Source organism: Triticum urartu, chromosome 6A (genome assembly GCF_056163025.1).
Source record: "Triticum urartu cultivar PI428250 chromosome 6A, HENAU_Tu73, whole genome shotgun sequence".
NCBI classification, from domain to species: domain Eukaryota; kingdom Viridiplantae; phylum Streptophyta; class Magnoliopsida; order Poales; family Poaceae; genus Triticum; species Triticum urartu.
Genome location: NC_141878.1, coordinates 420,080,509 through 420,152,597, shown reverse-complemented (window position 1 = coordinate 420,152,597; position 72,089 = coordinate 420,080,509). Strand labels below are relative to the sequence as shown.

Below are 72,089 nucleotides of genomic sequence, written 5' to 3'. Positions count from 1 at the left end.
GGGCTGTCGTTACACATTATGTCACAATACTTATGCCTATTCTCTCTTATTTTACAAGGTTTACATAAAGAGGGAGAATGCCGGCAGCTGGGATTCTAGGCTGGAAAAGGAGCAAATATTAGAGACCTATTCTGCACAGCTCCAAAAGTCCTGAAACTTCACAAAAGATGTTTTTCCAAATATATAAAAAATACTGAGAGCAAGAACTTCACCAGGGGGGCCACACCCTGCCCATGAGGGTGGGGGGCGCGCCCTACCCCCTGGGCACGCCCCCTACCTCGTGGCCCCCCTAGCGGCCCTCCGGTGGCCATCTTCTGCTATATGGAGTCTTTCGATGGAAAAAAAATCATAAGCCATCTTCTCGGACGAAACTCCGCCGCCATGAGGCGGAACTTTGGCGGAACCAATCTAGGGCTCTGGCGGAGCTATTCTGCCGGGGAAACTTCCCTCCCGGAGGGGGAAATCATCGCCATCGTCATCACCAATGCCCCTCTCATCGGGAGAGGGCAATCTCCATCAACATCTTCATCAGCACCATCTCATCTCAAAACCCTAGTTCATCTCTTGTATCCAATTCTTGTCTCCAAGTCCGGGATTGGTGCTAGTAGGTTGCTAGTAGTGTTAATTACTCCTTGTAGTTGATGCTAGTTGGTTTAATTGGTAGAAGATCATATGTTTAGATCCTACACTACAAAAAAAGACACATCCATGACATTTTGGGCCGAACGAATTTTTTTCTGTCATTCATATGACACTTCTATGACAATAATTGTGACAAAACCCGGTATCATCATAGATGCAGTGGGATCCTACTTCTATGACAAAAAATCATGACATAAAATGGGCTTTTCGTCCTGGGCAAGCCGGAGACATAGCTGCATGACATTCTTTGGGCCGTCCATGACGGAAAAAACCGTGGTAGAAGCGAGGGGAGGAAAATTTAGGGGAGTTCCCGGTTACGGTGGGAGGTCGGGGGCCGAGTGATGCGCGTTTCTCTCGTACACGTACGCGCGTGTGTGCGAGGCGTTGGCTCTAACTGAACCTGAGCGAGGTGTTGGGCTCTAACTGAACCCGAGCGATTACACTGCAGGCTACACGTTACTGAACCCGAGCGATCGATCGATGGCTGTTAACTGAACCCGATCGAGCGATTCCTTCGCTACTGCTGCTAACTGAAGCCGATCGATGCTGCCTCTGGATGAACAGTGAGCGTTGCGGGGGGGGGGGGGGGTTGGATGAACAGTTCCCGGTGGGGGTGGATGAACAGGACCCCGTGGTGATGCCTCTGGATGAACAGGACCCCGTGGAGGGCTGGATGAACAGGACCACCCCGTGGAGGGAAGGATGAACAGTAGATGGTGGAGGGCAGGAAGAACAATAGCCCATGGAGGGGTGGTTGAGCAGGAGCCCGTGGAGAGGGCTGGTTGAACAACAGCCGGTGGAGTAGCGCGCGGTGGAGGCTGGATGAACAGGAGCCCGTGGATGAACAGTCGCAGGTGGAGGCTGGAGGAGGTCGACGGTGGATGAACATTAGCTCGTGGAGGCTGGAGGGGGTCGATGGTGGAGATGAACAATATCCCGTGGAGTCCCATTTTGTGGTACGCCACACCCCTCCCGATGGACAGGACCCCCGTTTCGACCGTAGGAGGTCCATTTCGTCCGTTTTGTGGTACGCCACACCCCTCCCGATCAACAGGACCCCCGTTTCGACCATAGGAGGTCCGTTTCCTCCGTTTTGCGGTACGCCAGACCCCTCCCGATCAACAGGACCCCGTTTCGAACGTAGGAGGTCTGTTTCCTCTGTTGTGCGATACGCCATGCCTCGTTTCCATCGCCTGTTCTGCCCAAGCCCTCCCGATGAACACGACCACGCATTCCGTTCCGACCCAGCCGGTTGGCTCCCACGCATTCCGTTGCCTCCCCATGAACATGACGCATTCCGTTGCCTCCCCATGAACACGACGATGACGCTGTTTCTCCGTTCCGACCTAGCAATGTACACAAGCCCTGGCCGTACGTATGCGCGAGTAGGCGTTCGAGACCCCGCCCGTATGCACACATATGTGGCCGTATTTTCTTTCTTGCACCCTGGCCGCTGTACGTACGTGTACATGCTATGTGCGCGCCTCTACTACGACATGTTCACGCCTCTACTACGACACGTGCGCGCCTCTACATCGACCAGTATGTACGTACACGTTCGCGACCAGAATGACAACGCTATGTACGCTTCGACCAGGTGGGTCCCGACTGTCAGGCACTTCCTTGCCTGCAAAGATGTAGCTGGTGGGTCCCAGCAGTCAGGGGGCGAATCATTTTTTTGCCCGGACGCACTTCCTTGCGTGCAAAGATGTAGCTGGTGGGTCCCAGCGGTCAGGGGGAAACGTTTTTTCGCGAAATACAGTGGCCCGTCCGGTGGGTCCCAACTGTCAGGTGGAGGAATCATTATTTTCTGCGTAATAAGGAGGCACTTCCTTGCTGCAGCCATCGACCCAGCTGTCAGCAACTCCACGTACAGTCCACATCCGATGGAAGTCGTTCCTTGACCATGTTGACCACGTCGCCCCGAGAGCACCAGGGCGGTGGACGATGACGAGGCCTAGGAAGGGGACGACACAGAGGCAGGGAAGACTCGGCAGTTGTTTCCCACGCGGAGGGGAGTACGACTGTACGAGGGTTTACTGGTTCGTCTGCCGTCTCCGGAGAATAATAGCAGGTGTGGGTGAGTAGAGGGATGGCTAGGCCAGCGATGGGAGTACGGTCGGGCGGTGAGGCCTGCACGGCAACACAGCCAACCATGAGGAGGAGGGAGCAGGCAGTCCTGCGGGCGCTTGTTTGAGCGGCTGGAGCAGGAAGAGCAGAGATTGAAGAAGCACGACGGCCGTTGGATGGACATCCAACAGTTAGTGCTTGTGCACCAACCTTTTTTTTAGGAAAGCCTCAAATCTATGGAAAACAACATACAACCCATCTGCCATTATTTCTAATAATTTACAGCCCATTTGCTAATTCTTAAGGTTTTTTTTGGAGCCCATATTCTTTTTGTTAGCATTACAGCCCATATTGTGGCAACGGTTAAAAAATTATATGAAATTTTGCATATTTCTGTGTGGTCCGAACTGTTTTTAATCCCGAAATTTCGACTCACATTCAAACTGATTTTAAAAATAAATGTATATCAATATAAAATCCAACAAATTCTCCATGCATAAAAATTGATGTAATTTAAAATCTTGAAATGAAAAAAAAAATTTGAAACTAATTGCCGGTTTGATGTGTTTAAAAAATGTACAACCCATTTCTCATTACTGATGGGCCATTTTCTCGGCCAGCCGAATGAAAGCTCTCCTCATCTTGAAAGATCTGCAGCCCAACAGGCCTGACAAAGCGACTTACTTGGCAAATCACAAAAAAATTGTGCTGTGGCCGTGGACCCAGCTGTCAGCCTCTCCACGTACAGTACTCTTCCGATGGAAGTCGTTCCTTGACCACGTTGACCACGCCGCGCGGAGAACACCACAGCGGTGGACGACGGCGAGGCCTAGGAAGGGGACGACACGGCAGTGGAAGCCCGCGCGGAGAGGACTACGAGGGTTCACTGGTTTGGCTGCGGTGTGAGGCTGTCGTCGCCACAGGGCGCGGCCAGCAGTGGGAATAGTAGGGGGCGGTGAGGCCTCTGCGGCAGCATAGCCGGCCACGGGAGGCAGGAGCATGCGACACGACCGGCGCTGCTTTGGGCGGCTGGAGCAAGAAGACTAGAGGTTGAAGAAGCACTACGGCCGTTGGATGGACATCATACGGTCACTGGAGCTAGAATCATTCATATTGACTAAGCTGACAAAGCCCTTCGTCCCCGTCAACTTAGTAGGCCCACAAGTCAGCCTCCCAGCAAGGTGGGTCCCAGCTAGCCGGGGGAGTATTCATTTTTTTGTGCGTAATAAGGAGGCACTTCCGGTGGGTCCGAGCTGACAGCAGTGGAACGTTTTTTTCGCGAAATACGGTGGCCCGTCCGGTGGGTCCCAATAGTCAGGGGGAAACGATTTTTTCGCAAAATACTGGTGGCCCGTCCGGTGGGTCCCTGCTATTAGGTGGAGGAATCATTATTTTCCGCATAATAAGGAGGCACTTCCTTGCTGCCGCCGTGGACCCAGCTGTCAGCCTCTCCACGTACAGTCAGTTGTTCCTTCCATGTTGACCACGCCGCGCCAAGAGCACCAGGGCAGTGGACGACGGCGAGGCCTAGGAAGCGGATGACGCGGAGCCGGTGAAGACGCAACAGTGGATGCCCATGCGGAGAGGAGTATGAGGGTTCACTCGTTCGGCTGCGGTGTGAGGCTGCCGTCGCCGCAGGGCCTGGCCAGCGGTGGGAATATTAGGGGGCGGTGAGGTCTCCACGGCAGCATAGCCGACCACGGGAGGCAGGAGCAGGCGGCACGACTGGCGCTGCTTTGGGCGGCTGGAGCAAGAAGACCAGAGGTTGAAGAAGCACTACGGCCGTTGGATGGACATCGTACGGTCACTGCAGCTAGAGTCGTTTATATTGACTAAGTTGACAAAGCCCTTGGTACGTCAACTTAGTAGGCCCACAGGTCAGCTTCCAAAACGATGCGCCCCAGATGTCAGGGGGGAATCATTTTTTGGGTGGGTGAAGCTAGAATATCCGAGATTGAAGAAGAAGCACGACATCCATTGGATGGACATCCAACGGCCACTGCTGCTAGAACCGTGTGTTGACTATAAGTTGACAAAGCCTTGCATATGCGTCAACTCTGTTTTTTAAGGGACGCGTCAACTTAGTAAGGCCAGAAGTGTGTGATAGAGAACTTATAGCCCATTTGAGATTTGTAAGAGTGTGTAGCCCATTTTTGAATTCTAATGGAATTTACTACAGCCCATTTATAGTTTGTGAAAAGTACAGCCCATTTCAACCAACCGTTCAAAACAGAATTCAATAAAATTTCCCACATTTTGACGGGATCTGGAATATTTTTATCCCGAAATTTCTAGTCAGATTAAATACAATTTAAATATAAATTTATATTACGTAAAAATCCAACGAAACATTGCGCTCACAACAATTAATGAAATTAAAATTTTCAATATCCAAAAATAATATTTTATAAAGTAATCACATGTTTGGTGCATTTTTTATTGTTACTACCCAGTTTTTATAATTACATCCCATTTATTATTTCTTAAAGCCCATTTTCTTGTTAAGCCTAATGCATCCCTCCTAGGAAAGATTTGCAGCCCAGCAGGGCGGAGAATAACAACTTGACCTTCCGTGGGTATTCCTAAAAAAAGTATAGCTGGGCTAGCCATTTTCAGCTTGAAAAAAAATTAATATCTAGGCTGGATATCTGGCCTGGGCTAGACAGGCCACAGCCCGCCCAGTTAATACCTACAGCGATATTTTCGTTGTTGTTCAGAGAAGAAAAATTAATATCTGGGCTAAACATCGAAAAACTCTGCAGTGCTCACACCTCAAAAACACAAATACTGCTCGAGCTGCTTGGTCCCAGCTGTCGGCCGCTTCTTGTGCAATTCTCTCGTTTATTGACTAGTATTACATAGGTTGACAATGGTGTGGGACCGTGATGTCAGGAAACCAGGGGGAAGCAAAATAAATAACTCCAGCGAGCGCTTCCACCTCTGCCTCGTTGTCTCCTGTGGAAACCCCTTTCCTCCCTTTTTTTGCTCCGGCAAGGACCAATGCATGCAGCACGTCCATGCGGTTATTAGGCAAGAAATAAAAGCGCTTTGCATGCTATGAATTACGATGGCCTGCATGGGTAGCTAATAAGGCATCCTCTTAACTGATGTGATTAAATGTTGTGTTTAGAAGAGAGAAATATTCTTCTTTTCCACCAATCTGCTTACACCTAGGTCGTGGTGCACCTTCTAATACGACTTATTCACCTAGATGGAGGGAGTATAGTTTTATATATATATATATATAATAAGGGGGCACTTGCGTACGTGAGGCTATGGACCTGGTTGGTCCCCATTGTCATCCTCTCCAAGTAAAGTCATCTCCTCGCCCGCGCGCGCTTTCCGCCCGAAACAGTCAGCGCTGCCCGCCCCGCTTCCTGGTGCAGGCGACTGCTCCGCCTTCAAACGACACAAGTGCCGTCCGTCCGTCCATCTTCCGCCCACATTAATGATACGCGGTTGCCGAGGTGGATACTCCGGTGCCACACGTCCGTCCCTTCGCCCGCCCCCCATTGCTATATAAACTGTTGCGCCGTCCATAGCCGCAGTCATCCGCATCCGTTCCCTTTATCCTGTCCACACCACTACTGCCCACCATGGCTTCCTCGTGCTCCAGTGCTCTTCGGGACGGGCGGACGATGGACCACAAGGAGGTGGAAGCCATTGCTGCCGACCGGCTGGCCAGCAGGCAGCCGGAGGACGACGACGATCCAATGGAGAACATGGTAGTCGACGATCCTCGCCGGTGCATTGCACCATGACCATCGGCGAGGTCCGTGCCCAATATATGGACAGTGTGAGGCAGATGCGTCAGGAGAAGTTCCGGGAGGCGCAGGCCGACGCCGCCTACAACCACCATCTCCTCCAGGAGCACCTGCAGGCGGAGGAGCAGATCACCGTGGAGCGGGCAAAGAAGGAGGCGCTGCTCGACTCGTACCGCTCCACCCGCAAGGGCCGCCTCGAGTGCTGGCGGGACCGCATGCGGGTGGCAGGGGCTGCGGCCGCCTACAAAGAGGCTAGCAAAGAGGGCGATGAAGCGGGTGAGGCGCTGTTTGGCGAGACCGAGGGCGAGGCAGAGGACAATGCCGGCTCCGATGAGTCCCCGCTCCGCTGGCGTCGACGAGGCCCTACTCCGCCGAGGCCCCGCGACGCCAACAACGAGGTAGAGGACACCGCCGGCTTCGCCAAGGCCCCGCCCCGCAAACAATGAGGCAGAGGACATCGCCGGCTCAGCCGAGGCTCCACCCTTCCGGCAACGCGGGGGAGGATTTCCACCGCTCCGCTGGCGCGCCGCCCGCCGGCAATGAGACAGAGGACATCGCCGGCTCCGTCGAGGCCCCGCCCCGCTGACAATGAGGCCGTGCCACATAGAAAATGAGGAAGAGCAGAACACGGTAGGTCGCCGCCGCTCGGGTCCAAGTAAGGCCACCGCTGCTACCCTCCTGTTGAAGCCAAGCTAGGCGGGTTGAACATTGACAGCCGGTTAGCTTCTTGGCGGCGACGTGGAGTCGGGGAGTTCTGCTAGAGAATAACGCTGCTTCTACTTAACTGCTGGTGCAGTTGGCTGACTGACACGTGGGCCCAATAGGCCACATGTCAGTTACGCAACTGCACCTGCAGTTAAGTCACTGAAGCTTCTGTTCGGCTCAGCGGGACACAGGTGGGTAGCTTCGATTAATTAATTATACCTCCAGTGCACCCCTTTTAGTTGAAGAATGTATGAAATGTAATGAAATCTGGCATGTTTATATGAAATCCGACTGTGTATGAATGAATTAATTTCGATTAGTTCGAATTTCTGTATCACTGCATTGGATGAACATGCAAAACAATATGTACTAGCATTATTCCCAGGGTGATCACCTCGTTCGCAGCAGTTTCACATGTACTCCCTCCGGTCCTTTCTAGTCTGCATACAAGTTTGTCTACAGTCAAAGTATCTCTACTTTGACCAATCTTATACAAAAAAGTATGCACTTTCACATTGTGCGAAGTAAAATGGAACAGAAGGAGTACAAAGAGTTTGAGCAGGTTTTTAGCATTTCTGTACATTGCAATCAAACACACAGGCCTGGCAATTCATAGAGAACATTCAAAACAATCGATGATTATGCATCTCAGCGACTCACATGTCAGAGGCAATATTTACTTCACAACTAAAGAGTAAAGAAAAATTGATCGACGCTGCTAACAGCAAGGGCGTCCCATTTGAAAATATCAAACGCATGTCTTGCTAAAATCAATGAGCAAAATTTGACAAGGTTGTCCCATTCCAAAATATCAAATGCCTATGATTGTGGAATGGGCAGGGTTTGCCATCAGTTCGGACATTGACATGGCACCTCGTGCTAAATAAACCAGCTGTTCTTTTTGTGCAGTTCCACCAAGATCAACCAAATTCGCGCGTAGCTTGTATGATTTCGCCCTTATATGTTGCAACGCCTTGAACTTATCGGCACCTCCTTTCTTGTGGTGGAAATGAATGATTCGATGTATTCATGAACATTTTGTGCAGTTCCCATTGAAATCAAGCTGAGCACCCCTGTATGCACAAATACAAAAAAGTGATTAGTATAGAGCAAACTATACTATGAATTGACAGTTTCAACAGGCACATACATGGTCCATGTAGAGCACACTTTTAGAAAAATGGAACTCACCAGAAAGAATCCTAGAACAACATTGTACTCGCGCATCACAGCAAAAAAATGGAGATTTTGTCAGTCCTTCTGAGCTGAAGTTAGTTTGGTCTTGTGGGGAGTAATGTAACCATCCTTCAACTGCTCCTTCTGATGATAAGATAGACAGGGCTTCTTCATCCTGGCATAATCGGAACTAGTCACTTCACGTACTCCATATTCTTCTTCAGAGGAAGATGATCCTATTGTGCAAAGACAAGAGGACTACTAAATGCTAGCATCACTGTTTGCTCGAAAAAAGGAAAGGAAATATTTAAAACAACACAGATGAAGCACTTCTCAAGGACAATACCACTTTTTCATGACAGTATCTAAATAGTAGCAGAACACCAATAGAGATGACAAAGCTCAATCATATGGATGAAATCAGTGGGCGAGTACCAACCTTTGTCAGGAGGCTTATTGTGTAGAGCATACAGATGAAGCAATTCTCCGGAACCATCTGTTGCTATCTACGGTGGTGGCCATGCTTACTATATACTCCTCGATTAGTTTAATGTTTCCAACATCTTCTTGTGCAGTTCCACTAAAATATATGGTATCTTCAAAGAAGATCCCTGTTTGCACAAGTAGAGATAATTACATATTACATTAAGAGTGGCATCAAATCAGTGGCAAAACAATTGCTCGTTCCAGCCATATCAATAAATTAAGATGCAAAACTATATCATTACTTGTGTCATCACAGTTCCAGTGCTTCATTACAGCACCAGGAGTTGATTTTTGTTTTTCTTCCCCTTGTTCTTCCCCTTCATCACTTGGTTCAATAACAAACAAGCTTCGCCTTCAATGTAAGGTTTGGCATGTCAATTAGGGAGCACAAGTATAGTACTAAACTTAATTTTCTGATCAAAGTGGCAAAATACAGGTCAGCAGTTGTGAAATATCCTTATCTTACCTCAATGGGATATTACGGTGCACATACAAATTGGAAGTCTTGTCTCCATTTGTGCAGTTCACTAAAATCAAGCAACATTATCGTACAAGTAGCACAACATATGAATGCACACTGCAGAATCATGTGAAAGAAGGCTAGTACTGACCTCTCACGATGCGGAATTCAAACAACTCACAAGAAGAAGATCTGAACCAAATTCGCCTTAATGGATAGGAAGTAAGATCTCCTCTTGTGCAATTCCACTAAGATCAGGCAATCAAGCAACGTTGTCGGTGTGACATTTTGGTTGAATTGCACAAAACACTCTTAAAACAAAAGTGTTTTGTGCAGTGCAACAAAAGGTCACAATGGCAACGAGGTGAAGTAGATAACCCTGTTTACACAGAGGTGCAAAGGAAACAATTAGTGGTCAATAATGTTGGATGACACAGAAGCCAACAAAAAGAAGCATCTACCTTATCTAAATGGGAAAGAAAGAAAGACAGTAGCATTTCTCAAATGGTGGCATTGATTAATATTAACATAGAGATTATATTAATAATAAAATTCGTTAAACATGTAATTTGCTTTTAACTATGGCAATGCATCAATTTTCCAGCGGCATTATTAGAGGGTGTTTGTTTACAGGGACATTTTGGTGTAGGGACTAAAAAAATTCCGTGTTAGTCCCATCTAAACCAAAGAGGAGGGACTTTTAGGGACTAAAAGTGGGCATTTGGGACTAAAGAAAGAAGACCCCGAGGGAGTCTTTTTGGGACTTTTTCCAACAGTTGCCCCTGCCATGCATCACACCTTGTCTCTATTAGTTCATTACTAGGGGTAACATGGTCTTTTAGCATGTCATTTAGTAACCTCTAGTCCATGTTTAGTCCCTGGAACCCAGCAGGTAGGGACTAGGGAGTTTTTAACCAAACAGGGCCTTAGATTAACTACAGCTAATGAGTTGCACGGGACAGTGGACGCACCAGCACCATGTGCATCTATCGATGTACTGTGGTCATGCACAGTCTGTTGCAACAAAGAACAAGCAATCTAGGAGGATATTTGTGTTGGTCCCAGTTTTGTTATCTTTAGACGCCTTTCCCAATGTGAGCGCAACAAATCTAGTCCTGCTCAAACTCTACAGTCTTGTCCCTTCCTTTCCTTTTTGAACTAGTACTTTCGCCCCTTCCTTTCCTCTTTGAACCACGTCCTAGATTTATGCGATACAACTTTCCCCCATTTCTTTCCTCTTTGAACCACGTCCTAGATTAATGCTATGCAACTTTCCCCCTTCATTTCCTCTTTGAACCACGTCCTAGATTCATGCTATATACAACTTTTCCCACTACTTTCCCCCACTCCTTTCCTCTTTGAACCACGTCCTAGATTCATGGTATACGTGCAGCTAGAGCAATGCATGTGGAGTAAGTAAATTATACCTTAAGGTTCTTGGGGCGTGGTTCGGTGGGCAACGTGACAACGGCGAAGAAGAAGGGGTAGGAGGCCCTCCCGCGCCGCCGCTGGGTGGAAAGTGAACAGCTGCGCCGGTAGTCCCTCACCGATGGCGACAGCGTTAAGCCTCCTTCCCTTCCCGGCGGACGGATCCTGCCGGCTCTTTGAGCAGCAGTGAGGGGAGAGAGGAGGCCAACGAAGTCTTGTTTATATTTGGAGAGGGCGAGAGAGTGTGAACAGGGCAACTACAAGCGCCGAGGCTCTAGTGGGAGAGGGCGAGAGAGTGAGCGAACAGGCTAACCAGCTACACAACCCTCCCGTTATGTTCATCAAGAGGGAAATAATCTTTTATACATTCCTGCATTCATGCGACAAGCATGCCATGTTTTTTTGTGTGTGTGGGAGTCATTGGGATTTCAATCATAATCGTGTCATGTGGCTTTGGTGGTAAGACTATCCATAGTGGTGCAAAAATAATGCAGCCTTAGTCACCTTACCTCTCTCCACGTAGTACGTTGGGTCCCACCAGTCAGAGGGTGAAAAAAACAAATTAATAAGAAAAATTAAAAGCGCCAGCGGTGTATCTTACCTCACACATCTCGCTACTGCTCGGGAACACTGTCCAATTGATCCCTCTATTCGCTCATGTACTATTTTAAGTGAATCCTTATTATAACATGCACACAAATTTTGGCCACTTGTATTCGACTTAAGTCAGTATGCCACTGTATCTCGTATACTTACTACTCCCTCCGTCTAGGTGTAATAAGTCACGTTAGAAGGTGCAACGAGACCAAGGTGCGTGTGTGTGTGTGTGTGTGTGTTTAACACCATGTCTGTGTTAGAGAGAGCGACAGATCGACCTACTCCTACAGAGAGATGTTGTGTAGTGTACGATTTTAGCCGCGAGAGTCGGTGAATCCTCTCGTTTCCGGGCGTGTCCGGTAGGGACATGCGGACAGCTGCCACTCCCGCTCCTGACCAGCCTGGCCCACCCAAAGCCCCTCCATCGCCCGCGCGCGCTTCCCGCCCGAAACGGTCAGCGCCGCTGCAAAGAATCGGTGCCGCATTCATGCCCGGGCAGAGCGGACGCGACCTCTCACTGGCGCAAGAGTGATGGTTGCTTCGTCCGTCCAACTTACTGCCGGGTCTATGTGATTTGACGGCTCATTGGTCTTTATTACTGAGGTGGTAGGACTGCTGGATGTCCCACGCTTTCGGCGAAAGGAGGTATACTACTACTACTAGATTACAATTTTCTCCATTCTTACAGCGGAGGCGTGCAAGAGCAGTGAAAACACGTAGGCTCAGTGATTACATGGCCCACCTCACACTATCACCGTGCGACACCTAACTCTTTACATAGTACTCCCTCCACTCCTAAATATTACTAGATGAGTCCCCGCGCATTGGCGTGGAACAACGGTATATCTCTCTGCGCAAAATTGTCGATTTCATAGAATAAAAAAACACTCTATAACCGCATCTACACTAAGCATCCAACCCTTCCCCAAGCGGACGTGATCCGCCGGGATGTTAGAGATGTTGCCACAGTCGTTTTGTGCGAGAGAGTGTGAAGAGAGCAACCCCAGCAAGCAACCGTGTAGGCTGGCCCGTCCTGACTATGTATATAGTGGATCGGTTTCCTTTTCTCTCCATATGAACCTATCATATTGCGTACGTGCCACTGAAGAAAAAAACTTTATTTATAAATGACGCGGCACCTACTACTTGTTCTCCTATGACCTTGCGCTTGGCATCTCCAAAATATTGACCTTGCGGTTGGCTCTTTGCCTCTTCGGGAAGTCGAGCAATAATGGTAGTGCCGTATATATCGTTCTGGCTATATGAGACCGAATGAATTGCTGCACGTCCAGCATGTGGGCGAGGGTCGAGGGGCGAGGGAGAGTGCTACATATGGAGCAAAATGAGTGAATCCACACTCTAAAATACGTCTATATACATCAGTGTTTGGAGTATGTACTAGTAGTTCATATTGAAATCTACTAAAGGACATATATATTCCAAACAATATGATATAATCTCTATAACCAAGGTCGTAGGGACGAGGAGTAAACGGAGGGAGTAGTAAATTTTTCTCCTCGTCCTGCGAGCCACCACGCGCATGGGCGAGGGAGCGGGCGTAAGGCGTAGTAAGCAAGCTTCACCTCATCCTGTGAGCCACCGGACCCGTGGGCGGGGGAGACGGCGTACTAAGCAAGGTTCTCCTCATTCTTTGAGTTGACGGGACACATCAAAAGTACTCCAGTGTATAGAGCCTTGCCTCTAAGGTAGGCCCCACATGGTTTGCCTCTTTTTTAACATAACACGTCAAGTCACAATTTGTTTGTTCACCCGTGGTAGACGATCCTCCCTCCACCAAGTGGACAACCTGTACACGTGCCAAATTACCATGTGGGCTGCCTTTTTCGTACAGAAATGAGCTCCACCGTGTACCCGCGTGGGTGTGGTTGGGAAAGAGACGGGAGTACGTGCGCCATGCATGCACCTCTTCTCTTCGTGCACGTCCCCCACCTACGTGGGTGTGTGTGAGAGATACAAACCGCGTCCGAGAGTGTTTTTTGTTTTGGGGTGGGGGTGGGGTGGGGGGTTGATTTCGTGAATTATTTGTGGGAATATGTGTCGATGACATCTCAAACAAAATTTTGCATGCAATGTGTGTGAAATGGAGGCCTATCCATATCATACATAGAGGGTCGGGCAATCCACGAGAAGAGAGGGAGGGGTCATAGCTATCGATAGAGTCGGAGAGAGGATCAAGTGGGTGGGTGCGAGATCGATGAAGAGAGCTATCTAAATTGTGTGTGTGTAAAAGTCAAAGATATAGGGCGACTGGCCTACCGGAACGTTAGAGGACACACGTCAAATTTGTGTGTGGCAGGGAGACATGACTAGAGCGCTCGATGTATCACTGTGTGTGTGTGGGGGGGGTGGTGGGAGGGGTAGTCAGAGGCCTAACTATAGAGGTAGAACAACTCGTATATGTGTTGAGAAGGAGAGACCCAGCTATGTCTTGAGGGAGATCGGTCGACATCCATACATAACTGAAGGACGGGAAATATGATGGGAGAGAGAGAGAGAGGAGAGAGAGAGAGGGAGGGAGAGGGAGGGAGAGGGGTAGAGTGCTGGATGGGTGATGGAGTTGCTTCTCGAAGATGGTGGGAGAGGCCTACTAGACAAACTGAGGGTGGAACTGCAATGTTATCAATAAGAGTGGGGATGTGTTTCTGTGTGTGCCTGTGCGTGATAGATCTGTCGGGACGCATCCATGGATGATGAAGGGGAACCATGTGTTTGGTAAGCAAACCTAACTAGGGCCCTGTTTGGTTTCAAATAAGTCATCAACTTATAAGTCGAAAAGTGAAAAAGTGACTTATTTTGCCAAACATACCCAACTTATAAGTCATATGTTGCTTCACCCCAACTTAAAACTTATAAGTCACCCCCTTTTGCATGGGTCCCACCACCTTTACATATAAAGATGGAACGATGTGCTCAGGTGACATATAAATCAGGTGACAACCAAACAGACGTGACTTATCACTCATTGGTTTTAAGTCACCTGACTTATAAGTCAGGTGACTTATTGGAACCAAACAGGCCCTTGATCGGTAGATCAATTGTTGTTTGTCGGAGGAAGGGAGAGACACAACTAATGAGGTAGATCGATTGACGTGTGGGTAAAAACGAGTTATAAGGACCTAGCTAGCTATATGTATAGCGAGAGATCGGTCGGTGTATGTCCATTTGTTAGAGGCAAATAAGGCCCAGTGAGACGGATAGACAGAGAGAATGGAGCTAGGAGGTGGTGCGAGAGGCCCAACTACTAGCTAGATAGGGGGGGGGGAGTGTGCGGTTGTGAGAGAGCGATGAAAAGAGGGGCGAGAGTTTACACGTGTGTCTGACCGTATGAGAGACACGAGGCAAGGACACATAAAGGAGGAGATTGAAGGTGTGTTTGTATGTTATAGGCAAGCATCGCTGGAGAGGTTTATCGATCGGTGTGTGTTGGAAAGGAGTTGTGGTGACTCTGGGAGAACGACCTAAAGAAAAAAATGAATGTGCCTGGTGGATAGAATGCCGAGGGAGGGGGAGGGCGAGGAGGGTGTGTGCATGCATGAGAGAAAGTTAGTGGTAGCTACAAAGGTTAGAGGATTGTGTGGGTGTAAGCGACTAACAAAGATCATAATTTGATATGAAAGCGGATTCATATATTTGAATAGGAGATCATAGTGTTTTAAACATTGCATGCATGAATATAGCGGTGATACATATGCTGTGCACATGTTATACCATAATGTGATAATGCATGGTGTTTGCAACTCACAGCTAAATGCCGAACAATCTAAACCATACTATACATCAAAGAATCTCACATTTTATTTGAATTTGTGATAATGTGTGGCATTTGCAGCTTACAACTAAATATCGAACAATCTAAACAATACTATATATCGAACATTCTCACATTTTATTTGAATTTGTGGTAATGTGTGGTGTTTGCAACTCATATGAACATAATGTGATAAACACATTATACATATGAGACCTGGTTTAGATTATGAAGAACTAGCTAGAGCTAGAAATGTAATGTGATTTGAAATCAAAATAAAGTGGATTCAAAAAAATCTAGTTTGAGTTCATATAGTACACATAGTTCATATGTAACTCGAGACTAATCATGTGGTGTGCTGTGAAGATAATACACAAACGATGGTTTAACTTGACAATAATGATGATTGTAGATCTTATTAAAACAGACAAACGAATTCAAATGCTTTGACTTCACAACAATCATTACTGTAGATCTTATTCAAATAGAGAAACGAATTCAAATTTAGTTCATATTGAAGCGGTAGTATATACTGTTGGGTTGCATAGTAATTTCAAAAAATTTCCTACGCACACGCAAGATCATGGTGATGCATAGCAACGAGAGGGGGAGAGTGTGATCTACGTACCCTTGTAGATCGACAACGGAAGCGTTAACTTGGTTGATGTAGTCGTACGTCTTCACGGCCCGACCGATCAAGCACCGAAACTACGACACCTCCGAGTTCTAGCACACGTTCAGCTCGATGACGATCCCTGGACTCTGATCGAGCAAAGTGTCGGGGAAGAGTTCCGTCAGCACGACTATGGTGGAAGGGGGCACCGCACACGGCTAAGAATATGATCACATGGATCAACTTGTGTGTCTAGGGGTGCCCCTTGCCTCAGTATATAAAGGATCCAAGGGGGGGGGTGCGGCCGACCCTAGTAGGAGGCGCACAGGAGGAGTCCTACTCCTACCGGGAGTAGGACTCCCCTCCCTTTCCTTGTCCAAGTAGGAGAGGGGGAAGGAGAGAAGAAAAGGGGGGGCGCCGCCCCTCCCTCCTTGTCCAATTCAGACTAGGGGGAGAGGGGGCGCGCGGCCTGCCCTGGCAGCCCCTCCTCTTCTCCACTTTAGGCCCATGAGGCCCATTAACCCCCCGGGGGGTTCCGGTAACCTCCCGGTACTCCGGTAAAATCCCGATTTCACCCGGAACACTTCCGATATCCAAACACAGGCTTCCAATATATCAATCTTTATGTCTCGACCATTTCGAGACTCCTCGTCATGTCCGTGATCACATCCGGGACTCCGAATAACCTTCGGTACATCAAAATGCATAAACTCATAATATAAATGTCATCGTAACCTTAAGCGTGCGGACCCTACGGGTTCGAGAACAATGTAGACATGACCGAGACACGTCTCCGGTAAATAACCAATAACGGAACCTGGATGCTCATATTGGCTCCTACATATTCTACAGAGATTTTTATCGGTCAGACCGCATAACAACATACGTTGTTCCCTTTGTCATCGGTATGTTATTTTCCCGAGATTCGATCGTCGGTATCCCATACCTTGTTCAATCTCGTTACTGGCAAGTCTCTTTACTCGTTCCGTAATACATCATCCCGAAACTAACTCATTAGTTGCAATGCTTGCAAGGCTTCAGTGATGTGCATTACCGAGAGGGCCCAGAGATACCTCTCCGACAATCGGAGTGACAAATCCTAATCTCGAAATACGCCAACCCAACATGTACCTTTGGAGACACCTGTAGAGCACCTTTATAATCACCCAGTTACGTTGTGACATTTGGTAGCACACAAAGTGTTCCTCCGGCAAACGGGAGTTGCATAATCTCATAGTCATAGGAACATGTATAAGTCATGAAGAAAGCAATAGCAACATACTAAACGATCGGGTGCTAAGCTAATGGAATGGGTCATGTCAATCAGATGATTCAACTAATGATGTGATCCCGTTAATCAAATAACAACTCTTTGTCCATGGTTAGGAAACATAACAATCTTTGATTAACGAGCTAGTCAAGTAGAGGCATACTAGTGACACTCTGTTTGTCTATGTATTCACACATGTATTATGTTTCCAGTTAATACAATTCTAGCATGAATAATGAACTTTTATCATGATATAAGGAAATAAATAATAACTTTATTATTGCCTCTAGGGCATATTTCCTTCAGTCTCCCACTTGCACTAGAGTCAATAATCTAGATTACACAGTACTGATTCTAACACCCATGGAGCCTTGTTGCTGATCATGTTTTTCTCGTGGAAGAGGCTTAGTCAACGGGTCTGCAACATTCAGATCCGTATGTATCTTGCAAATCTCTATGTCTCCCACCTGGACTAGGTCCCGGATGGAATTGAAGCGTCTCTTGATGTGCTTGCTTCTCTTGTGAAATCTGGATTCCTTCGCCAAGGAAATTGCACCAGTATTGTCACAAAAGATTTTCATTGGACCCGATGCACTAGGTATGACACCTAGATCGGATATGAACTCCTTCATCTAGACTCCTTCATTTGCTGCTTCCGAAGCAGCTATGTATTCTGCTTCACACGTAGATCCTGCCACGATGCTTTGTTTAGAACTGCACCAACTGACAGCTCCACCGTTTAATGTAAACACGTATCCGGTTTGCGATTTAGAATCATCTGGATCAATGTCAAAGCTTGCATCAACGTAACCATTTACGATGAGCTCTTTGTCACCTCCATATACGAGAAACATATCCTTAGTCCTTTTCAGGTACTTCAGGATGTTCTTGACCGCTGTCTAGTGATCCACTCCTGGATTACTTTGGTACCTCCCTGCTAGACTTATAGCAAGGCACACATCAGGTCTGGTACACAGCATTGCATACATGATAGAGCCTATGGCTGAAGCATAGGGAACATCTTTCATTTTCTCTCTATCTTCTGCAGTGGTCGGGCATTGAGTCTGACTCAACTTCACACCTTGTAACACAGGCAAGAACCCTTTCTTTGCTTGATCCATTTTGAACTTCTTCAGAATCTTGTCAAGGTATGTGCTTTGTGAAAGTCCAATTAAATGTCTTGATCTATCTCTATAGATCTTTATGCCTAATATGTAAGCAGCTTCACCGAGGTCTTTCATTGAAAAAATCTTATTCAAGTATCCCTTTATGCTATCCAGAAATTCTATATCATTTCAAATCAGTAATATGTCATCCACATATAATATCAGAAATGCTACAGAGCTCCCACTCACTTTCTTGTAAAAACAGGCTTCTCCAAAAGTCTGTATAAAACCAAATGCTTTGATCACACTATCAAAGCGTTTATTCCAACTCCGAGAGGCTTGCACCAGTCCATAAATAGATCACTGGAGCTTTCACACTTTGTTAGCTCCCTTTGGATCGACAAAACCTTCCGGTTGCATCATATACAACTCTTCTTCCAGAAATCCATTCAGGAATGCAGTTTTGACATCCATCTGCCAAATTTCATAATCATAAAATGCGGCAATTGCTAACATGATTCGGACAGACTTAAGCATCGCTACGGTTGAGAAGGTCTCATCGTAGTCAACCCCTTGAACTTGCCGAAACCCTTTTGCGACAAGTCGAGCTTTGTAGACAGTAATATTACCGTCGACGTCAGTCTTCTTCTTGAAGATCCATTTATTCTCAATTGCTTGCCGATCATTGGGCAAGTCAACCAAATTCCACACTTTGTTCTCATACATGGATCCCATCTCAGATTTCATGGCTTCAAGCCATTTTGCGGAATCTGGGCTCACCATCGCTTCTTCATAGTTCGTAGGTTCATCATGATCTAGTAGCATGACTTCCAGAACTGGATTACGGTACCACTCTGGCGCGGATCTCACTCTGGTTGATCTACGAGGTTCAGTAGTATCTTGTTCTAAAGTTTCATGATCATCATCATTAGCTTCCTCACTAACTGGTGTAGGTGTCACAGAAACATGTTTTTGTGATGTACTACTTTCCAATAAGGGAGTAGGTACAGTTACCTCGTCAAGTTCTACTTTCCTCCCACTCACTTCTTTCGAGAGAAACTCCTTCTCTAGAAAGTTTCCGAACTTAGCAACAAAAGTCTTGCCTTTGGATCTGTTATAGAAGGTGTATCCAATAGTCTCCTTTGGATATCTATGAAGACACATTTCTCCGATTTGGGTTCGAGCTTATCAGGTTGAAGCTTTTTCACATAAGAATCGCAGCCCCAAACTTTCAGAAACGACAACTTTGGTTTCTTGCCAAACCATAGTTCATAAGGCGTCGTCTCAACAGATTTTGATGGTGCCATGTGAATGCGGCCGTCTCCAAAGCATAACCCCAAAACGATAGTGGTAAATCAGTAAGAGACATCATAGATCGCACCATATCTAGTAAAGTACGATTACGATGTTCGGACACACCATTATGCTGTGGTGTTCCGGGTGGCGTGAGTTGCGAAACTATTCCGCATTGTTTCAAATGTACACCAAACTCGTAACTCAAATATTCTCCTCCACGATCAGATCGTAGAAACTTTATTTTCTTGTTACGATGATTTTCAACTTCACTCTGAAATTCTTTGAACTTTTCAAATGTTTCATACTTATGTTTCATTAAGTAGATATACCCATATCTGCTTAAGTCATCTGTGAAGGTGAGAAAATAACAATGTCCGCCACGAGCCTCAATATTCATCGGACCACATACATCTGTATGTATGATTTCCAACAAATCTGTTGCTCTCTCCATAGTACCGAAGAACGGTGTTTTAGTCATCTTGCCCATGAGGCACGGTTCGCAAGTACCAAGTGATTCATAATCAACTGGTTCCAAAAGTCCATCAGTATGGAGTCTCTTCATGCGCTTTACACCGATATGACCTAAACGGCAGTGCCACAAATAGGTTGCACTATCATTATCAACTTTGCATCTTTTGGCTTCAACATTATGAATATGTGTGTTACTACTATCGAGATTCAATAAGAATAGACCACTCTTCAAGGGTGCATGACCATAAAAGATATTACTCGTATAAATAGAACAACCATTATTCTCTGATTTAAATGAATAACCGTCTCGCATCAAACAAGATCCAGATATAATGTTCATGCTTAATGCTGGCACCAAATAGCAATTATTTAGGTCTAATATTAATCCCAAAGGTAGATGTAGAGGTAGCGTGCCGACCGCGATCACATCGACTTTGGAACCGTTTCCCACGCGCATCGTCACCTCGTCCTTAGCCAATCTTCGCTTAATCCGTAGTCCCTGTTTTGAGTTGCAAATATTAGCAACAGAACCAGTATCAAATACCCAGGTGCTACTACGAGCATTAGTAAGGTACACATCAATAACATGTATATCACATATACCTTTGTTCACCTTGCCATCCTTCTTATCCGCCAAATACTTGGGGCAGTTCTGCTTCCAGTGACCAGTCTGCTTGCAGTAGAAGCACTCAGTTTCAGGCTTAGGTCCAGACTTGGGTTTCTTCTCTTGAGCAGCAACTTGCTTGCTGTTCTTCTTGAAGTTCCCTTTCTTCTTCCCTTTGCCCTTTTTCTTGAAACTAGTGGTCTTGTTGACCATCAACACTTGATGCTCCTTTTTGATTTCTACCTCCGCAGCTTTCAGCATTGCGAAGAGCTCGGGAATAGTCTTATTCATCCCTTGCATATTATAGTTCATCACTAAGCTCTTGTAGCTTGGTGGCAGTGATTGGAGAATTATGTCAATGACGCAATCATCTGGAAGATTAACTCCCATTTGAATCAAGTGATTATTATACCCAGACATTTTGAGTATATGCTCACTGACAGAACTATTCTCCTCCATCTTGCAGCTATAGAACTTATTGGAGACTTCATATCTCTCAATCCGGGCATTTGCTTGAAATATTAACTTCAACTCCTGGAACATCTCATATGCTCCAAGACGTTCAAAACGTTGTTGAAGTCCCGGTTCTAAGCCGTAAAGCATGGCACACTGAACTATCGAGTAGTCATTAGCTTTGCTCTGCCAGACGTTCACAACATCTGGTGTTGCTCCAGCAGCAGGCCTGGCACCCAGCGGTGCTTCCAGGACGTAATTCTTCTGTGCAGCAGTGAGGATAATCCTCAAGTTACGGACCCAGTCCGTGTAATTTCTACCATCATATTTCAACTTTGCTTTCTCAAGGAACGCATTAAAATTCAACGGAACAACAGTACGGGCCATTTATCTACAATCATACATAAACAAGCAAGATACTATCAGGTACTAAGTTCATGATAAATTTAGGTTCAATTAATCATATTACTTAAAGAACTCCCACTTAGATAGACATCCCTCTAATCCTCTAAGTGATTACGTGATCCAAATCAACTAAACCATGTCTGATCATCACGTGAGATGGAGTAGTTTCATTGGTGAACATCACTATGTTGATCATATCTACTATATGATTCATGCTCGACCTTTCGGTCTCCGTGTTCCGAGGCCATATCTGTATATGCTTGGCTCGTCAAGTATAACCTGAGTATTCCGCGTGTGCAACTGTTTTGCACCCGTTGTATTTGAACGTAGAGCCTATCACACCCGATCATCACGTGGTGTCTCAGCACGAAGAACTTTCGCAAAGGTGCATACTCAGGGAGAACACTTCTTGATAATTTAGTGAGAGATCATCTTATAATGCTACCGTTAATCAAAGCAAGATAAGATGCATAAAAGATAAACATCACATGCAATCAATATAAGTGATATGATATGGCCATCATCTTCTTGTGCTTGTGATCTCCATCTCCGAAGCACCGTCATGATCACCATCGTCACCGGCGTGACACCTTGATCTCCATCGTAGCATCGTTGTCGTCTCGCCAATCTTATGCTTCCACGAATATCACTACCGCTTAGTGATAAAGTAAAGCATTACAGCGCGATTGCATTGCATACAATAAAGCGACAACCATATGGCTCCTACCAGTTGCCGATAACTCGGTTACAAAACATGATCATCTCATACAATAAAATTTAGCATCATGTCTTGACAATATCACATCACAACATGCCCTGCAAAAACAAGTTAGACCTCCTCTACTTTGTTGTTGCATGTTTTACGTGGATGCTACGGGCTTAAGCAAGAACAAATCTTACCTACGCATCAAAAGCACAACAATAGTTTGTCAAGTTGGTGTTGTTTTAACCTTCACAAGGACCAGGCGTAGCCACACTTGGTTCAACTAAAGTTGGAGAAACTGTCACCCGCAAGCCACCTATGTGCAAAGCACGTCGGGAGAACCGGTCTCGTGTAAGCGTATGCGTAATGTCGGTCCAGGCCGCTTCGTCCAACAATACCGCCGAACCAAAGTATGACATGCTGGTAAGCAGTATGACTTATATCGCCCACAACTCACTTGTGTTCTACACGTGCATATAACATCAACATATAAAACCTAGGCTTGGATGCCACTGTTGGGTTTCATAGTAATTTCAAAAAATTTCCTATGCACACGCAAGATCATGGTGATGCATAGCAATGAGAGGGGGAGAGTTTGATCTACGTACCCTTGTAGATCGACAACGGAAGCGTTAACTTGGTTGATGTAGTCGTACGTCTTCACGGCCCGACCGATCAAGCACCGAAACTACGGCACCTCCGAGTTCTAGCACACGTTCAGCTCGATGACGATCCCTGGACTCCGATCTAGCAAAGTGTCGGGGAAGAGTTCCGTCAGCACGATGGTGTGGTGACGATCTTGATGTACTACTGTCGCAGGGCTTCGCCTAAGCACTGCTACAATATTATAGAGGACTATGGTGGAAGGGGGCACCGCACACGGCTAAGAATATGATCACGTGAATCAACTTGTGTGTCTAGGGGTGCCCTTTGCCTCCGTATATAAAGGATCCAAGGGGGGGGGTGCGGCCGGCCCTAGTAGGAGGCGCGCAGGAGGAGTCCTACTCCTACCGGGAGTAGGACTCCCCTCCCTTTCCTTGTCCAAGTAGGAGAGGGGGAAGGAGAGAAGAAAAAGGGGGGGCACCGCCCCTCCCTCCTTGTCCAATTCGGACTAGGGGATAGGGGGCACGCGGCCTGCCCTGGCAGCCCCTCCTCTTCTCCACTTTAGGCCCATGAGGCCCATTAACCCCCCGGAGGGTTCCGGTAACCTCCCGGTACTCCGGTAAAATCCCAATTTCACCCGGAACACTTCCGATATCCAAACATAGGCTTCCAATATATCAATCTTTATGTCTCGACCATTTCGAGACTCCTCGTCATGTCCGTGATCACATCCGGGACTCCGAACAACCTTCGGTACATCAAAATGCATAAACTCATAATATAACTGTCATCGTAACCTTAAGCGTGCAGACCCTACGGGTTCGAGAACAATGTAGACATGACCGAGACACGTCTCCGGTCAATAACCAATAGCGGAACCTAGATGCTCATATTGGCTCCTACATATTCTACAAAGATCTTTATCGGTCAGACCGCATAACAACATACGTTGTTCCCTTTGTCATCGGTATGTTACTTGCCCGAGATTCGATCGTCGGTATCCCATACCTAGTTCAATCTCGTTACTGGCAAGTCTCTTTACTCGTTCCGTAATACATTATCCCGCAACTAATGAGATGCGTGCAAGGCTTCAGTGATGTGCATTACCGAGAGGGCCCAGAGATACCTCTCCGACAATCGGAGTGACAAATCCTAATCTCGAAATACGCCAACCCAACATGTACCTTTGGAGACACCTGTAGAGCACCTTTATAATCACCCAGTTACGTTGTGACGTTTGGTAGCACACAAAGTGTTCCTCCGGCAAACGGGAGTTGCATAATCTCATAGTCATAGGAACATGTATAAGTCATGAAGAAAGCAATAGCAACATACTAAACGATCGGGTGCTAAGCTAATGGAATGGGTCATGTCAATCCGATCATTCAACTAATGATGTGATCCCATTAATCAAATAACACCTCTTTGTCCATGGTTAGGAAACATAACCATCTTTGATTAACGAGCTAGTCAAGTAGAGGCATACTAGTGACACTCTGTTTGTCTATGTATTCACACATGTATTATGTTTCCGGTTAATACAATTCTAGCATGAATAATAAACTTTTATCATGATATAAGGAAATAAATAATAACTTTATTATTGCCTCTAGGGCATATTTCCTTCATATACGTTTGGAATGCAATAAAACATTCATTTGAGTAGTTGGTTGCATGCATTATACACGTGGAAAAATATTTTAATTGAACATAACATGAATTCAAAGTTTTGAATGACATTTGTAGGGCCCATTGATTTGGTACAGTACACGTTTGGCTTGTCCGGAAATTTCAACCCGCGCCTTGTTAGCTCGAAATATTTAAGATATATCTTTGTCTCGTTGTGCTCCGACAACTCCCTCCATCTCAACCCGCGCCTTGCTATTCCGAAATTACAACGCGCGCGAAAACTCCCACCTCCTATGAAATCTCGACACGCGAAATGCCCGTGGTACCCCTGAACCGAAAGAACCGCCTCAAATCAGTGGGGGTACTTTCGTAACTTACCCTCGGACCAGCGTGTCTCTAAGCCATGGTTCCCCATTGCCATCCCATCCGCCCACCCATTCGTACACCGAGGCCGCGAAAACCCGCGACAAAACCCCACACCCTGCTCCGTCCGCCACCCAGCCGGAGCCTCTTCCCCGACGACGTCGTCCACAGCAACACCTCGACGTCCCTCATCCACCGTACCGGATGAGGATCCGTCGTCGATCTCATCGTCCCGCCGGTTCAGCCACCCCGTCCTCCACCTCCAAGGAGCTGCCCCGACGTTCCCCTCGTCTTTCCCGCCACCTCCATTCCCACACCGCCGTCTTCACCTGCACCATCAAAAGAGCATCATCATCACCGTTTCCTCGGATGAAGCTGCGGCCTAATCGGCGCCACCAAAGAGGTTGTACACTAATCGCCGCATTTTCTTCTTGATTTGATCTCACGGTGCTGCCGGCGCTCGGTCCCGAGCCGACACGGCACGGCCCCATCCACAGCGGCGTCGTCGGCCACTTCCTTCGCGGCGTCGCTCCCTCAGCGGCAACGTCCACATCAGTAGGACCTGCTGCTGCTTTAGCTCTTGCTCGCGCTGCTGCTCTGCTCTTGCTCTCGGTCCCCTGCCTGGTCTGCTCTTGCTATTGCTCTTGCTCGCGCTGCTGCTCTTGCTCTTGCTCTTGCTTACGATGCTGCTCCGATTTAGCTACACTTCACTCCGATGCCACCGGGGTGAAGGAAGAACCAACCGCAGCGGGGAGGGGGGCTCACCGGAGAGGTACCCCAGTATCTATCTTAGGATTCAGGATGGGGGCGGTGGTCGCCGACGGTGGCGGGGCGTTGGTGAGGCGGTGGCGTGGGGATCGCCGGAGAAAAAGCTCGTCAAAGGGGGGGGCTAGAGGGATGGCCGGGGTGGCAGCGGACTGATGGTGGGGAGTGTTTTCGGGGCGGGTGGGGCGGCGCACCGCCGGGCGCGGGCGGCAGGGGGCTGCTGTTTGGCTGGCTCAGGGGGGTGGAGGTTGAGGATGAACCGCAGGCCCTTGATTTCGTATCCAACGCTGCAAAATCGACTGACCAGAGATGAAAAGTCAGTCGACCGACGTGTAGCCTCACCTTGCTAGTGCGTTCAGTTTCGACAGCAAAATTCAGTTTCGACAGCAAAATTATGTTTCGATAGTTAAGTTCAGTTTTGACAGTTAAGTTCAGTTTCGACAGTTAAATTCAGTTTCAACAGTTAAGTTCAGAGATGAGCGGTTGATGTATTTTACATCCAGCACTTTGTGGTTATGTATTTTACATCCAGCAGAATTCCACTCAGGTTAACATTGTTCGTTGTCTCTCTTGTCCTGCTTCAGCCTTGGCGTCGTACAACTCACCGGAGCTGCTCCAACGATGAAACCCTCCATCACAGCGGAGTAGTACCCCGGGCTCCATCTCCAGATGCCTAAGATCTTCTTCCCCTCCTCCGACTGCCAAGTCAGCCGGAGCATCCTCACCGGCCAACCCAATCACGCTGAGATCGACATGGCTTCGCCAAAGAGGTTGTACACTTATTGCATCTCTTTTTTACTCTACATGTTATATATATTGTCCACTGAGCACACATATTTGTTCCTTTAGTGTCTCCTTGAAAGAAAAAACGTAGGAATTTTAATTTTCACTTGTCCTCCTTTTCAAATTCCTATTCATGAAGCACAAGACTAAGAGATAGTAGCATAATAGCATTATAACCATACATTTTCTTGTGGTTTGACTTAATCTCACCATGCTTCTTTGCATCCTGTGATCTTCCAATTGTTGTGAATCAAACACCCAGATTGGCAGAAATCATGTGTTTTAAATTCTCTGTTTTGCATGTGCATTCCTATCCTATTCCTGTCTATTTCCTATCCCTACATTGTTGGAATCCTCCAATTCAAACGAGCCCTTATAGAATTACTTCTCTTACAGATAGTTGTCAAAGAAAACCTTGCGTGGTTTGTCCCGCTCCTGCTGCGTCAGCGTCCACCCCAGCTCAGCTGCTCCAACGACAGAAGGGTCCAGCACAGCAGGGATCCGGCCTCCAGAATGTCTTTTGCCGCCTCAGATCTTCTTCCCCGCCACTGGCAACCATGAAAACTGCACTACCATCATCAACCGAGCAGATGACCTCGAGGACTACACGGGTCCGCAAGAGAGGTTGCACTATTTCGTGTCTGCTTACGTTATGCATCGGTTAATATTACATGCTACTTTATCGTCCTGTTCACTGATTAGACTCTGAGTCAGCTACAAACTAATGGTCAAACTTGAGTTTTTAAATGGTTGTGGGGTACATATCGGGGCCCTATCAATAGTATCTATCTACTATCTGGTTAATCTCCGGTGTCTACTATGAGTTTCATGTTGGGTGGGAAACAAACAGTAAAGAAGCCATTATCTGTATTTTTAACTGAAGCCATTATCTGCCTGCTATTATTTGTTTTGGGTCTATCCACAGGTTGCTACCATCACTCTGGATTTCTGCATGCACTCCTTACATAATCTCACTATGTTTTATTCCTATGCATGACAGTTATTGTAAACAATGGAACTGAACATGTAGAGCAAAAGAGACGAGCCTTGTGTGGCAATAAAATTTCATGCAGACATCGCTCCATGGTAGGCGCAAAGGCAGCCCCCCTCCACGCATTTCGGATTGTAATCGAGAGGAAGATATCTGTTCCGAGGGGGATGCAGAAGGAGAAGACAACTCCTATTTACCCCCTAAGGTCTTCGCTCTAAGTTGGCATGCTGATGTTGGTTATATCATGCATATGGTGTCTTGCATTGCTTACTTTATACATCAAATATGTCATCTGCTTAGTTTAGACATCCTTTGTGCGAATGCCATCTGTTTAGTTTATTCATCGTTTATGTGAATTATGCAACGCCATCTTGTTTAGCCAGGCATCATATATGTGAATTTTGCAATGCCATCCTGCTTAGCCAGTCATCTTATATGTAAATTATATCAGGCCATCCTTTTTTCGTTACATATTACATTTGTCAACAATGTTATTACATTCAACTGCTCTTCATGTGCATCAGCCATTTGACATGGTGATGGCAAATTCTGGAGTGAAAACAAGGTCTTCAGAGCAGACTATGCTATCTGACGAAGCACATATCTCGCTGGTTACAGATAGCTCCTCAGAGGAGGATTCAGAGACAGATGACCAGTCCTATTCCCCCCCGAGGTGTATGCTCTAACTTGGCAGGGTTATGTTGCTCGTGCGTATGGTGTCTTGCATTGCTATGTCATTTGATTAGTTTAGACATGCTTTGTGTGAATGCTACCTGTTCAGTGTCTAATTACCATATATGTGAATTATGCATTGCCATCTTGTTGCAAGACATTATATATGTGAATTATACAATGCTATCTTGTTGCAAAGGCATTATATATGTGAATTATGCAATGCCATGCTGTTTAGCTAATCATCATGTATGTGAATTATATCATGCTATCATTTTTTTGTATTACGTGTTCCATTTGGCGACAATGTTTGTATATTCAACTACTCTTCCTGTGCATCAGCCATTTGAAGCGGTGATGGAAGTATCTGGAGTGGAAACAATGTACTCAGAGCAGACAATGCTACCTGCTAAAGCAGACATCTTGCTGGTTATAGAGAGCTCCTCAGAGGAGGATTCAGAGACTGATGACCAGTCCTATTTTCCCCCTGAGGTCTATGCTCAAACTTGGCAGGGTTATATTACCCATGTCATTCATGTTGTCTTGCATTGCTTAGTTTTTACATCATATATGGATTGCCATCTGCTTACTTGCTTACTATACAAATCATATATTTGAATTATATCATGCCATCATGTTTACATAGTACATACACATCATCTATCTAAATTATGGCATGGAAACCCATTTAATAAAGACATCATATAGTTATATCATCTCATCCTGTTTAGTGTTTACAGTCATCATATTTTGAATTATGGCATTCTATCCGTGAATGTATGTGAATTATGGCATGCCAACCTATTTAATAAACACATTATATAGTTATGTCATGTCATCCTGTTTAGATAGTCTCATATTTTGAACTATGTGTTTCCATCTTTTTTAGTTAGCCATCATAATGTGAAATTGTGGCATGCTATCCTGTTTGGTTAGACAACATAAATATAAATTATTTCATACCCTCTTTTATTCCCCACTATCCATTGCACCTATCTATCATACAATGTCTATACTTTCAATTACTTTTCTTGTTTATCAGCCATTTGAATTGGAGAGCGTGATGGCAGTATCTAAGGGAGTAGCAACACGGTCTTCAGAAAAGATAGTGCTACCAGTTGATGCAGATAGAACCACGGTTGTACTTGCCCAAGGACCAGATCCACCACACATAACCCAGACTCTCGCAGATTGTACCCCTACCTAGTTGGGCAGAGAACCAGCTACACCCCTTCTAACCCCAACCCCGGCAGATAGTAACCCAGTTCCAGTTGACACAGCACCATCTCCACCACAGAGCACCCAAACACGAGTTGTTAGTAAGGGAACTGCAGTGCCCAAAGCACGAGGACCACCACTCGGAATCCCAACTCAATGCTTAAAGGAGAAGAAGATTTGTTCTCAGGTCAGGTTCTGTAGCTACGGTTCATACTCCTTTGCTCTTGCATGACTGTATTTACTCATACCAACTATTTTCAAATTTGAAGGATGGAATTGAAACTCCAATGGTGCAACAGGTATGTTTTAAACCTGTTTCTTTAACTGGTTTGCTGTTGTAACCTGCTCTATGTTGATTTCAGTTTCAATTGAATAAACAGTTATGTTCTCATGTCATGCACATTACAAGTGTTGTTATTGCTCTATAGTTACCCACACTTATATTCTGTCTATTCTGCTTTGTCTTGAACAAATATTATTTGAACTGTGTCTCTATCTTGATTTGGCAACAAAAACTAGAATGATATAGACCATAAAGTGACCATGGTACATAGATATATGTTTGTTTCATGCTGTTATCCTGTCCACTTTACTACTGAACTCATTTACCAAAATGAGTTTCATATACAACATGGTAAACATGTGATGTGTCTGCTTGTTTCTCTTTTAGAATGCGGACAGAATATTGGTGAACAGTACCGCATTATCCAATGGTAAAGGAAGTAATGCAGATAAGGTTCAAGATAGTGAGACATCCCTGTTGGTCTCCAAGAAAGCTGATAAAAACTAACTTGACGACAGTGAGGGAACCCAAAAGTCCTGTCTTGATGTAGTGTTCGAGTTATTGGCCACTACTGCTGGCACAAGCTCTTCGAACTCGCTGCCTGAATCAGTTCGTCTTCTTGAGTCTCAACTTCAAGTTGAAAGAGATCGATCAGATGTGCCGCGATAGGAAGCTGAAGGACTGAGGAAGTCCCTGCAGAATTCAGATGCATATTTTCTGGTGCAATAGCAAGCGCTGGAGGATTTAAGCGCCAAACAAGAGAAAGTTAATAAGCTTGCTAAGCATCTTGCCAGCATTATGGGTACCGAGGATAGTGTTTCTTGAGATCTTCTGAAGTGGTTTCAATTCTGGATTTGTTTTGTTGTGGCGTTTATTTGCGCTGGTCGCCAACTTTGACAACCAGTGTATATGATATGCTGCTTTGTTCCCTATATTTTCACTGGTGGCGAACTTTGATGCCCAGTGGATGTAATATGTGTAATAGCTGTGATAGCCTAGTGTTAGTTGCTTGCTTATTTATTTCCTTGTTGTCTTGTTTATTTGTTTGCTTGTAGTCATTGCAGTTCTTTTTCCGCGGTTAGCTAGTGGCTGCAATAACCTATTTTTTAAAACTAGGCCAGAATAACCATGGGCTAATATTTACTGTAGTGACACTGGGCCTCCTACTGGCTGTAGAAACAGTGGGCCTTCTACGGGCCGTAGAAACAATGGGCCTTCTACGGGCCGTAGAAACAACAGGCCTTCTACGGGCCGTATTATCAATGGGCCTTATACGGGCCGTATAATCGATTGGCCAAACATGGGCCAAACAGATCGCATTATGGCCGTAAACGGGCTAGAGTTGGAATCGTCCGTTCATGGGCCGACCATAACGGGCCATTGTTAATAGGCCGTATTTGATGACGCTATGAAATCGGCCCAACGTATTAATGCACCACAAACGGGCCGACTGTAACCACGGGCTGAATTTGGCCCACAAGCAGAAAATGACAGTAACGGGCCATAAGTAAACAAATGTTGGAAATGAGCCCAAGAATAAATGGGCTCTGAGAAGGCCGAAAGATAACATGGGCTGGAAACGGCCCAACGGAATAACGGGCCGTTAATGTGTATAAAGTGATACACTGTTCATTACGGGCCAGTTTCACCATGGGCCGTTAATGGGTGTAAAGTGATACACTATTCATTACGGGCCAGTTTCACCATGGGCCGTTAGTAGGCCAAGAGTTACATAGGGCCTCATATGGGCCGAAAGACGTCATGGGCCATACATGGGCCAGAAGTGAAAACGGGCTGGAATCATATTGGATGGCCCAGTTGACGCTACTGGGCCTAATTCGGATAGGGTGTAACGGGCCTTGGGTTAGCGGGCTGTAAATGGGCTATATTCGAACATGCCATTAACAGGCTTTCCATGGGCCGGCCCGCCAGCTTTTGACCAAGTCAAATGGGCCGGCCTTTTCACAGGAATGGGCCTCTGTTGGGCCGTGCCACGTGTCGACGTACCATAGGCGCCTTCCGTCCAATGAGTGGTTGACATATGTCCCAACGATGAGCCAACACGTGTTTCCTCCAGCCAATGATGATTTTACACGTGGAAAATCCCCATTGGTCGGGGCTGTTAACGGGTTATCGGATCCAAAACCCGACCCGATAGCTTAACGGCGTTCCGTTACGGTGGATGCCACGTGTCGGTCACCCTTGACGAAAGCACTTCTGTGATGCACGATTTATCGTCATGGAAGTGGACACTTCCGTGATGATAATTTTGGTAATGTCATGGAACACTTCTACGACAGCACATTTATGACTATCTTAATTCTGTCATAAATTTGTCATGGATGTACATGCATGACAAAAAAAGCGACCTACTATGACAAACACGTATCATCACGGAAGTGTATTTTTTGTAGTGCTATATGCATTTTAATAACCCTCTGATTATGAACATGTTTATGCTTTGTGAGTAGTTACTTTTGTTCCTGAGGACATGGGAGAAGTCTTTCTATTAGTAGTCATGTGAATTTGGTATTCATTCGATATTTTGATGAGATGTATGTAGTCTCTCCTCTAGTGGTGTTATGTGAACGTCGACTACATGACACTTCACCATTATTTGGGCCTAGAGGAAGGCATTGGGAAGTAATAAGTAGATGATGGGTTGCTAGAGTGACAGAAGCTTAAACCCTAGTTTATGTGTTGCTTCCTAAGGGGCTGATTTGGATCCATATGTTTCATGCTATGGTTAGGTTTACCTTAATACTTTTATTGTAGTTGTGGATGCTTGAAATAGAGGTTAATCATAAGTGGGATTCTTGTCCAAGTAAGGGCATCACCCAAGCACCGGTCCACCCACATACCAAATTATCAAAGTACCGAACGCGAATCATATGAACGTGATGAAACCTAGCTTGACGATATTCCCATGTGTCCTCGGGAGCGCTTTACATCATATAAGAGTTTGTCCAGGCTTGTCCTTTGCTACAAAAAGGATTGGGCCAGCTTGCTACACCTTATTTACTTTTGTTACTTGTTGCTCGTTACAAATTATCTTATCACAAAACTATCTGTTACCACTTATTTCAGTACTTGCAGAGAATACCTTACTGGAAACCGCTTATCATTTCCTTCTGCTCCTCGTTGGGTTCGACACTCTTACTTATCGAAAGGACTACGATAGATCCCCTATACTTGTGGGTCATCAAGACTCTTTTCTGGCGCCGTTGCTGGGGAGTGAAGCGCCATTGGTAGGTGGAATTTGGTATGGAAAAATTTATATAGTGTGCTGAAATTTACTGTCACTTGTCACCATGGAAAGTAATCCTCTGAGGGGCTTGTTCGGGGTATCTTCACCCCGACTAGTAGAGCAAAGAGTTGCTCCTCAGCCTACTGAACCTACTGAAAATGAAAATGCTTTCTTTGAAGTTCATGCGGGTATGATAGAAAAACTGCTAGCTAATCCTTTTTTAGGAGATGGAACAAAACATCCTAATGAACATTTGATATATGTGGATGAAGTTTGTGGATTATTTAAGCTTGCAGGTGTACCCAGAGATGTTTTTAAGAATAAGGTCTTCCCTTTATCTTTGAGGGGAGATGCATCGACATGGTATAGGCTATGTGATGATATGGGGTCTTGGAATTACAAACGATTGAAATTGGAATTTCATCAGAAGTTTTATCCTATGCATCTTGTTCATCATGATCACAATTATATATATAATTTTTGGCCTCGCAAAGGAGAAAGCATCGCTCAAGCTTGGGGGAGGCTTAAATCAATGTTATATTCTTGCCCCAATCATGAGCTCTCAAGAGAAATGATTATTCAAAAAATTTATGCTCGGCTTTGTGGTAACAATTGCACCATGCTTGATACTTCTTGTGCTGGCTCTTTTCTGATGAAGACTATTGAATTCAAATGGGATTTATTGGAAATAATTAAATGCAACTCTGAAGATTGGGACCTCGACAATGGTATGGAGTCATGTATGACACCCAGTTTTGATTGTGTTAAATCTTTTATGGATACCAATATTTTTCGTAAATTTAGCACTAAATATGGACTTGACTCTGAGATAGTAGCTTCTTTCTGTGAATCTTTTGCTGCCTATGTTGATCTCCCCAAAGGAGAATTGGTTTAAATATCATCCTCCCATAGAATTAAAAGTAGCTGCACCTATTAAACTTGAAGAAAAGACTATCACTTATAATGATCCTATTGTTCCTACTTCTTATGTTGAGAAACCACCTTTCCCTGTTAGGATAAAGGATCATGCTAAAGCTTCAACTGTGGTTCGTAAAAGCAATATTAAAACATATACACCTCCTGAGCAAGTTAAAGTTGAACCTAATATTGCTATCGTTAAAGATCTCTTGTCTGATAATATTGATGGGCATGTTATTTATTTCTGTGATGAAACTGCTAGAATTGCTAAACCCCGTGATAAAGATAAACCTAGACTTGTGGTAGGCATGCCTGTTATTTCTGTTAAAATAGGAGATCATTGTTATCATGGCTTATGTGATATGGGTGCTAGTGCTAGTGCAATACCTTATTCCTTATACAAAGAAGTTATGCATGATATTGCACCTGCTGAGATGGAAGATATTGATGTCACAATTAAACTTGCCAATAGAGATACTATTTCACCAATGGGAATTGTTAGAGATGTTGAAGTCTTGTGTGGGAAAACTAAATATCCTGCTGATTTTCTTGTTCTTGGTTCCCCACAAGATAGCTTTTGTCCCATTATATTTGGTAGACCCTTCTTAAATACTGTTAATGCTACCATAGATTGCAAAAGAGATGTTGTTACTATCGGTTTACATGATATGACTCATGAATTTAATTTTTCTAAATTCAGTAGACAACACCGTGAAGAAGAATTACCTAGTAACGATGAAATTATTGGTCTTGCTTCTATTGCCGTACCTCCTAGTGATCCTTTAGAACAATATTTGCTAGACCATGAAAATGATATGTTTATGAATGAAAGAAGGGAATTAGATGAAGTATTCTTTAAACAGGAACCTATTCTGAAAAACAATTTACCTGTTGAAATCCTAGGGGATCCTCCTCCACCCAAGGGTGATCCCGTGTTTGAGCTTAAACCGTTACCTGATACTCTTAAAGATGCTTATCTTGATGAGAAAAAGATATATCCTGTTATTATTAGTGCTAACCTTTCAGAGCATGAATAAGAGAGATTATTAAAAACTCTGAAGAAGCACCGTGCTGCTATTGGGTATACTCTTGATGATCTTAAGGGCATTAGTCCCACTCTATGTCAACATAAAATTAATTTGGAAGAAGATGCTAAACCAGTTCGTGATCATCAACGCCGGCTGAATCCTAAAATGAAAGAAGTGGTAAGAAAGGAGATACTAAAGCTCCTTGAGGCAAAATTATTACAGGTTATAGGATGGTAATTGATTTCCGCAAATTAAATAAGGCTACTAAAAAGGATCATTACCCCTTACCTTTTATCGATCAAATGCTAGAAAGATTGTCCAAACATACACATTTTAGATTTCTAGATGGTTATTCTGGTTTCTCTCAAATACCTGTGTCAGCCAAAGATCAATCAAAGACTACTTTTACATGCCCTTTTGGTACTTTTGCTTATAGACGTATGCCTTTTGGTTTATGTAATGCACCTGCTACCTTTCAAAGATGCATGATGGCTATATTCTCTGACTTTTGTGAAAAGATTTGTGAGGTTTTCATGGACGACTTTTCCATCTATGGTTCTTCTTTTGATGATTGCTTGAGCAACCTTGATCGAGTTTTGCAGAGATGTGAAGAAACTAATCTTGTCTTGAATTGGGAAAAGTGCCACTTTATGGTTAATGAAGGTATTGTCTTGGGGCATAAAGTTTCTGAAAGAGGTATCAAAGTTGATAAAGCCAACGTTGATGCTATTGAAAAGATGCTATGTCCCAAGGACATCAAAGGTATAAGAAGTTTCCTTGGTCATGCCAGTTTTTATAGGAGGTTCATTAAGGACTTCTCAAAAATTTCTCGGCCTCTGACTAATTTATTACAAAAAGATATACCATTTGTCTTTTATGATGATTGTGTAGAAGCATTTGAAATACTTAAGAAAGCATTGATCTCTGCAACTATTGTCCAACCACCTGATTGGAATTTACCCTTTGAAATTATGTGTGATGCTAGTGATTATGCTATAGGTGCTGTTCTAGGACAAAGAGTTGATAAGAAACTAAATGTTATTCAATATGCTAGTAAAACTCTAGACAATGCTCAAAGGAATTATGCTACTACTGAAAAGGAATTCTTAGCAGTTGTATTTTCTTGTGATAAGTTTAGACCTTATATTGTTGATTCAAAGTAACTATTCACACTGATCATGCTGCTATTAAATATCTTATGGAAAAGAAAGATGCTAAACCTAGACTTATTAGATGGGATCTCTTGCTACAAGAATTTGATTTGCTTATTGTTGATAGAAAAGGAGCTAAGAACCCCGTTGCAGACAACTTGTCTAGCTTAGAAAATGTGCTTGATAACCCACTACCTATTGATGATAGCTTTCCCGATGAGCAATGAAATGTCATAAATGCTTCTCATACTGCTCCATGGTATGCTGATTATGCTAATTACATTGTTGCTAAGTTTATACCACCTAGTTTCACATACCAGCAAAAGAAAAATTTCTTCTATGATTTGAGGCATTACTTTTGGGATGACCCACATCTTTATAAAGAACGAGTAGATGGTGTTATTAGACGTTGTGTACCTGAGCATGAACAGGTACAGATCCTACGCAAGTGTCACTCCAAAGCTTATGGAGGACACCATGCTGGAGATAGAACTGCACATAAGGTATTGCAATCTGGTTTTTATTGGCCTACTCTCTTCAAGGATGACCGTAAGTTTGTCTTATATTGTGATGAATGTCAACGAATTGGTAATATTAGTAGACGTAAAGAAATGCCTATGAACTATTCACTCGTTATTGAACCATTTGATGTTTGGGGCTTTGACTATATGGGACCCTTTCCTTCCTCTAATGGATATACACATATTTTAGTTGTTGTTGATTACGTTACTAAGTGGGTAGAAGCTATTCCAACTAGTAGTGCTGATCATAACACTTCTATTAAAATGTTTAAAGAAGTTATTTTTCCAAGATTTGGAGTCCCTAGATATTTAATGACTGATGGTGGTTCACATTTTATTCATGGTGCCTTCCGTAAAATGCTTGCTAAATATGATGTTAATCATAGAATTGCATCTCCTTATCACCCTCAGTCTAGTGGGCAAGTAGAATTGAGTAATAGAGAACTCAAATTTAATTTTGCAAAAGACTGTTAATAGGTCTAGAAAGAATTGGTCCAAGAAACCAGATGATGCATTATGGGCCTATAGAACTGCATATAAAAATCCTATGGGTATGTCTCCGTATAAAATGGTGTATGGAAAAGCATTTCACTTACCTCTCGAATTAGAACACAAGGCTTATTGGGCTATTAAAGAACTTAATTATGATTTTAAACTTCCGGTGAGAAGAGGTTATTTGATATTAGCTCACTTGATAAATGGAGAACCCAATCCTACGAAAATGCCAAGTTGTTTAAAGAAAAAGTTAAAAGATGACATGACAAAAGGATACAAAAGCGTGAGTTTAATGTAGGTGATTATGTATTGCTATACAACTCTCGTTTAAGATTTTTTGCAGGAAAACTTCTCTCTAAATGGGAAGGTCCTTACGTTATCGAGGAGGTCTACCATTCCGGTGCCATAAAAATCAACAACTTCAAAGGCACAAATCCGAAGGTGGTGAATGGTCAAAGAATCAAACATTATATCTCAGGTAATCCCATAAATGTTGAAACCAATGTTATTGAAACCGTAACCCCGGAGGAATACATAAGGGACACTTTTCGGAACGTTTCAGACTCCGAAAAGGAATAGGTATGTGGAACGGTAAGTAAATCGACTCCAAAACAGTTTTAAGGCGATATTTCTCCGTTTTGGAATATTTGGAAAAACAGAAAAATAAGAAGCAGTCCGGGAAGGACACGAGGCCTCCACGAGGGTGGAGGGCGCGCCCTACCCTATTGGGCGCGCCCCCTACCTCGTGGGCCCCTCGTGTGCTCTTCGGACTCCGTTTTCGTACACAACACGTATTTTGGTCGGTAAAAATCATTATATAATCTCCCGGGGGTTTTGACTCCCGTATCACGCAAAAATCTCCTGTGTTTGTTTTGAGCTGTTTTCTGTCAGGGTTGTCAAGGCCAGGCACTATATCATCTCCCTCCTCCTCCAACCATGAGGGCAACGATGCTTGGCTAATGAAGATAGAGCTGAAGAGAGAAGAACCCATGGAGATCAGCGAGGATGAAGGGATCAAGAAGGCAATGGAGGACCAAGTTCCGGCAACAGCAGACATCCTTCAACTTGATCACAATCTTCTTACCCCAACTGAGATCGAAGCTTTCAAGATGATTGAGTTAGCTTGTATACAAAATAAGTATCTCACACGTGAAAATATTTTGTTGAAGGAGCATATCATTGCACTCAAGGGCATTATCCTCAAGTTAGAAGACCTCCTACACTCGATGTGTGACTATCCATCATCAACAACTCCACCTTCTTCACCAACAAAGAAGAACCGATCATTAGGTATGGGCACTCCCCTTGGCAACTGCCAAGCTTGGGGGAGTGCCCTGGTATCGTATCACCATCACTTTTATCTTTACCGTTTTTCTTAGTTTGATCCTTTTGGTAATATCTTGATCTAGTAGAATAAAAGTTCTTAGTGTGATCTAGTTGTGAGTTTTGCTTTATTATCCTTCTATGTAATCGAGTCCGTGAGCTATACAATAAAGATTAGTGTTGAGTCAAGGGCTTGATTATTTTGCCATGATCCTAAGTGAATAAAAGAAAAGAGAAAGAAACAAAGAGATCATGTGAATCTTATGGAGAGTAATGAGCACACATAGAAAGAGTATGATGAATAAAAGTTGTTGAGGGTTGACAAACATAGTTTTGGTCATCTTTGCAATTAATAGGAAGTAATAAAGAAAGAGAGGTCTTCACATATAAAAATACTATCTTGGACATCTTTTATGATTGTGAGCACTCATTAAAATATGATATGCTAAAGAGTTGACATTGGACAAGAAAGACAACATAATGGGTTATGTTTTCTTACATCTGAGATGAATTATATTGTCTTGGATCTTCCAAAATGATGAGCTTACCTTTCCCCCTCATGCTAGCCAAATTCATTGCACCAAGTAGAGATACTACTTGTGCTTCCAAATACCCTTAAACCAGTCTTGCCATAAGAGTCCACCATATCTACCTATGGATTGAGTAAGATCCATCAAGTAAGTTGTCATCGGTGCAAGCAATAAAAATTGCTCTCTAAATATGTATGATTGATTGGTGTGGAGAAAATAAGCTTTATACGATCGTGTGATATGGAAGTAATAAAAGCGACAGACTGCATAATAAAGGTCCATATCACAAGTGGCAATATAAGTTGACGTTCCTTCGCATTAAGATTTTGTGCATCCAACCATAAAAGCGCATGACAACCTCTGCTTCCCTCTGCGAAGGGCCTATCTTTTACTTTTATCTCCTACATTGCATAAGAGTCATGGTGATCTTCACCATTCCTTTTTACATTTTATCCTTTGGCAAGCACAATATGTTGGAAAGATCCTGGTATATATGGCTAATTGGATGTGAGTTTTCATGAACTATTACTGTTGACATTACCCTTGAGGTAAAACGTTGGGAGGCAAAACTATAAGCCCATATCTTTCTCTGTGTCTGATTAAAACTCCATACCCATAAGTATTGCGTGAGTGTCAGCAATTGTGAATGATTATATGATAGTTGAGTATGTGGACTTGCTGAAAAGCTCTTATACATTGACTCTTTCCTATGTTATGAACAATTGCAATTGCTTCAATGACTGAGATTGTAGTTTGTTAGTTTTCAATGAAGTTTAAAATTCATACTTGATATTGTGATTGAATTATTACTCTAGCATTAGAGATTATATGACAAGGAATTATATGAGTTGTTGTTCTAAGAATGATCATGATGCCCTCATGTCCATATTTTATTTTTATCGACACCTCTATCTCTAAACATGTGGACATATTTTTCGATTTCGGCTTTACGCTTGAGGACAAGCGAGGTCTAAGCTTGGGGGAGTTGATACGTCCATTTTGCATCATGCTTTTATATCAATATTTATTGCATTATGGGCTGTTATTACACATTATGTCACAATACTTATGCCTATTCTCTCTTATTTTACAAGGTTTACATAAAGAGGGAGAATGCCGGTAGTTGGGATTCTGGGCTGGAAAAGGAGCAAATATTAGAGACCTATTCCGCACAGCTCCAAAAGTCCTGAAACTTCACGGAAGATGTTTTCCAAATATATAAAAAATACTGAGAGCAAGAACTTCACCAGGGGGCCACACCCCGCCCACGAGGGTGGGGGGCGCGCCCTACCCCCTAGGCACGGGCCCCTACCTCGTGGGCCCCCTGGTGGCCATCTTCCGCTATATGGAGTCTTTCGATGGGAAAAAATCATAAGCCATCTTCTCCGATGAAACTCTACCGCCACGAGGCGGAACCTTGGCGGAACCAATCTAGGGCCCTGGCGGAGCTGTTCTGCCGGGGAAACTTCCCTCTCGGAGGGGGAAATCATCACCATCTTCATCACCAATGCTCCTCTCATCGGGAGAGGGCAATCTCCATCAACATCTTCATCAGCACCATCTCATCTCAAAACTCTAGTTCATCTCTTGTATCCAATTCTTGTCTCCAAGTCCGGGATTGGTGCTAGTAGGTTGCTAGTCGTGTTAATTACTCCTTGTAGTTGATGCTAGTTGGTTTAATTGGTGGAAGATCATATGTTCAGATCCTATATGCATATTAATACCCCTCTGATTATGAACATGTTTATGCTTTGTGAGTAGTTACTTTTGTTCCTGAGGACATGGGAGAAGTCTTGCTATTAGTAGTCATGTGAATTTGGTATTCATTCGATATTTTGATGAGATGTATGTTGTATCTCCTCTAGTGGTGTTATGTGAACGTCGACTACATGACACTTCACCATTATTTGGGCCTAGAGGAAGGCATTGGGAAGTAATAAGTAGATGATGGGTTGCTAGAGTGACAGAAACTTAAACCCTAGTTTATGCGTTGCTTCGTAAGGGGCTGATTTGGATCCATATGTTTCATGCTATGGTTAGGTTTACCTTAATACTTTTATTGTAGTTGTGGATGCTTGCAATAGAGGTTAATCATAAGTGGGATTCTTGTCCAAGTAAGGGCAGCACCCAAGCACCGGTCCACCCACATACCAAATTATCAAAGTACCGAACGCGAACCATATGAACGTGATGAAACCTAGCTTGACGATATTCCCATGTGTCCTCGGCAGCGCTTTACATCATATTAGAGTTTGTCCAGGCTTGTCCTTTGCTACAAAAAGGATTGGGCCACCTTGCTACACCTTATTTACTTTTTACTTTTGTTACTTGTTGCTCGTTACAAATTATCTTATCACAAAACTATCTGTTACCACTTATTTCAGTACTTGCAGAGAATACCTTGCAGGAAACCGCTTATCATTTCCTTCTGCTCCTCGTTGGGTTCGACACTCTTACTTATCGAAAGGACTACTATAGATCCCCTATACTTGTGGGTCATCAGGTATCCTATGAAGACGCACTTCTCCGATTTGGGTTCGAGCATATCGGGCTAAAGCTTTTTCACATAAGCATCACAACCCCAAACTTTAAGAAACGACGGCTAAGGTTTCTTGCCAAACCACATTTCATATGGTGTCATCTCAACGGATTTAGATGGTGCCCTATTTAACGTGAATGCAACTGTCTCTAATGCATAACCCCAAAACGATAGTCGTAAATCGGGAAGAGACATCATAGATCGCACCATATCTAATGAAGTAAGGTTACGACGTTCAGACACACCATTACGTTATGGTGTTTGAGGTGGCATGAGTTGCGAAACTATTCCACATTGTTTTAAATGAAGACCAAACTCGTAACTTAAATATCCGCCTCTACAATCAGACCATAGAAACTTTATTTTCTTGATACGATGATTTTCTACTTCACTCTGAAATTCTTTGAACTTTTCAAATGGTTCAGACTTATGTTTCATTAAGTAGATATACCCATATCTGCTCAAATCAATATAATTTCCAATAAGTCAGTGGCTCGCTCCATTGTTCCGGAGAACAGAGTCTTAGTCATCTTGCCCATGAGGCATGGTTCACAAGCATCAAGTGATTCCAAAAGCCCATCAGCATGGAGTTTCTTCATGCGCTTTACACCAATATGACCTAAACGGCAGTGCCACAAATAAGTTTCACTATCATTATTAACTTTGCATACTTTGGCATCAATATTATGAATATGTGTATCACCACGATCGAGATTTAATAAAAATAGGCCAGTCATCAAGGGTGCATGACCATAAAAGATATTACTCATATAAATAGAACAACCATTATTCTCTAATTTAAATGAATATCTGTATGTCATGAAACAAGATACAGATATAATGTTCATGCTCAACGTTGGCACCAAATAACAATTATTCAGGTCTAAAACTAATCCTGAAGGTACATGTAGAGGTAGCATGCTGACGGCGATCACATCGACCTTGGAACCATTTCAGACGCGCATCGTCACCTCGTCCTTAGCCAATCTTTGTTTAATCTGTAGCCTCTGTTTCGAGTTGCAAGTATGAGCAACAAAACTAGTATCAAATACCCAGGAGCTACTACGAGCATTATTAAGGTACACATCAATAACATGTATATCAAATATACCTTTCACTTTGCCATCCTTCTTATCCGCAAAATACTTGGGGTAGTTCCGCTTCCAGTGACCAGTCCCTTTGCAGTAGAAGCACTCAGTTTCAGGCTTTGATCCAGACTTGGGCTTCTTCCCGGGAGCAGCAACTTGCTTGCTATTCTTCTTGCAGTTCCCCTTCTTTCCTTTGGCCTTTTTCTTGAAACTAGTGGTCTTGTTAACCATCAACACTTGATGCTCCTTCTTGATTTCTATGTCCGCAGCCTTGAGCATTGCGAACAGCTCGGGAATCGTCTTGTTCATCCCTGGCATATTATACTTCATCACGAAGCCTTTATAGCTTGGTGGAAGTGATTGAAGAACTCTGTTAATAACACTATCATCCGGAAAATTAACTCCCAGCCAAGTCAAGTGGCTATGGTACCCAGACATTCTGAGCATGCGTTCACTAACAGAACTGTTCGCCTCCATCTTTCAGCTATAGAACTTGTTGGAGACTTCATATCTCTCAACTCGGGCAATTGCTTGAAATATTAAGTTCAACTCCTGGAACATCTCATATGCTCCATGACGTTCAAAACGTCTTTGAAGTTCTGATTCTAAGCCGCAAAGCATGGCACACTGAACTATCGAGTAGTCATCAGATTTAGCTTGCCAGACGTTCATAACGTCCGGAGTTGCTCCTGCAGCAGGCCTTGCACCTAGCGGTGCATCAAGGACATAATTATTTTGTGTAGAAATGAGGATAATCCTCAAGTTACAGACCCAGTCCGTGTAGTTGCTACCATCATCTTTCAACTTAGCTTTGTCTAGGAACACATTAAAATTCAAGGGAATGGTAGCACAGGCCATTGATTTACAACATAGATATGCAAAAAACTATCAGGACTAAGTTCATGATAAATTTAAGTTCAATTAATCATATTACTTAAGAACTCCCACTTAGATAGACATCCCTCGAGTCATCTAAATGATCATGTGATCCATATCAACTAAACCATGCCCGATCATCACGTGAGATGGAGTAGTTTTCAATGGTGAACATCTCTATGTTGATCATATCTACTATATGATTCACGTTCGATCTTTCGGTCTTAGTGTTCTGAGGCCATGTTTGTACATGCTAGGCTCGTCAAGTTTAACCCGAGTATTCTGCACGTGCAGAACTGTCTTGCACGCGTTATATGTGAACATAGAGCTTATCACACCCGATCATCACGTGGTGTCTTGGCACGACGAACTGTCGCAACGGTGCATACTCAGGGATAACACTTATACCTTGAAATTTAGTGAGGGATCACCTTATAATGCTACCGCCGTACTAAGCAAAATAAGATGCCTAAAAGATAAACATCACATGCAATCAAAATATGTGACATGATATGGCCATCATCATCTTGTGCCTTTGATCTTCATCTCCAAAGCACCATCATGATCTCCATCGTCACCGGCTTGACACCTTGATCTCCATCGTAGCGTCATTGTCGTCTCGCCCACTATTGCTTCTACAACTATCGCTAACGCATAGTGATAAAGTAAAGCAATTACATGGAAATTGCATTTCATACAATAAAGCGACAACCATAAGGCTCCTGCCAGTTGCTGATAACTTTTACAAAACATGATCATATCATACAATAACGTATATCACATGATGTCTTAACCATATCACATCACAACATGCCCTGCAAAAACAAGTTAGACGTCCTCTACTTTGTTTTTGCAAGTTTTACGTAGCTTCTACGGGCTTCTAGTAAGAATCATTCTTACCTACGCATCAAAACCACAACGATGTTTCATCAAGTTTTTGTTTTAACCGTCAACAAGGACCGGTCATAGTCAAATTTGATTCAACTAAAGTTGGAGAAACAGACACCCGCCAGCCACCTTTATGCAAAACAAGTTGCATGTCTGCCAATGGAATTGGTCTCATGAACGTGGTCATGTAAGGTTGGTCCGGGCCGCTTCATCCAACAATACCGCCAAATCAAAATAAGACTTTGGTGGTAAGCAGTATGACTATCATCGCCCACAACCCTTTGTGTTCTACTTGTTCATATCATCTACGCATAGACCTGGCTCGGATGCCACTGAAGGGGAATGTAGCATGCAATTTGAAAGAAAATCCTACGATCACGCAAGATCTATTCACTGATTATGTTTTTCACTAAGTCTGTGACCTGATTATGTTTTTGCCATGTTCACATGCTTGCAATTGTATTTTCTGATCCCTTTTGGCTCAAGGTCACTAAGGGACTTTTGTTAAGCTCTTTGATTAGATTCATGCCATGCCTTGTTTTGCCATGTTAAGTTCCTGTAGCATAAAGTTTTCATGCTCCAAAGTGTGCTACCTGATCTGAAATTCCAGGCTTGTGTTAATTTCACTAAGTCTGAAACCTGTTTATCAATTGCACTGTTGCCATGCTTGTTTGAACCCGTTAATGGATGAATTGGCCATAGCTCAGTGTTCATATTTTGTCAAGCATTATGAGTGGATCCCTTCCATGTATTGTTTTTCCATGTTTGAGTGCTGTAGCATAATTATCTTGATGCATTTAGATGGCTACTTGCTGTTTATCGCACACCGGTGCCATATTTGTTTTGCTTGCCATTTCCAAACCGTGCATCCGATTCCGGTGTTCTTTATATCGATTTCAACCGAAATCACCTCACCTTTCTAGTGGCACTCTTGGATTTCCAGGTTGAGGCCAGGTTCATTCATTCCTTGTCAAATCTTGCATATGCATCACATACCGCATCCCGCATAGCATACCATGTTTGCATCATGTTGTTTGAGCTTTGCACATGGTTGATTGTGTCCCTTTTGCTTGTTTGTCTTGTTTGGGTAGAGCCGGGAGACGAGTTCGCTAACGAGGAGCCCGTTGAGTTTGCTTTCGAGGATCCAGTCAACTCTGGCAACTTTGCAGGCAAGATGATCATACCCTCGAAATCACTTCTATCTTTGCTTTGCTAGATGCCCGCTCTTTTGCTATGACTATGCTACGATGCCTACCACTTGCTTATCATGCCTCAAAAATTGCCATGTCAAACCTCTAACCCACCATGTCCTAGCAAACCGTTGATTGGCTATGTTACCGCTTTGCTCAGCCCCTCTTATAGTGTTGCTGGTTGCAGGTGAAGATTGGAGATCGTTCCTTGTTGGAACATTATTTTCTTGTTGGGATATCACTATATTATCTTGTTATCTTAATGCATCTATATACTTGGTAAAGGGTGGAAGGCTCGGCCTTTTTTCCTAGTGTTTTGTTCCACTCTTGCCGCCCTAGTTTCCGTCATATCGGTGTTATGTTCCCGGATTTTGCGTTCCTTACGCGGTAGGGTAATAATGGGAACCCCTTGACAGATCGCCTTGTATAAAACTCCTCCAGCAATGCCCAACCTTGGTTTTACCATTTTGCACCTAGCCTCTTTTTCCCTTGTGTTTCTGGAGCCCAAGGGTCATCTTATTTAAACCCCCCTAGGCCAGTGCTCCTCTGAGTGTTGGTCCAAACTAGAGTCCTGTGCAGCACCCCCTCGGGGAAACTCGAGGTTTGGTTTTAGTTGTATGGAGCGCTCATCTAAGTGTGCCTTGAGAACGAGATATGTGCAGCTCCTATCGGGATTTGCCGGCACATTCGGGCGGTGTTGCTGGATTTGTTTTAACTTGTCGAAGTTGTCTTGTAGAACCGGGATACTGAGTCTGATCGGAATGTCTTGGGAGAAGGTATATCCTTCGTTGACCATGAGAGCTTGTCATGGGCTAAGTTGGGACTCCCCTGCAGGGATTTGAACTTTCGAAAGCCGTGCCCGTGGTTATGGGCAGATGGGAATTTGTTAACGTCCAGTTGTAGATAACTTGAACCTTAACTTAATTAAAATGAATCTACTGTGTGTGTAACCGTGATGGTCTCTTCTCGGCGGAGTCCGGGAAGTGAACATGGTGTTGGAGTAATGCTTGCCGTAGTTGGTTCTCTAGTTCTTCGTTCGCGCTTTGCCTTCTCTTCTCGCTCTCTTTTGCGAACAGGTTAGCCACCATATATGCTAGTCGCTTGCTGCAGCTCCACATATTACCTTGCCTTACCTATAAGCTTAAATAGTCTTGATCGCGAGGGTGCGAGATTACTGAGTCCCCGTGGCTCACAGATTACTTCCAAACCAGATGCAGGGCCCGATGACTCCGTTCCAGATGATGCGCTTGAGCTCAAGTGGGAGTTCGACGAAGACTCACGCCGTTACTATGTGTCTTTCCCTGATGATCAGTAGTGGTGCCCAGTTGGGGCGATCGGGACCATGTCGCTTGTTGGGGTTGATCTTTTATTTTGGTACCATAGTCGGACCATGATTGTATTGGTTGATGTAATGCTATTTATGTACTATATTTGACGTGGCGAGTGTAAGCCAACTATGTACCTTTCCCCTTATTATCTATTTACATGGGTTGTTGTGAAGATTACCTTACTTGCGACATTGCTTTCAATGCAGTTATGCCTCTAAGTCGTGCTTCGACACGTAGGAGATATAGCCGCATCGAGGGCGTTACAAATTGGTAATCAGAGCCTTCCCCGACCTTCGGAGCCCCCACTGTTTGATCGTTATTACCGGACGAGTTCAGTCTAGAAAAATGTTTTGAGTCATTTAGGAATTATATATTGGAGAGTTTAGGAATTCTTTTTACTCCCCAGTCCCTTCATCGCTCTGGTAAGGCTTCCTGACGTAGAGTTTTGACTCTTCTCTTCTCAAATTTCACTAAAAAAAAATTTAGGATCACGCGGGTATCTTGGAATCGTTCCGATGGTTTTGTGACGAGAACATTGTTCTTGGTGCCTCCTGTCATTTAGGGGTTGCGGCAGTGTCCCGGGGAGTTGAGCTCCGAGGTGTTGTCGTCACAATTTTATCGTTGTAGTTCTGGAATACCTGAGTTTAGTTCGCCGACATCGAAAATCTCTTTTATGCAGTTGTTGGTGAGATAACCTCGACGCCACCCAGTACTGGGGCGGGAGTTCGGGAGTATTGCCATAACTTGTATAACGGATGCTTTTCAAAGGTTGAGGTAGACAATTTCTGAAGTTTTTCTCGGTTATGTGTTGAAGGATGGATACATCTGGATGTAGGATTTGCTAGATTTGGGTGAGATATTATGCTTCCCCTGTATCCCCAACGCCTGATTGCATAACCGGAAAGGTTCAGGAGTTTCATAGGTGGGAATTCTTGTAGCTCTAGTTCTTCTTCCACAGATATTTGGTTTGAGATTGGGTGATCTTTACCGAGTATTCGTTCTTGCTCCGTACCTTGTTGATTTATTCCTCTACCTAAATTCTAAGTGGCTTCTAAATTTGTGGATATGTGACCATTTCAATTGGAATGCATTCGTTCATTTTGTTTGGATGTGAAGACTATATGTTGCAATTTCATCCCGTTGGATTCAGCTTCAATTTTATCTGTCAATGTGCTAATGGATGTCAATCTCTTCAGGATGGCTCCTCCAACGCGCACGACTCCGAATCCTGATCCACCACCACCACCTCCTCCTCCGGAGGCATGGCAAGCTGTGATGGACGCTACCAATGCAAACACGCAGTTGATCATGCAAATTCTTTAAGAGCGCAACCAAGCGAACCAAGGCAACCAAGGCAACCAAGGCAACCAAGGCAACAATCAGAATCACTTTGCTACACTCAACCAGTTCCTTGCTAACCAGCCAAAGACCTTCAGCAATTGCGTTGAGGTAACTGACGCTGATGATTGGATCGTGGACTTGTGCAAGCATTTTGAGTGCAGTAACGTCAGGCCTGAGGACTTTGTCAAGTTCGCTTCCTTCCAACTCAAAGACCAAGCTGCAGAATGGTTTCAGTAGTACAAAGATTCCAGAGGAGGCCGTGTGATTACCTGGTATGAATTCCGTCAAGACTTCAAAGCTCATCATATTCCTCAGAGCGTGGTTGAAAGCAAGCGTGAGGAATTCCGCAACCTGAAGCAAGGCTCTATGTCTGTCTATGATTACAACAAGTTGTTTCAGAAGCTCACCCGCTTTGCTAAGCAGGACGTCCCTGATGAGAAGAGCATGATATACCAGTTCAGGGGTGGTCTCAGAGAGGAAATCCAGCTAGCTCTTGTTCTCTTTGAGCCCTTGAGATACGATGAGTTCTACAACATGGCATTGAAGCAAGAGGCTGCTCAACTGAAGTGTGATGCCTCCAAGAAGCGAGTTAGAGATGCTACTCCTTCTTCCTCTACTCAAGTGGCTAAGCAGCAGAAGTATTGGCTTCCTCCTCCTCCGTTCCGTCAGCCGTATCAACAGAAGAGCAAAGGTGGCAGTGGATCTTCCCACCCACCCAACCCTGGCTTTCAGAACAAGACTTCGTCTCAAGCTCCAAGATCGAGTGCTCCGTATCACCGTCCGTTTTCAGAGGTCACGTGCAACAAGTGCCAACAGAAGGGTCACTATGCCAACAAATGCTTCAATCAAAGGCGTCTCCCTCCTCCTCCTCCTGTGAGATCGGCAAGTACAGCTGTGGTCAAGCATAACCCCAAGTACGCTAAGGTCAACATGGTGAATGCAGCTCAGGCAGAGGACTCGTCAGATGTCATCATGGGTAACGTTCCTGTTTACGATATTCCTGCAAGAGTTCTTTTCGACACTGGTGCATCGCATTATTTCATTTCCAAACCTTTTGCATCAAAGTATGAGTGCGATTATCGGTATCTGCAAAGTTCCTTGCAAATCGTGTCATCGGGCAAGCAAATGACAAATAATACCTGCGTCCCGGATGTTACTATCACGTTGGGCGACTACAAATTTCTAGCTTCTCCTATTGTTCTGGGCGACTCAGATATTGATCTTATTCTCGGAATGGATTGGCTTTCTAAGCATAAGGCGCATCTTGATTGTGCTGCCAGGCAGATTCAATTGACTCATTCGTCTAAGGATGTAATTGTCTTTGCCGCTCGTGATGATACCATACGTCTGTTTTCTCTCAATGAGAAGGGTGAACTGGATGCCATCTCTCAAATTCCAGTCGTTTGCGAATATCAAGACGTCTTTCCAGAAGAGCTTCCAGGAATGCCTCTGCACCGGCCAGTTGAATTCGTCATCGATCTTGAGCCTGGCACGGAACCGGTTTGCAAGCGTCCTTACAAGCTCGGACCTGAAGAGTTGAAGGAGCTGAAGAAGCAACACGATATTCAAGAGCTAATGGGTCTCATCCGACCTAGCTCTTCTCCATGGGGTTGTGGAGTACTTTTTGTGAAGAAGAAGGATGGAATGGACCGACTTTGTGTTGACTACCATCCATTGGACAAGAAGACTATCAAGAACAAGTACCCACTTCCCAACATCAATGAGCTGTTCGAACAACTCAAAGGTGCCCAAGTATTCTCCAAGCTTGATCTCCGTATGGGTTATCACCAGATTCGAATCCGTGAGCAAGATATTCCCAAGACGGCTTTCAAAACAAGCTATGGTTCATATGAATACACTGTCATGTCTTTTGGCCTCGTCAACGCTCCTCCGACTTTCTCTCGCATGATGAACTTCATCTTCAACGCCTACACAAATGACTTTGTTTTGGTCTATCTCAACGACATTCTGGTCTTTTCGAAGAACAAGGAAGATCATGCCAAGCACTTGCGTTTGGTGCTCGATAAGCTCAGGGAACATCAGTTCTACGCCAAGTTCTCAAAGTGCGAGTTTTGGCTCGATGAGGTTCTTTATCTTGGGCATATCATCTCTACCAAGGGCATTGCGGTGAATCCTGAGAAGGTGTCTGCAATTGTGAATTGGGAACCACCTCAGAACGTGAAGCAACTCCATAGCTTCCTTGGTCTCACAAGCTACTGTCGAAGGTTCGTTGAGAACTTTTCAAAGATCGCGAAGCCTCTTTCAAACCTTCTCCAGAAGCACGTCAAGTACGTTTGGTCTCCGGAATGTGACATCGCTTTCAACACTTTGAAAGAGAAATTGGTCACTGCTCCAGTTCTGACTCCTCCTGATGAATCCAAACCGTTCGAGGTCTTCTGCGATGCCTCTCTTCAAGGTCTTGGTGCAGTGTTGATGCAAGAGAAGAAAGTTGTGGCTTATACCTCTCGCCAGTTGAAGCCCAACGAGAAGAACTACCCCACTCATGACCTCGAGTTGGCGGCAGTTGTGCATGCTCTTTTGACTTGGAGACATCTCTTATTGGGAAGAAAAGTGGACATCTTCACTGACCACAAGAGTCTCAAGTACATCTTCACTCAGCCTAATCTCAACCTCAGGCAGACTCGTTGGGTCAAAATGATTCAAGAGTACAATACGAGTATCGAGTATACTGCGGGCAAGGCCAATGTGATTGCTGACGCATTGAGCAGGAAGGCTTACTGCAACAGTCTGATTCTCAAGCGTTACCGACCCGAGCTTTCTGAAGCTTTCCGCAAACTCAATCTGCAAGTTGTTCCTCAAGGTTTCCTCACCAACCTTCAAGTCTATCCTACCTTGGAAGACCAGATTCACGAGGCTCAACTTCTTGATGCTATGGTGAAGAAGGTGAAGATTGGGATTGCCAAGAGTCAACCCAAGTACAAGTGCTACCGCCTTGATGACAAGGATACTCTCTTCTTCGAGGATCGTATTGTTGTGCCCAAAGGTGATCTTCGTAAAGTTATCATGAACGAGGCTCACAATTCTCTCCTCTCCATCCACCCTGGGAGTACGAAGATGTATCAGGACCTCAAATAGGCTTATTGGTGGACTCGAATGACGCGCGAGATTGCTCAGTTCGTGAATGAGTGTGATGTCTGCAGAAGAGTGAAGGCAGAACACCAAAGGCCAGCTGGTCTCCTCCAACCTCTTGCCATTCCAGAATGGAAGTTTGACCACATTGAGATGGACTTCGTGACTAGGTTTCCAAAGTCCAAGCGTGGCAATGATGCTATATTCGTTGTCATCGACAAACTCACTAAAGTGGCTCACTTTCTGCCTATCAAAGAGTCTATCACCGCAGCTCAATTGGCGGAGCTCTATACCTCTCGGATTGTCTCGCTGCACGGTATTCCATAGGTGATCTCTTCAGACCGTGGCAACATCTTTACCTCCAAGTTTTGGGAGTCTTTTCAGAAGGCCATGGGCACCAACATCCGCTTCAGCACAACTTTCCATCCTCAAACTAGCGGTCAAGTCGAGCATGTCAATCAGATTCTCGAGGATATGCTCAGGGCTTGCGTGATCTCCTTCGGCATGAAGTGGGAAGATTGTCTTCCATATGCTGAATTCTCCTACAACAACAGTTTTCAAGCAAGTTCGGCCAAGGCCCCATTCGAAATTCTGTATGGCAGGAAGTGCCGTACTCCACTCAACTGGTCAAAAACCGATGAACGTCAACTTCTGGGAAATGACTTAATCACAGAGGCAGAGGAGGTGTGCAAAGTCATTCGAGATAACCTCAAAGCAGCGCAATCGCGCCAGAAGAGCTAGTATGATAGTAAGCACCGTGATTTGGCTTTCGAGATCGGAGATCATGTTTACCTCCGCGTCTCTCCAATGAAAGGTACTCGTCGTATCGGTATCAAAGGGAAGCTTGCCCCTAGATACGTGGGCCCTTTCAAGATCGTCAGCAAGAGAGGCGATCTTGCCTATCAACTCGAGCTTCCTTCAAACTTTGCAAATGTGCACGACGTGTTCCATGTCTCTCAGCTCCGCAAGTGCTTCAAGACTCCTGACCGCACCGTCAACTTCGAAGACATTGATCTCCAAGAAGATCTCTCTTATCGTGAGCACCCCGTTGCTATTCTTGAAGAGACTGAACACAAGACTCGCAATAAGTCAATCAAATTCCTCAAAGTCAAGTGGTCACACCATTCCGACCGTGAAGCCACCTGGGAACGCGAGGATCACCTCCGTTCTGAGTACCCGGCGTTCTTCCAGTCCTAGATCTCGGGACGAGATCCTTTCGTAGTGGTGGAGTGTTGTAACACCCCGGATGTAATTTACCTAATATGTACTCCAACTCTTGCCGTTTCCGGCGCTAAGTTATTTTATTTCCTCGGGTTTGGGTTTTTGTCTCCGTGTGTTGTTGTCGTTGTCATGCATCTCATATCATGTCATCATGTGCATTGCATTTGCATACGTGTTCGTCTCATGCATCCGAGCATTTTCCCTATTGTCCGTTTTGCATTCCGGCGCTCCTATCTCCTCCGGTGGTCCTTTCTACCTTCTTTTCGTGTGTGGGGGTTAAACATTTCTGGATTGGACCGAGACTTGTCAAGCAGCCTTGGTTTACTACCAGTAGACCGCCTGTCAGGTTTCGTACCATTTGGACTTCGTTTGATGCTCCAACGGTTAACCGAGGGATCGAGAAGGCCTCATGTGTGTTGCAGCCCAACACCCTTCCAATTTGGCCCAAAACCCACCAAAACCCTCTCCATCATCTAGAGCGTTCGATCACGATCGCGTGGCCGAAAACCGCACCTCATTTGGACTCTCCTAGCTCCTCCTATGCCTATATAATAGGTCCTCCTCTGAAATTCACGGTTCTTCCCCCCTAACCCTAGATCCACTCCTTTCGTGCAACCGGACGTGTCCGGCCCGCACCGGACAGCGTCCGCCCACCGCCTCCGGCCAATCGGGAAGCGCCAAGTGGCGCCGCACCCACTTCCCCGCCGCCAGCCCGCCGGGCCCAAGGCCGGCCCCCGCGGCCCAGCCGCCAGGCGCCGCCCGCGCCGGCCTCCCGCTCCGTCGCAGAGCGCCTCGTCGCCGGCAGGCTCCGGTCCCGCCGCACTTCGCCGCTTTGGGCGCCGCCACCGCTTCTCGCCGGCGCCGCGGACGCCACCACCGCCGCCTTCGTCCTCCTCGTCGTCCGGCGAAGCTCCGGCCGACCCAAGTCCGGGAAGCTCCTTCCCCTCCTTCCTCCGGCGACGTTGACTCCGGCGACGTTCAACCTCGAAGTCCGTGCTGCTACAGTTATCCCAGATCCAGATCTGATTCGGTTGACTTTCCTCCCGGAACCCAAGATATTTTGCGTTTTTCATCATGCTATAACTCCGCATCCATAGCTCCGTTTTGGGCGTGTAGCATATCAAAATGTTTGCCTCAGAGAGGACATCATTTCATCTCATTGCATCATTTTCATTTCAGCTCATCTTGGTGCCCGAAATGCTGTTGGAAGAGAGCTATTTGAGTTAATAGTTAGATCTGCTGCACCAAATAGCTGTTTGTCATTTTTGCCATGATTAATGTGTGCATGATATGCTCCTGAGCTCTACATGAGTTTTGTTATATGCTTTGCCATCTTTACAGAGGTGCTTACCATGTATTTTTGTGATGTGTGTGGTGACTAGCAGAAGCTTGCAAAGTAGTGCATTCGTTAATGCTGATTTCAGGGACTTAGAAATTTCACTAAGTCCTTGATCTGTTTTTATCAATATGCCATATGTTCATGTTGTTTCCTAGTGATCCGTGCCTCTTTTGTGGATGATCAGTAAGGATGATTTGTTAATCTTGTGGTGCTATATCCATCCATGTCTTTGTTTGCATTTATGGAGCACACTAGCTTGAGTCAATCGAGCTCTACTTTTGCTATTTCGTAATTCCTGGCAGATTGTCTACTTGTTAGCGATTTTGCCGAGGATGTTGTTGTTGATCCGTGGATGCTATGTTGTTGTTCTTGCCATGTCTAGCTTATATAATATGTATTCTTGATGGGTGTGTGCTTAGTTTGCCATGCCTTGCTCTGTAGTGAGTGCATCGAGCTCGTAAACATGCCTACTTGCTATCATATTTGCATGCTCCAGTTTTTCACTAAGTCTGTGACTTGATTATGTTTTTGCCATGTTCACATGCTTGCAATTGTATTTTCTGATCCCTTTTGGCTCAATGTCACTAAGGGACTTTTGTTAAGCTCTTTGAGAAGCTTCATGCCATGCCTTGCTTTGCCATGTTAAGTTCCTGCAGCATATAGTTTTCATGCTCCAAAGTGTGCTATCTGATCTGAAATTCCAGGCTTGTGTTAATTTCACTAAGTCTGAAACCTGTTTATCAATTGCACATTTGCCATGCTTGTTTGAACCTGTTAATGGATGAATTGGCCATAGCCTAGTGTTCATATTTTGTCAAGAATTATGAGTGGATCCCTTCCATGTATTTTGTTGCCATGTTTGAGTGCTGTAGCATAATTATCTTGATGCATTTAGATGGCTACTTGCTGTTTATCGCACACCGGTGCCATATTTGTTTTGCTTGCCATTTCCAAACCGTGCATCCGATTCCGGTGTTCTTTATATTGATTTCAACCAAAATCACCTCACCTTTCCAGTGGCACTCTTGGATTTCCATGTTGAGGCCAGGTTCATTAATTCCTTGTCAAATCTTGCATATGCATCACATACCGCATCCCGCATAGCATACCATGTTTGCATCATGTTGTTTGAGCTTTGCACGTGGTTGATTGTGTCCCTTTTGCTTGTTTGTCTTGTTTGGGTAGAGCCGGGAGACGAGTTCGCTAACGAGGAGCCCGTTGAGTTTGCGCCGGCCTCCCGCTCCGTCGCAGAGCGCCTCGTCGCCGGCAGGCTCCGGTCCCGCCGCACTTCGCCGCTTTGGGCGCCGCCACCGCTTCTCGCCGGCGCCGCGGACGCCACCACCGCCGCCTTCGTCCTCCTCGTCGTCCGGCGAAGCTCCGGCCGACCCAAGTCCGGGAAGCTCCTTCCCCTCCTTCCTCCGGCGACGTTGACTCCGGCGACGTTCAACCTCGAAGTCCGTGCTGCTACAGTTATCCCAGATCCAGATCTGATTCGGTTGACTTTCCTCCCGGAACCCAAGATATTTTGCGTTTTTCATCATGCTATAACTCCGCATCCATAGCTCCGTTTTGGGCGTGTAGCATATCAAAATGTTTGCCTCAGAGAGGACATCATTTCATCTCATTGCATCATTTTCATTTCAGCTCATCTTGGTGCCCGAAATGCTGTTGGAAGAGAGCTATTTGAGTTAATAGTTAGATCTGCTGCACCAAATAGCTGTTTGTCATTTTTGCCATGATTAATGTGTGCATGATATGCTCCTGAGCTCTACATGAGTTTTGTTATATGCTTTGCCATCTTTACAGAGGTGCTTACCATGTATTTTTGTGATGTGTGTGGTGACTAGCAGAAGCTTGCAAAGTAGTGCATTCGTTAATGCTGATTTCAGGGACTTAGAAATTTCACTAAGTCCTTGATCTGTTTTTATCAATATGCCATATGTTCATGTTGTTTCCTAGTGATCCGTGCCTCTTTTGTGGATGATCAGTAAGGATGATTTGTTAATCTTGTGGTGCTATATCCATCCATGTCTTTGTTTGCATTTATGGAGCACACTAGCTTGAGTCAATCGAGCTCTACTTTTGCTATTTCGTAATTCCTGGCAGATTGTCTACTTGTTAGCGATTTTGCCGAGGATGTTGTTGTTGATCCGTGGATGCTATGTTGTTGTTCTTGCCATGTCTAGCTTATATAATATGTATTCTTGATGGGTGTGTGCTTAGTTTGCCATGCCTTGCTCTGTAGTGAGTGCATCGAGCTCGTAAACATGCCTACTTGCTATCATATTTGCATGCTCCAGTTTTTCACTAAGTCTGTGACTTGATTATGTTTTTGCCATGTTCACATGCTTGCAATTGTATTTTCTGATCCCTTTTGGCTCAATGTCACTAAGGGACTTTTGTTAAGCTCTTTGAGAAGCTTCATGCCATGCCTTGCTTTGCCATGTTAAGTTCCTGCAGCATATAGTTTTCATGCTCCAAAGTGTGCTATCTGATCTGAAATTCCAGGCTTGTGTTAATTTCACTAAGTCTGAAACCTGTTTATCAATTGCACATTTGCCATGCTTGTTTGAACCTGTTAATGGATGAATTGGCCATAGCCTAGTGTTCATATTTTGTCAAGAATTATGAGTGGATCCCTTCCATGTATTTTGTTGCCATGTTTGAGTGCTGTAGCATAATTATCTTGATGCATTTAGATGGCTACTTGCTGTTTATCGCACACCGGTGCCATATTTGTTTTGCTTGCCATTTCCAAACCGTGCATCCGATTCCGGTGTTCTTTATATTGATTTCAACCAAAATCACCTCACCTTTCCAGTGGCACTCTTGGATTTCCATGTTGAGGCCAGGTTCATTAATTCCTTGTCAAATCTTGCATATGCATCACATACCGCATCCCGCATAGCATACCATGTTTGCATCATGTTGTTTGAGCTTTGCACGTGGTTGATTGTGTCCCTTTTGCTTGTTTGTCTTGTTTGGGTAGAGCCGGGAGACGAGTTCGCTAACGAGGAGCCCGTTGAGTTTGCGCCGGCCTCCCGCTCCGTCGCAGAGCGCCTCGTCGCCGGCAGGCTCCGGTCCCGCCGCACTTCGCCGCTTTGGGCGCCGCCACCGCTTCTCGCCGGCGCCGCGGACGCCACCACCGCCGCCTTCGTCCTCCTCGTCGTCCGGCGAAGCTCCGGCCGACCCAAGTCCGGGAAGCTCCTTCCCCTCCTTCCTCCGGCGACGTTGACTCCGGCGACGTTCAACCTCGAAGTCCGTGCTGCTACAGTTATCCCAGATCCAGATCTGATTCGGTTGACTTTCCTCCCGGAACCCAAGATATTTTGCGTTTTTCATCATGCTATAACTCCGCATCCATAGCTCCGTTTTGGGCGTGTAGCATATCAAAATGTTTGCCTCAGAGAGGACATCATTTCATCTCATTGCATCATTTTCATTTCAGCTCATCTTGGTGCCCGAAATGCTGTTGGAAGAGAGCTATTTGAGTTAATAGTTAGATCTGCTGCACCAAATAGCTGTTTGTCATTTTTGCCATGATTAATGTGTGCATGATATGCTCCTGAGCTCTACATGAGTTTTGTTATATGCTTTGCCATCTTTACAGAGGTGCTTACCATGTATTTTTGTGATGTGTGTGGTGACTAGCAGAAGCTTGCAAAGTAGTGCATTCGTTAATGCTGATTTCAGGGACTTAGAAATTTCACTAAGTCCTTGATCTGTTTTTATCAATATGCCATATGTTCATGTTGTTTCCTAGTGATCCGTGCCTCTTTTGTGGATGATCAGTAAGGATGATTTGTTAATCTTGTGGTGCTATATCCATCCATGTCTTTGTTTGCATTTATGGAGCACACTAGCTTGAGTCAATCGAGCTCTACTTTTGCTATTTCGTAATTCCTGGCAGATTGTCTACTTGTTAGCGATTTTGCCGAGGATGTTGTTGTTGATCCGTGGATGCTATGTTGTTGTTCTTGCCATGTCTAGCTTATATAATATGTATTCTTGATGGGTGTGTGCTTAGTTTGCCATGCCTTGCTCTGTAGTGAGTGCATCGAGCTCGTAAACATGCCTACTTGCTATCATATTTGCATGCTCCAGTTTTTCACTAAGTCTGTGACTTGATTATGTTTTTGCCATGTTCACATGCTTGCAATTGTATTTTCTGATCCCTTTTGGCTCAATGTCACTAAGGGACTTTTGTTAAGCTCTTTGAGAAGCTTCATGCCATGCCTTGCTTTGCCATGTTAAGTTCCTGCAGCATATAGTTTTCATGCTCCAAAGTGTGCTATCTGATCTGAAATTCCAGGCTTGTGTTAATTTCACTAAGTCTGAAACCTGTTTATCAATTGCACATTTGCCATGCTTGTTTGAACCTGTTAATGGATGAATTGGCCATAGCCTAGTGTTCATATTTTGTCAAGAATTATGAGTGGATCCCTTCCATGTATTTTGTTGCCATGTTTGAGTGCTGTAGCATAATTATCTTGATGCATTTAGATGGCTACTTGCTGTTTATCGCACACCGGTGCCATATTTGTTTTGCTTGCCATTTCCAAACCGTGCATCCGATTCCGGTGTTCTTTATATTGATTTCAACCAAAATCACCTCACCTTTCCAGTGGCACTCTTGGATTTCCATGTTGAGGCCAGGTTCATTAATTCCTTGTCAAATCTTGCATATGCATCACATACCGCATCCCGCATAGCATACCATGTTTGCATCATGTTGTTTGAGCTTTGCACGTGGTTGATTGTGTCCCTTTTGCTTGTTTGTCTTGTTTGGGTAGAGCCGGGAGACGAGTTCGCTAACGAGGAGCCCGTTGAGTTTGCGCCGGCCTCCCGCTCCGTCGCAGAGCGCCTCGTCGCCGGCAGGCTCCGGTCCCGCCGCACTTCGCCGCTTTGGGCGCCGCCACCGCTTCTCGCCGGCGCCGCGGACGCCACCACCGCCGCCTTCGTCCTCCTCGTCGTCCGGCGAAGCTCCGGCCGACCCAAGTCCGGGAAGCTCCTTCCCCTCCTTCCTCCGGCGACGTTGACTCCGGCGACGTTCAACCTCGAAGTCCGTGCTGCTACAGTTATCCCAGATCCAGATCTGATTCGGTTGACTTTCCTCCCGGAACCCAAGATATTTTGCGTTTTTCATCATGCTATAACTCCGCATCCATAGCTCCGTTTTGGGCGTGTAGCATATCAAAATGTTTGCCTCAGAGAGGACATCATTTCATCTCATTGCATCATTTTCATTTCAGCTCATCTTGGTGCCCGAAATGCTGTTGGAAGAGAGCTATTTGAGTTAATAGTTAGATCTGCTGCACCAAATAGCTGTTTGTCATTTTTGCCATGATTAATGTGTGCATGATATGCTCCTGAGCTCTACATGAGTTTTGTTATATGCTTTGCCATCTTTACAGAGGTGCTTACCATGTATTTTTGTGATGTGTGTGGTGACTAGCAGAAGCTTGCAAAGTAGTGCATTCGTTAATGCTGATTTCAGGGACTTAGAAATTTCACTAAGTCCTTGATCTGTTTTTATCAATATGCCATATGTTCATGTTGTTTCCTAGTGATCCGTGCCTCTTTTGTGGATGATCAGTAAGGATGATTTGTTAATCTTGTGGTGCTATATCCATCCATGTCTTTGTTTGCATTTATGGAGCACACTAGCTTGAGTCAATCGAGCTCTACTTTTGCTATTTCGTAATTCCTGGCAGATTGTCTACTTGTTAGCGATTTTGCCGAGGATGTTGTTGTTGATCCGTGGATGCTATGTTGTTGTTCTTGCCATGTCTAGCTTATATAATATGTATTCTTGATGGGTGTGTGCTTAGTTTGCCATGCCTTGCTCTGTAGTGAGTGCATCGAGCTCGTAAACATGCCTACTTGCTATCATATTTGCATGCTCCAGTTTTTCACTAAGTCTGTGACTTGATTATGTTTTTGCCATGTTCACATGCTTGCAATTGTATTTTCTGATCCCTTTTGGCTCAATGTCACTAAGGGACTTTTGTTAAGCTCTTTGAGAAGCTTCATGCCATGCCTTGCTTTGCCATGTTAAGTTCCTGCAGCATATAGTTTTCATGCTCCAAAGTGTGCTATCTGATCTGAAATTCCAGGCTTGTGTTAATTTCACTAAGTCTGAAACCTGTTTATCAATTGCACATTTGCCATGCTTGTTTGAACCTGTTAATGGATGAATTGGCCATAGCCTAGTGTTCATATTTTGTCAAGCATTATGAGTGGATCCCTTCCATGTATTTTGTTGCCATGTTTGAGTGTTGTAGCATAATTATCTTGATGCATTTAGATGGCTACTTGCTGTTTATCGCACACCGGTGCCATATTTGTTTTGCTTGCCATTTCCAAACCGTGCATCCGATTCCGGTGTTCTTTATATTGATTTCAACCAAAATCACCTCACCTTTCCAGTGGCACTCTTGGATTTCCATGTTGAGGCCAGGTTCATTAATTCCTTGTCAAATCTTGCATATGCATCACATACCGCATCCCGCATAGCATACCATGTTTGCATCATGTTGTTTGAGCTTTGCACGTGGTTGATTGTGTCCCTTTTGCTTGTTTGTCTTGTTTGGGTAGAGCCGGGAGATGAGTTTGCTAACGAGGAGCCCGTTGAGTTTGCTTTCGAGGATCTAGTCAACTCTGACAACTTTGCAGGCAAGATGATCATACCCTCGAAATCACTTCTACCTTTGCTTGGCTAGATGCTCGCTCTTTTGCTATGCCTATGCTACGATGCCTACCACTTGCTTATCATGCCTCCCAAATTGCCATGTCAAACCTCTAACCAACCATGTCCTAGCAAACCGTTGATTGGCTATGTTACCGCTTTGCTCAACCCCTCTTATAGCGTTGCTAGTTGCAGGTGAAGATTGGAGATCGTTACTTGTTGGAACATTATTTTCTTGTTGGGATATCACTATATTATCTTGTTATCTTAATGCATCTATATATTTGGTAAAGGGTGGAAGGCTCGGCCTTTTTTCCTAGTGTTTTGTTCCACTCTTGCCGCCCTAGTTTCCGTCATATCGGTGTTATGTTCCCGGATTTTGCGTTCCTTACGCGGTTGGGTAATAATGGGAACCCCTTGACAGATCGCCTTGAATAAAACTCCTCCAGCAATGCCCGACCTTGGTTTTACCATTTGCCACCTATCCTCTTTTTCCCTTGGGTTTCCGGAGCCCAAGGGTCATCTTATTTAAACCCCCCCGGGCCAGTGCTCCTCTGAGTGTTGGTCCAAACTAGATTCCTGTGCAGCACCCCCTCGGGGAAACTCGAGGTTTGGTTTTAGTTGTATGGAGCGCTCATCAGAGTGTGCCTTGAGAACGAGATATGTGCAGCTCCTATCGGGATTTGTCGGCACATTCGGGCGGTGTTGCTGGATTTGTTTTAACTTGTCGAAGTTGTCTTGTAGAACCGGGATACCGAGTCTGATCGGAATGTCTCGGGAGAAGGTATATCCTTCGTTGACCGTGAGAGCTTGTCATGGGCTAAGTTGGGACTCCCCTGCAGGGATTTGAACTTTCGAAAGCTGTGCCCGCGGTTATGGGCAGATGGGAATTTGTTAATGTCCGGTTGTAGATAACTTGAACTTTAACTTAATTAAAATGAATCTACTGTGTGTGTAACCGTGATGGTCTCTTCTCGGCGGAGTCCGGGAAGTGAACACGGTGTTGGAGTAATGCTTGCCGTAGTTGGTTCTCTAGTTCTTCGTTCGTGCTTTGCCTTCTCTTCTCGCTCTCTTTTGCGAACAGGTTAGCCACCAGATATGCTAGTCGCTTGCTGCAGCTCCACATATTACCTTGCCTTACCTATAAGTTTAAATAGTCTTGATCGTGAGGGTGCGAGATTGCTGAGTCCCCGTGGCTCACAGATTACTTCCAAACCAGATGCAGGGCCCGATGACTCCGTTCCAGATGATGCGCTTGAGCTCAAGTGGGAGTTCGAGGAAGACTCACGCCGTTACTATGCGTCTTTCCCTGATGATCAGTAGTGGTGCCCAGTTGGGGCGATCGGGACCATGTCGCTTGTTGGGGTTGATCTTTTATTTTGGTACCGTAGTCGGACCATGATTGTATTGGTTGATGTAATGCTATTTATGTACTTTGTTTGACGTGGTGAGTGTAAGCCAACTATGTACCTTTCCCCTTATTATCTATTTACATGGGTTGTTGTGAAGATTACCTTACTTGCGACATTGCTTTCAATGCGGTTATGCCTCTAAGTCGTGCTTCGACACGTAGGAGATATAGCCGCATCGAGGGCGTTACAAGGTAACCCCTCGTTACTCCGATAAAATCAGAAACACTCTGAAACCATTCCGGTGTCCGAATACCAGCGTCCAACATATCAATCTTTACCTCTCGACCATTTCGAGACTCCTCATCATGTCCGTGATCTCATCCCGGACTCAGAATAATCTCAGGTCACCAAAACACATAACTCATAATACAAATCGTCATCGAACGTTAGGCATGCGGACCCTACGGGTTTGAGAACTATGTAGATATGACCGAGACACATCTCCGATCAATAACCAACAGCGGAACCTATATGCTCATATTGGTTCCTACATATTCTACGAAGATCTTTATTAGTTAAACCGCAATCACAACGTACGTCATTCCCTTTGTCATCGGTATGTTACTTGCCCGAGATTTGATCGTCGGTATCCTCATACCTAGTTCAATATCGTTACCGGCAAGTCTCTTTACTCGTTTCGTAATGCATCATCCTGCAACTAACTTATTAGTCACATTGCTTGCAAGGCTTATCATGATGTGCATTGCCGAGAGGGCCCAGCGATACCTCTCCGATACTCGGAGTGACAAATCCTAATCTCGATCTATGCCAACCCAACAAATACCTTAGGAGACACCTGTAGAGCATATTTATAATCTCCCAGTTACGTTGTGACGTTTGATAGCACACAAGGTGTTCCTCCGGTATTCGGGAGTTGCATAATCTCATAGTCAAAGGAATATGTATAAGTCATGAAGAAAGCAATATCTATAAAATTAAACGATCATAATGCTAAGCTAACGGGTGGGTCTTCTCCATCACATCATTCTCCTAATGATGTGATCTTGTTCATCAAATGACAACACATGTCAATGGTCAGGAAACATAACCATCTTTGATTAACGGGCTAGTCAAGTAGAGGCATACTAGGGACACTTTGTTTTGTCTATGTATTCACACATGTATCAAGTTTCCGGTTAATACAATTCTAGCATGAATAATAACATTTATCATGATATAAGGAAATATAAATAACAACTTTATTATTGCCTCTAGGGCATATTTCCTTCAAGACATGGGATGCAGCTAACCTCGATGGCAAACAACAGCATCGTCCGTTATGACCCCGCGTAAGTACATGGACATGCATGTTAAGTACAACATGGTTAGCATCCACCAAAAATAGAAAATGGGCAGCATCTCTAGTATATCTTCATTGCGGAGAGTACCACGGTAGAAAAGGGACAAATTAAAAAATGGACACAACTGTTAATTGCAACAGGCTTAACAACATCCTAAGTCATGTTTTGTAAGTTTGTAGCCATTGAAATACAACTGTTTAAAAATGGATTCAACTTTTAATTGCAATTGGCTTAATAGCCATTGAAACCGGTACTGATAAAAATACAATTGGCAGAGTTAAACATCACAAGGCAGGTGCTGCCAGAGCAAAGAATGGCCCAATTGTCTATAAAAAGGTAGGGAAAGTAGCTAAAACGTGTTAGGCATGTTTACTAGAACATGTTTAAGACATCGACCCTACAGAACATAGTCATTAATTGCAACTAGTATTGGTAAGATTGAACTAGTGGGTACATACTTGGTAAGTCCTGAGAGGTAGTTGCCGGGGCACTTCATCTTGGCTAGAGCCTGCCCAAAGTCAGCGGCGGATGAGGCGAGATGTTCCTCCGGGTCGAAGCGTGGATCAGTGCCACTGACATGTGTACCTACGGGCAACAAGTAAATGGTATAAGTTAAACAACAATTGCACAAATGATGTGAAATATTGTAAGACATGGGATGCAGCTAACCTCGACGGCAAACAACAACATCGACCGTACATGGACATACAAGTTAAGTACAAAAGGGTTAGCATCCACTAAAAATAGCAAATGGGAAGCATCTCTAGTGATATCTTGAGTCATGTATTGTAAGTTTGTTGCTGGTATTGGTAAAATTGAGCTAGACACGGTAATATTTGAACATCACACAGTGTGCAGTACTGAAATAAACAAGGAACGGACATGCTTAATACATCAACCATATAAATGATAACCGTTGCAAGTGGTATTGGTAAGATTTAGCTGGTCAAATCTTACCTATTAAGTCCTGGGGGATAGTCATTGGGGCACTTCATCTGGGCCAGAGCCTGCACCATGTCCACGGCGGCAGAGGTGAGGTGTTCCTCCAGGTCAACACACACAGCGGCCATCGCGCCATGGACCTCCATCAGCTCCTGGCGGTGGGGATTTGGAGGCATGAGGATAGTTTGCAGGCACCATTTAAGCAATCAGGCAGGGGCCGTGATAGAGATCAGTGGGTTACCTGATTGGATTTGAGCAAAACGTAGATGTGGTTGAAGCTGTGGTTGCGACGGCGGTGGTTTGAGCTGCCGGTAGGAGGAGGCGCGGGGGGGGCGGATACTTCAGAAATTTGATGGATGGGGATGTGGTTGGAGGAATAAATTCTGAAATCATGCGCCTAATGAAAATTTCACTATGAAACTTGAAACTTGGGTGGGGGAAACACACAATGCAAACGAAGCGCGTAAAATACTCGTGTGCAAGAAAACAGAAAATTGGTAGATCCCGTCTCCAAAAAAATGTACACATGTAGTTGATTTTTTGGTTCAATGGTATGCTTGGTTTATTAGGAAACATCACACAGGTAACTAACTTATGGATCATTAACGCAAAAAACACATACGTGTACAACATAGAAACCGTGTGTTTTGTGATCTTCTAACGATTAACACAAAAAACGCACACGGGCACACATGCTAATCAATGCTCAAAGCCCTCAAAGGATGCTCTTACCAACATTGTACGCTAATACTACAAACTTAAAGTAATATTGGTAATTTTCTCTAATACTACAAATTTAAACTACTTCTGACATGCTGCCATCGGGGTATGCTGGCCAGACGCTGGCGTTCTCCTTCCCAGCCTTGTAGGCGGCATCCCACCGTGCTTCGATCTCCACCAAGCTCTCCCCACCACGGCGTGCGGCCTCTTATTTCTTGAGGCGGCAGGACTCTCTTTTCTTGACTGCTTTTTGCCTTTTCCGCTCCTTCTCTGCGGTCACGCTAGATCCACCACCCATTCGGCCATGGCAGCCTCAAAGTCCACCCACGTAACTGTGTGGCCGCCGCCGGCGATGAACTCGGCGCGGTGAGATGCCATCGCTTCCTTACCATGGGTGCAATCACGGGCGGCGAGGAACGTGGCGCGGCGCTATGCCATCGCTTCCTTACCAGTTACTATGCGTTGCGGTGCCATGGACGACGCTTGGAGAGAGCTCTGGGATGGAGGGGCCGGGCAGCCATACAGTGCGGTGGTATTTAAGAGCTCAACGACAAACAACAATAGAAATTTGGCTACCCTTACAATTTTGCTCGTTCATTATCGCACATGGTTCTTCTCCGTCGCTTCCGGAAACAGTGTGCGTTGAGCCTATTGTGTGTTGCGTTATGATTGGCCGGAACCCCAGCCACATGGATCGCGCGTGTGCACCATAGGATGTGCCGTGATTGAACGACAATCCACGTCCCTCTCGTCACACCTGTGCAATTGTAGCTGGATTGGATTTATATGCTCTAAATGCCTAGAAAATGCACATAATCCCCTAGATATGGTAACTAAGCATGAAAAAATGCCAAATTTGAACATGGTGATTTGCAGGGTGTATGTTTGTTGTAGAAAAAAGAACTCCAGGGCAAAGAATGAAGAAAATTTGGATTCCCCTTCAAACTTGGTGATTTCCCTCTCAAAAGCATGGAACTTCTTTGGTGATGGTTCGATTTATGAAGGGCGTGCATGACGACATAAGCCAAACCTTCTCATATTTTTACCAGGGCATGGTGAGGTCATACCATGGCACCATGCTAGGCGTCATGTTTGTCAAGCATTTATTTCATTTTTCTATAGTTGAAAACCCAATAAACAAACATTTGTGGTTGACTATTGCCGCACATTTCATCGAAATATCTGTCCATTCCTTGTAAAAGGCATGAGAATTTACTAAATGGCACGAGCATGGTTTTCCAGTCCGTTCTTGTGCACCCTTTCATGCACCGATTGTTTGAACTTGCATTATGTGCATTAATGCTTAGGAAATGCACATAATCCCCTAAATATGGTAAATGAACCCGGAAAAGTGCCAAATTTGAACACAGTGATTTGCAGGGTGTATGTTCATCATAGAAAAAAACTCATGGACAAAGGACAAAGGAAATTTGGATCCCCCTTCAATCTGGGTGATTTCCCCCTCGAAACCATGAAACTTCCTCGGTGATGGTTTGATTTATGAAAGGCGCACATCGAGACAGAAGGAAAACATTCTCCAATTCTTACCAGGGCACGGTGAGGCCATACCATGGCACCACACCAGGCATCATGTTTTCCAACCATGTATATCATTTTTTGTATAGTTGTCATCCCAGTAAACGACGCGTTTATGGTTGACTATTGCCACACATTTCCTTGAATTATCATCCCATTCCTTGTAAAAGGCATGAGAATGTACTAAATAGCACGAGCATGGTTTTTGAGACCGTTCTTGTGCACCTTTTCATGCACCGATTGTTCAAATTTTAATTATGTGCATTAATGCCTAGAAAATGCACATAATCCCATAGATATAGTAAATGAGCCCAGAAAAATGTCAAATTTGAACACATTGCATTTGAGGCAGTATGTTGATCGTTGGAAAAAAACTAAATGACAAACTAGGACAGAAATTTGGATTCCCCTTCAATCTTGGGGATTTCCCTCTCCAAAGCATGGAACTTCCTTGGTGATGGTTCAATTTATGCAGGGCGTGCATGACGACATAAGCCAAACCTTATAAAAATTTTACCAGGGAATGGTGGGGTCATACCATGGCACCATGCTAGGCGTTATGTTTTTCAAGCATTTATTTAATTTTTTATAGTTGAAAACCCAATAAACTAACATTTGTGGTTGACTATTGCCACACATTTCATCGAAATATCTGTCCATTCCTTGTAAAAGGCATGAGAATTTACTGAATGGAACGAGCATTGTTTTCCAGGCCATTATTGTGTAACTTGAATTATGTGCATTAATGCCTAGGAAATGCACATAATCCCCTAAATATGGCAAATGAACCCGGAAAAGTGCCAAATTTGAAAACACTAATTTGCAGGGTGTATGTTCATCGTAGAAAAAAACTCATGGACAAAGGACAAAGGAAATTTGGATCCCCCTTCAATCTTGGTGATTTCCCCCTCGAAACCATGAAACTTCCTCGGTGATGGGTCGATTTATGAAAAGCGTGCATGATGACATAAGGAAAACATTCTCAAATTTTTACGAGGGCACGGTGAGGCCATACCATGGCACCACACCAGGCGTCATGTTTTCCAAGCATGTATTTCATTTTTGTATAGTTGTTCACACAGTAAACAACGCGTCTATGGTTGACTATTGCCACACATTTCCTTGAAATATCTGCCCATTCTTGGTAAAAGGCATGAGAATGTACTAAATAGCACGAGCATGGTTTTCCAGACCGTTCTTATCACCTTTTCATGCACCGATTGTTCGAATTTGAATTATGTGTATAATTAATGCCTAGAAAATGCACATAATACCCTAAATATGGTAAATGTGCCAGGAAAAATGTCAAATTTGAACATGTTGCATTTGAGGCGGTATGTTGATCGTTGGAAAAAAACTGAATGACAAACAAGGACGGAAATTTGGATTCCCCTTCAATCTTGGTGATTTCCCTCTCGAAAGCATTGAACTTCCTCAGTGATGGTTTGATTTATGAAGGGCGTGCATGACGACATAAATCAAACCTTCTCAGCTTTTAACCAGGGCACGGTGAGGCCATACCATGGCACCATGCCAGGCATCATGTTTTTCAAGCATGTATTTCATTGTTCTATAGTTGATAACCCAGTAAATGACGCGTTTGTGGTTGACTATTGCCACGCATTCCCTTGAAATCTCTGTCCATTCCTTGTAAAAGGCTTGAGAATTTACTAAATACCATGAGTATGGTTTTTCCAGACCGTTCTTGTGCACCCTTTCAAGCACCAGTTGTTTGAATTTGAATTATGTCCATTAATGCCTACAAAATGCACATAATACCCTAAATATTGTAAATGAACCCGGAAAAGTGCCAAATTTGAACATGATGATTAGTAGGGTTTATGTTCATCGTAGAAAAAACTCATGGATGAAGGGCAAAGGAAATCTGGATTCCCATTCAATCTTAGTGATTTACTATCGCACACGATTCATCTTTGTCGCCTCTGCGAACCGTGTGTGCTCACTCACACATGCAAAAGGAAAAAGAGAACTCTCGCCCATTTCGTCTCCACCCACTCGCCGCGGACTCCTCCGCAACTCTACACCTCGTCAACTTCTATCGCGGCGGCCACCCTAAGCTCGACAGCTATTGTCGGCGGGCGAAGTCGCGCTCCAAACGGCGTGGGATTTTGCCCCTATTGCTTTCCGCCGCCTATCTGCACCGACATTCTAGACTCTGGTCGACTAGGGTTTTCTATGGGATTGGGATGGGGATTTTATCATGGATAAGGTCATAAACTTAGCGAAATATTCACTCATCTCTTATCACAGTCCGTCCGTCGCTATTAATCAACTGGCGGAAATCGCCGTGGAATCATTTTTGTTCTAGCTGATTCGTGGGTGTTCATTCATGTGTCCACAGTGCTAGCACAAATCGGGCAAGTGTGGTCATGGCCAGTCGGAAACAAACTTCTATCTCACCATTCCGGATGACTTCAGGGAGCGCTTGGTATGTTCAATCTCAACCTACCACGGTTGGCGTGGCCTAAATTTGTGAACATATATCGTCTGTTGCTACATTATCTATATATTTGCATCAAATCTTTGTTACATTATCTATTTTTAATTCTATATTTTAAATTGCTTTCATCTATATATTGATCTGTTCTATCAGTTACTCCCATATTTGCATCTTGCTCTATTATTTCAATATATCTAATTTACGATCTTAATTTTCATTTCAAGCAGTACATCCCTTGCTTTGCAAGAACAGGAGTAGAAGGAAATCTTGGGCTTTACTTTGTTGATGACTCCCAGGATGTCATATTGACAACACAACATGGTTTTACAATGATGGTTAGCGTAAAACTTGATAAAGATGGTCACTCCTCTTTTAATGCGGACCTTTGGAGAAAAATGTCTAAGTGTTATGAACTGAAAGCTGGCATTAAAATTCTAGTGCGTGCACCATAGCCTGGTCTAATTAACATGGATGTTCACTTCCCCAACATTATCAGCTGATCAAAGTCTGATCGAGGTTAGTGTCCTTTCAACTTTCTCCGTGCTGTCATATTACTTAGCAAAATTGGGGTATTTGTTCTGACTAATTTTAAGCAACCAATTGTAATTTCATATTCTGACTCCATTCCTAGGCAGTAACAAATTCTACTTACAAATTTATGCGCACTATATATTCCTCTTCCATGTTCTGAATAAATAACACATTTCCACCTTTTATGCAAGATATGTTGGATGCATAGTGAACGATCTGTATGTTACTAAGCGTACCAAATTTCACTGGAAGGACTTGAAGCATGTCATAAACTTTGTTGATAATCTAACAGAGATAGCACATCGTATGAATGCTGGATTTTGGATGGGATTAATTAGACCTATGGTGCACACGTTGAACAAGACCAATTGTGTGCACAAAACGCTGGTAAAAAGTCTTATTTTAATGTTGATGCTCACAAACTATATATATTTTCAACGATATGTTACAATTGGTTTTTATTCTACATGTCAATAGAAATTGCCCGCTGTAGCAGTTCCTAGATCAATTTCCCGATGTGGTCGAATTACACTTGTGCCTGCTAATAACGCTAAAGTGATTGCAAGGTACTGCATTTCCCGCAGAAATGGAACCATTCAAATTAACAAGTTCTTGCTTGTCGTGGCAATGCATCCATATTGGAAAATTGGAGACACTATTCTACTCATGCTCCACCAAGGCACAGGAGGGCTCTTCCTTTTCATTGATGAGATGCCGAGTCGCCGTGATCAAGCTGCTTCCAGCGGATAGTTGTGGTTGTTGGCCCTTGGCCTCTTAAAATGTGCTAGCTGTTGTCAGCGTTTTGGGAATGGGGATCCCCAGACTTGCTTGCCTACGGCCCGCAGCGTGGCTCCACCAGCGGCCCTATACGGCCCATCTTCACCAGCAAACATTCAAGACCCTCGCGAGGGGCCAAGCCTCGCGAGGCGGACGACGCGAGACCTGCTCAGGGGCGGCCTCACCAGGCTGGCTCGCGAGGGGCGGAGAGATCAAGGCAAGGGACACCTCGCGATGTTCCTGTGATGCAAGCCACGACGACTAGAATCAGGTGAGCGCCAGCGCGCAGTGTCATTGTTTCCTCTTTGGTTCTAAAGGGACAAGCGCAGACGAGGAGTCCCGAGGAAATAGGCAAAGGTTTTCATATCGGTGCAACAAGACCAAGACCAGCAGGACGGCAAGGCGGAGGTCACCATGGAGCCCAAGACGGCATCACCACCAGAGCCTTTGGCAGGCGAAGACTACTTTTGTCAGGATATCTTGTACTAGTTGTCTCCCTTTGAATTTGGCTATTGTGGGATCCCTTCCCAGTCAATATTTGGGAAGAGGACCAGTGCCTCTATAAATAGGACTAGCACCATAGGAAAGGGAGATTTCGATCCTCGACCACACAAACACACACAAGAACACCTCCCCTCGCGAGGCTGTTCTTCCATTGTACTGTTCATGCTCAGCCCAAGAGGCAATCCACCACACCACACTCGAGTAGGGTATTACACCACAACGCTGGCCCGAACCAGTATAAATATTGCGTCTCATGTTCTTTGGGTTCGTCGAGCTAGGCCGTGAGATCTTCGTGCGCACCCCAGTGTTCGAACCTCAAGGGTTTTGCCGAAATCCGAAATCTGACATTTGGCACGCCAGGTAGGGGTGCGCCGAAGCTTTCCTCTTTGTTCCATGCTTCACCGCTCCAAGTTCATGGCCGACGCCCGCCGGGCCTGCGTTCAGCACCGGGCCGCTCTCGCCACCCGTGTCGCTCAGACAGCCCCTGTCGGTGGACCTCCCCATCATTCTCTATCACCCTCTGCCAACACCACCACCGACCCGACGGCAAATGAGCAGCAAGCCTCTTCACTGCACCCCTCTGTACGGCGAGATGGTCGCACCACCACCCCGTCGCTGACTCCAGTCATCTCATCGTCTCACGCTCGCCGCGCCCGCACGGACGCGTAGGCCACGCTGCTCATGGCACGCGAGCTCCTGTGCTACCGCCCGGTCGACGACCTCTATGAGGACTGGTTGGACCGCATCATCGAGATCATTAGCGCCACGGGAGCTCTCCAGCACCATCCCTCTCGCTGCCTCGCCCGCCCCTTGCTGTGGGCGATGTGGCTCACGAAGCGCCTCCACCCCCTCAGCACCAAGATGGCGCCCTCACGCCAAGGCGTGTGGCTCAGGGAGGACCTCAGCCTCCCCCGCATCAAGGCGACGTCCTCGCTCCAAGATGCGTGGCCCAGCAGCGTGATCCGCCGCGACGTGCGCCCGCGCACGAGGAAAGAAGTTGTCAGGAGGTCCCCCGTCCGCAAGAAGATGCTCCACCGCTTCCTGCACCACCATGTCAGGACCGCTTGCTGCGGCAGGGCCACGTGCCACTTCCCAAGGCAGTGAAGGGACGCCAAGGTCAAGCTCCGCCTCCATTACGGGCCCCAGTGGCCACGACGGGCTGCCGCACCTTCACTCCTGAGCTGCGCAACGTCGTATGGCCGAGAAAGTTCAAGCCGGATCTGCCCCTCGCTACGACGGCACCCCCGACCCTGCGAAGTTTTTGCAGCTCTACGAGCTGAGCATCGAGGCGGCCAGCAGCGATGAAAAGGTCATGGCGAACTGGTTTCCCATGGCTCTCAAGGACGACGCCCGCTCATGGCTCCTGAACCTGCCCCTAGGCTCGATTTCCTCCTAGGAGGAGATGCGCATCCACTTCATCGCCAACTTCCATGGCACTCACGACCGCCCCCCCGGTCGCTGGTGACCTGCGCCGCATCAAGCAACAACCAGGAGAAACCCTGTAGAAGTACATCCAGCACTTCAATAGTGCACATATCAAGATCCCCAAGGTGACGGACGAGGCCATCATCTCAGCATTTTCTGACAGCGTCCGCGACGTCAAGATGAAGGAGGAGCTCGCCATCCATGAGTAGCTGTGCACTACCTTGAAGCTGTTCAACATAGCAACCAAGTGTGCAAGGGCTGAGGAGGGGCGTCTCTCCCTCCTCGAGCTCCCTGCTGCGGATCCAGAGGAGAAGAAGGCCAAGGTCAAGGATGTGAAGCACAAAGGAGTGCCCG

At 44.9% G+C, this 72,089-nt stretch overlaps 1 protein-coding gene across 1 annotated transcript; it reads right to left on the bottom strand.

Moving 5' to 3' along the window:
• Window positions 1-42,030: 42,030 nt before the first annotated feature.
• LOC147965496 (uncharacterized) lies at window positions 42,031-42,996 on the bottom strand. Its single transcript, XM_087530484.1, has one exon. It carries the CDS (start codon window positions 42,640-42,642, stop codon window positions 42,031-42,033), a length of 612 nt encoding a protein of 203 aa, XP_087386610.1. The 5' UTR covers window positions 42,643-42,996.
• Window positions 42,997-72,089: the final 29,093 nt, after the last annotated feature.

Bases quoted from the DNA above. Each gene is read 5' to 3' on its own strand.
- LOC147965496 (XM_087530484.1), bottom strand. From the start codon at position 42,642: ATGGAGGCGAACAGTTCTGTTAGTGAACGCATGCTCAGAATGTCTGGG.